This window comes from Scardinius erythrophthalmus (genome assembly GCF_964197995.2).
Source record: "Scardinius erythrophthalmus genome assembly, chromosome: 10".
NCBI lineage: Eukaryota > Metazoa > Chordata > Actinopteri > Cypriniformes > Leuciscidae > Scardinius > Scardinius erythrophthalmus.
This window is the reverse complement of record NC_138230.1, coordinates 44,589,982-44,662,070: the sequence shown is the minus strand read 5'-3', so window position 1 is coordinate 44,662,070 and position 72,089 is coordinate 44,589,982. Positions and strand designations below refer to the sequence as shown.

Sequence of the window (72,089 nt, the reverse complement as noted above, 5' to 3'; positions counted from 1 at the left end):
AACATTTCTCTTTCTCTTTCCTGTGTACTGCTGCATAGGTTCAGTCCTGCGGTTAGACTTTCAGCAGATAGACTTTCAGCCCTTTCCAAAAGTCTCCTTCTGTATTGACGTGCTGCCTGAAACAAGTTTGGCTCAACTTTCCACTCTGAGAAGAAAGGAAAAATATATATATATATATATAATTTAATAAAAACCTGGTAGGCACTATTCACAAGACTTTTGACATTGTCATATTTTGAATTTTTTTTCTAGCGATGCTCTGATATAGAGAAAATAACCTTATTGTTGTACAGATTGCAGGAAACATCAACTAAATCACCTTCATTGTCACTGTCCCTCGCTTCTCTACTTTGATCAGTAATGATTAGTAATGATAGTAATAATGTCATGAAGTTCTTCACTGAGAAAATAGAAAACATCAGAACCACAATTTTAAACGTTCAATCCTCAATTGCGTCTTATAATTCAGCCTCAATTATCACCCCGCAAGAACAATTACAATGCTTTACAACTATAGAACAAAAAGAGTTAAATAAACTTATCACTTCATCTAAAACAACAACATGTTTACTAGATCCTATACCAACTAAACTACTGAAAGAAGTGTTACCTGTAGTGGAGGAGCCTCTCCTCAATATTATTAACTCGTCTTTATCTTTAGGTTATGTTCCAAGAACATTTAAACTGGCAGTTATAAAACCTCTCATTAAGAAACCACAATTAGATCCACATAATCTAGCAAATTATAGACCCATTTCAAATCTACCTTTTATGTCTAAAATACTAGAAAAAGCTGTGTCCGCTCAACTGGGCTCTTTCTTGCAAAAAAAATGACATCTATGAAAAGTTTCAGTCTGGATTCAGGCCGCATCATAGCACTGAAACTGTGCTTGTTAAAGTTACAAATGATTTACTTTTAGCTTCTGACCAAGGCTGTATCTCAATACTAGTTTTACTTGATCTTAGTGCTGCGTTTGATACTATAGATCATACAATACTCTTAGATCGACTACAAAATTATACTGGTGTTCAAGGACAAGCATTAAGCTGGTTAAGATCGTATTTATCTGACCGCTACCATTTTGTTTATTTAAATGGAGAAAAATCTATCATAACTCCAGTAAACTATGGAGTGCCACAGGGATCTGTGTTAGGCCCTCTATTATTCTCAATATATATGCTGCCACTTGGAAATATTAAAAGGAAACATGGAATTAGTTTCCATTGTTATGCTGATGACACTCAAATCTATATTTCATCACGGCCAGATGAAAACGCTAAATTATCCAAATTGACAGAGTGTGTTAAAGATATAAAAGATTGGATGACGCGCAATTTTCCTTTATTAAATCCAGACAAGACAGAGGTACTAATCATCGGTTCAAAAAACCACCCACAAAACCTCTTACAATACAACTTTAACATCGTAGGATGCCCTGTTACTTCATCCTCTACAGTAAAAGACCTGGGTGTTATATTAGACTGCAACCTGTCTTTTGAAAATCATATTTCATATGTTACAAGAACAGCCTTTTTCCACCTTAGAAACATTGCTAAGCTACGTAATATCCTATCTGTTTCTGATGCAGAAAAGTTAGTTCATGCATTCATGACCTCGAGACTAGATTACTGTAATGCTTTATTAGCTGGTTGTCCTGCATCCTTAATAAACAAGCTACAGTTAGTCCAAAATGCCGCCGCTAGAGTTCTAACTAGATCAAGAAAATATGATCATATAACACCAATTTTATCATCACTACATTGGCTACCTATAAAGTTCCGTATTAATTACAAGGTATTGCTACTGACTTATAAAGCCCTAAACGGCTTAGCTCCAGTCTATTTAACCGATCTTCTATCGCCCTATAATCCATTGCGCTCTTTAAGGTCAGTAAATTCGAGGCTTTTGGTCATACCTAGGATATCCAGATCCACCAAAGGAGGGAGAGCATTTTCACATTTAGCACCAAAACTCTGGAATAGCCTTCCTGATACTGTTCGTTGCTCAGACTCGCTCTCCCAGTTTAAAACTAGATTAAAGACGCATCTCTTCAGCCAGGCGTTCATATAATACTTTTAATCTTACAGTTAAATCCGACCTCTAGTTCATAAACGCCAGAGGAGAACTGGCCCCCGACTGAGCCCGGGTTCTCCCAAGGTTTTTTTTTCTCCATTAGGTCACCTGATGGAGTTTTTCGGTTCCTTGCCACTGTTGCCTTTGGCTTGCTCAGTTGGGGATATTTGGGAATATTTAATTTAATTAATCAATCAACGATACTATTGATCAGCATTACCAAACGTGGACGTTCCACTAGAAACAAACATTGATGTATTGTTTTAATTTATTACTGTGAAGCTGCTTTGATACAACCTATGTTGTGAAAAGCGCTATATAAATAAACTTGACTTGACTTGACTTAATATGTGACCAGTAGTATCTGTACTTTCACTCAAGTAAGGAAGTTATGTACTTTGTCCACCTCCGGATACAAGTCGATTCCCCCCCTCGAAGGAAGCGGTGGCTACACACCTGTGCCCGCCCACCGCCATGGGATGGAAAGCTAAAGCGACTCACCCGTCCAAGCCTTGTCGGATCACTTCAGCTCTCCCCGGCCGAGCATACGCCTCCGCTGGCCAAGCTGCTTCGGCACTTCACAGTTCACACCATGGCTGTACTCCAAGTTTTCTAAGGCCAAACTTCTCTGCTCGATGCACGAGTCTGGACCTGAACCGGAAGCTTTCAGAGACCTGTGCAGCGCCACTGACCTGGCTCTGCGAGCTACCAAATCAACCGCTCAGGCCATTGGCAGGAGTATGGCGAACCTGATGTTGATTGAACGTCGTCCTTATGTTTTAGTTCAGGGGTCCCCAACCCCCGGGCCGCGGACCAGTACCAGTCTGTGGGACATTTGGTACCGGGCCGTACAGAAAGAATAAATAACTTACCGTATTTTCCGGACTATAAGTCGCTCCAGAGTATAAGTCGCATCAGTCAAAAAATGCGTCATGAAGAAGAAAAAACATATATAGCCTAAGTCGCACTGGACTTGGTGCATTTATTTAGAAATTTATTTCACACAAAAAAAAACAATGTTACAGACAAGACAGTTCTCCGTTACTAAAAGACTGCTTTAAAACTTTCACAGAGACCTCAAACAGAAAGCACAAAGCCTGTCTTTAAATTTAATTTAGTTTTGTATTAATTGTATCTTAATTTTAATCAATGTTTCATCAACCAATTGCCTGGATTTAATAAATAAGATTATTAAATATATATATTATATATTAATTAATTATATATTATTAATTAAATATATTAGAAAATAGATAATCACGACACGGAGGCGCCGTGAACTGGAGCTTGTCTCATAAATGAACCGAAACTCAGTGATAAGGTAGCCTACTCGCCTCACAGACCTGAGACATATATCTATAGAAAGCTTGAAATGTCTACTTTTAAACAGAACAATTCAAAACGAAAGAAAACTGACTGCTCTCTGCTTATGTAATCCGTATGAAATGTGCATTTCTCTCTGGCGCATTCACTACTACGAAGATCGCGAGTCAGCATCGTCAACTTCAACTTTGTAGCCGACACTGACACAGTCAGTGGACACCAGGACACTTGTTTATTAGTAAACAATTGAAATGTCTCCTGCTATATTTTACATATTCATAATCATTAATTTTGCCAGTTCTTTGTGACAGCTTTTAGGTGCTTTATTGGCAGCGCCACCCTTACATGTTACATGAACGCATCAGCACCGAAAACATGGAGATGCATTTTTTTTTTGGGCTTTCTCAGTTGTCTTTAGGCGTGATGTTATGAGGACGCTGCTAATAAAGTTGCGAGTAGGCCTACACATTGGATTCACGTTTATTATTATATTTAAAAAATACCCCAGTTTTTATGCCGGTCGTATCATTTTATTTTGTTGTATTTATCCGCCACACCTTAAAGGCCGGTCCGTGAAAATATTGTCTGATATTAAACCGGTCTGTGGCGCAAAAAAGGTTGGGGACCGCTGTTTTAGTTGATTAATGTTTCTCACTGAATACTTAATGTGGACATTCTTATTTGTTTTACAAGAGTGTATACGTTACTTACCACACATGCTTTTATTTTGAAATCTGTGAAAGGAAGTGCAGCGGCGCAGTGTGTATGTTAGCGCACTTTCCACATGAAGAGTCATTCTGATTAACACTCCCAGAGAAGAGAGATGAACTTTTTGTTAAAGTGTTTTAGTGTTACAGTTTTTTTCAGTCGCTAACAAGCGTTTGTCCAGCCAGTGTTCACATTTTCAAAACTCTAAACACAATTAGCACAGCATCGGTCTTTTGTGGCCATACCATTCACACATTTCTTGTCGTTTTCACACAATATGCAGTCAGTGAACACATTTCCATAATGCTTACATTTTCTTAACAGGCAAACTATACCTCCCGACAAAATTATGGATTGTTTTTGTAGTATTTACAAATGTTAACACACAACATCCCAAAATAGCAAAAACAATATTCCAAACCTTAGATACAGTATGGACTGCATTTATTTACATGTATTTACCATTTACATGAAACTTTTACCATTTTTGTAAATTTTATGATTTTAGCAAATTGTGATTTTGATTGCTAGCAAAATGTGTTGCTTTTGAACAATGTCATGAAGAAACAAGCTTTTCGAGTCCATGCATCTTCCTGGAGTAATGATGCTGAAAATTCAGCTTTTCATCACAGGAATAAATTACATTTTACACAATTTATTACATGACATACATATTTTTAAACAGAAATCAGTTATTTCAAATTGTACTAATATTTTACAATATGAAAGTTTATAAAAACCTCTGCTTCTGCAATGATATCAGTTCAAAAACAATATATCAGTGAGAGAGTCAAGGAGCTACAACGACAATATGTCCAGGTATAGTGTACTGTATATCCAATTCAATGTCCAGTTCTATAAGCTTTGCACTTTGCAAGTAGGTAACCTACACAGTAAAGTATAGTATACAGTAAAGACATGATTTACATAATCTTTGTTTTGAGAATTATGGAATTGGAGGCCAACCAGGCCCCTCATGAATTCATATACATAGATGAGGCAGGATTCAAATGTAACGACCTGAACAAAATGTAATGTGGAGGTGGAAGGTTAACTGTATGACCATCAGCCACATGATCAGATGTCCCTCCTTGAAGCCATGGATGCTGGCTCCAAGGGTGGATCCGACATACCAAGCAGTTTTATCCCAGGTGCATCGCCTTGGATGATATCAGATGTGATCTTGATGAAAACATGTGGCCTAACCCTGAAGATCGCAGAGATTAGATACAGTAATTTTATGTTTTTTTGCAACCCCCCCCCCCTTTTTTTGCTGTTGTTTTTTTGTTCACAATGCTCTTGTGTGTTTAATGGATATTTTGTTCACTGTAAGCAATACTGTAAAACTTTTTCTGTTCAATCAAACCGTGTTTCTACTGTACCTCCTGTAGTAAACAGTAAAGGAATAAAAACTGATTTGCTTTTTACTGGAATGATTATGAATGTGACTGTACTGTACATGTGGACATACAGTTCCCAACCAAGAAATTTAGTGTAAAACGGTGGATTGCACGTTTTGCATGCAAATACCTGTAAAACTGAAACATAAAAGTCTATGCAGTTTTTGTAATGTCAACAATAGCCAGTATTTTGAAACCTGGTGTACTTTGATTGAGTGCATGTACCTTGTGAAGTGAAAACAAGTGTTATTCTTTGACAGAATTATTTCATTTTGAGTCAGATTTCCAGTGTTTTGGTAAAGTTAGTGTGTGCGCAGAGAAACATGTTTTCTGTTTTGAAATGAAGAGTTAGTATATATTTAACAAAATGTGTTTTTGAGAAGACAATTAACCATTTGGCCAATTGTGTTTTGTAGGTGTGAGTCTGTGTTAAGAGTTTAGAAAAAGTATCTGAAGTATGGGTGCACGCTTGTTAGTGATTGAAAAAAACTGTAAGTGTTTTAGATATCATCATATAGAGACTGTGTCTGTTCCCCGAATAGAGAAATACAAAAAACTCCCAAACCCATTTAAGTGTAATAATTTAATTGATGTTCAACTAATAAAAAACAGATATAATACAGATGAACAAATGATAAAGCTTGGGTTGCTGAATATTCGATCCCTTTCTTCAAAAGCACTTCTTGTTAATGATATGATTACAGATTATAGCCAAGATGTGCTGTGTGTGACAGCAATTGTGTTGTTCCAGCACTTCAGACACAGTTGCTCCGATGCACTCCGAGCAGCCAGAAAAATGGAGCGAAACTGGAAGAAAACAAAACTAAAGGTATATCACATTTCATGGAAGGAGAGCTCGATTGCATACAGAGAGGCTTTACAAGCTGCTAGATCTGCTTATTTTTCAACCCTATTAGAAGAAAACAAACAAAACCATTAGGTATTTATTTGAAAAAGTGGCTAAGCTAACGAAAAATAAATCTTCAACCCCAGAAGTTTCCAAGCAGCACAGCAGTAATGACTTTATGAACTTCTTCACTTACAAGATTGATAAGATCAGGGAGAAAATTATAACTATGCAACTGTCTACTATAGTATTGCATCAGAGAGTGCATTGAAGTCTCCCTGAGGAAAAATTCAATTAATTTATTGCTATAGGAGAGGAACCGACAACTTGTATGTCAGACCCTATACCGATTAAGCTAATGAAAGAGATGCCAGCTGTCATTGATCCTCTTCTTAATATCATTAATTCATCGTTGTCTCTAGGATATGTACCAAAAACCTTTAAGCTGGCTATGATTAAACCGCTTGTTAAAAAAATGCAACTTGATCCTACAGAATTAGTCAATTACAGGCCGATCTCGAATCTACCTTTCTGTCAAAGATAAAAGGCAGTATCCTCACAACTGTGTTCATTTATAGAAATAAATAATATCTGTGAGGATTTCCTGTCCGGATTTAGACCGTACCATAGTACGTTACATTACATTACATTTATTCATTTAGCAGACGCTTTTATCCAAGACACCTCTCTTTTAGTACCGAGACAGCTCTCATTTCAGTCACAAATGATTTGCTGTATCGGGGTTGTATCTCTCTGTTAGTGTTACTCGATCTTAGTGCTTCATTTGCTTATGATGTTATGTAGAGAGTGTGTGTGATTCATTGTTACTGTCACATGCAGAACACAGTGTATTATATTAGCCTGCATACTAAAAACTTGATTTATTATCACAGTATTTATGGTGTAGCCAATTAGATTGCAAATGTGTATTCATTAGTTTATACGTTTGTTATGGACATTTATACACAATTTGCAGTCAGATGTCAAATATTTATTTGTTTGTTTGCTTTTATTCAGCTCTTACAGTGTTTTTGGAAATTAAATCCTTTATAAACATCAGTTCCTGAGAGTAAATTGCTTCTGTTCAGCCGGGAATGCTACAGCAACAGTTTTTACCTTCACACTTCAGTACATCATAGCAAAGCTAGAGTTATACGTGTCTCGTTTGCTCGATATGCACCTTGACTGACATGCAAAAACGGCAGTTTTGCAAGCTTTATCTCTCTTAAGCAACAGGATATATGTAAAAGATATTGCCCTATTCCTATTCATACCTATCTGAGTTACACATCACACTTACTTCATGACTTAGCAGAAACATACTCAACAGGCGTTGTCAAACTTCAACTGAAGTGTTACACCCTCTGCCAATTTTTCCACTTTATATTTCCAACAACTTTCCTCAATATGTTTTTCCCCAATTGACTGTTTTATAAGTCTCAACAATCATTTATTCAATCGTTCTTGTTGTCTAATTATTCGCATAATCTCTCTTGCTTTGGAGATGGTTGATTCCTGATGAGGACCTTCCCATCTTCTGTCTTCTCCTTTTCTTGGCTTCTTTCTTCTTTTCTCTTCTTTGTTTTGTTTCTTTAAAATACAATATCATCCATGTTAATCTCAAGCTTGTTTGTTACATTTATTACATTTGTTACAATGTTTTTGGTTGTTGCTCTTCGCCCAGGGAATTTAAAATGGAAGTACACATTAATGTGTCATCTAGTACGACATACTGTATACAAACTTTATATGTAGAAACAGCCAAAACTAAAATTTAAAGATTAAAGTGGTTTTGTACAGATTAAAAATGAATTATAGATCTATTTATAATAGATAATAATATGTTTCGGCTGCAGACTAATAACAAACACATTAATGCATTACATTGAATTTATATGTAGGATATGTTCATGAATTAAAGGTACAATATGCAAGAATTTTGCATTAAAATATCCCATAATCTCAAGGCCAGTGTTATATATTTTGTTAAGTTGATTACTTACAATATCCCAAATGTTTCCAACTATTTTTAAATCGTGAGAAAATTGCGATTTAAACCAAGGAAACGGGGCGTTAGAGCAGGGGGGAGCTGGGAGTCGCCAGTCAGTGGCGTCATATCCGCGTTACCCTCGGCTTCCGCTCGTCCTGCGTGGAGTCCTGGACAAATGCGGAAGTTGTAGTTGTAGCGTCTATCAAGCAACACACGTTAGCTTGTTTCGTGCAGTCGTTATGGAACACAATTATTCTTTACCGATTGCAGCTGGTTCTGTCGACAAAGCATGCTTAATTTTATATTTTCTAAATGTAGCATTCTGTAATAGTTATGTTTATGTAAGGGAAGTATTATTGCTTTAGATTTGTGTTTAGTTTATTGACATTGTTTATCACGTCTGGTGTTTATGGCCATGTAAATAAATATGGCATGTGTTATACATAAAGATTAATCAGTATTTTAGCAAATGATGTGGGTATGTTCGAATGTACTTTTACAACAATTGTTTAGAACCCTTAAAACTGCGCCGCGTTACACAATAATGAATTCGACATACAACATCTATGATAACCAATTTAGTATTAAACCTTACTTTTCTTGCGGTTAATTCATTTTAATGAAATAAAAGTGTGATGAGGTTTAAGAGTCAGGAAGGAAGAAGACAGGGGTCGGCGTGACTGGGATTTTATTAAAATAAAGCAAAACAAACAAAAGTCGTGCACAACGCGCATTCACCGTGGCAACCGCGACGGCACAAAACAGTTCAAAAATGAGAGCTCGGATCCACCAGTTTTCTTTCTCTGCGTCCAATTTTCTCTTCAGTCTCTCTCTCGTTCCAGCGCCCAGCTTATAAGCGGTCTCTCCACGCGGATCACAGCAATAAGACACAGTTCGTCATTTGCACTTGACCTACTTGCATCCCACGCTCGTCTCTTCTCTCTCCCATTACAGACCGTGCTGAACCACGCCCCCCTCGCCACAAAAAGCATGTCATTATAAAAATAGAACTTAGCCTCATCCATGAACATGATTTTTCGATTCCCGTCTGACTGATATACATCCACGGTGGAGTTTAAGGCGGCGTTCACATATCGCGCCTAAAAACGCATAGAAAACGCTAGGCGTGCCGCGTTCTCCTTTTTCCAAAGCGCTCGGGTGGTTGCGCTCCGGAGGCGTCTGTCGTTGCTAAGCTTGGTTCTTGTCACGTGACCTGCGGTGCGCTTGCGGCATTCTGAAAAGTTGAGGTGTTTTTATCTCGATGCGGCGCGGACGCGCTTGGAAAAAACGAGCGCGTCGCACCGCTACCGCGTCGCTTCCAGTATGAGCGCGCATACCGCGCGCCTACATTTGAAATAACGAACTTGTGCGCGCAAAAGACGCGATATGTGAACAGGCCCTAAAACGACAGTTCCCATCATTCCACGCTCCTTCACATCGTCATCAAGCTACGCCGTTGTTGTTGTTTGGAATGTAGCGCCCTCTCGTGGCAAAAAATTCTTGCATATTGTACCTTTAAAGGGATAGTTTACCCAAAAATGAAAATTAGCCCATGATTTACTCAGCCTCAAATCATCCTAGGTGTATATGACATTCTTCTTTCAGACGAATATATTAAAAAATAGTTATTTTAATAGTTATATAAAAAAATGTCCTGGCTCTTCCGAGCTTTATAATGGTAGTGAATGGCTGTATATTTTTTGAAGTCCATCAAAGTGCATCTGTCCATCATAAAAGTGCATCTATCCATCATAAAAGTGCATCTATCCATCAAAAAAGTACATCTATCCATCATAAAAGTGCATCTACCCATCATAAAAGTGCATCTATCCATCATAAAAGTGCATCTATCCATCCATCATAAAAGTGCATATATCCATTATAAGAGTGCATCTATTCAAGATAAAAGTGTATCTATCCATGATAAAAGTGCCTCTATCCATCATAAAAGTGCATCTATCCATGATAAAGGTACATCTATCCATCATAAAAGTGCATCTATCCATCATAAAAGTGCATCTATCCATGATAAAGGTACATCTATCCATCATAAAAGTGCCTCTATCCATCATAAAAGTGCCTCTATCCATCATAAAAGTGCATCTATTCATCATAAAAGTGCCTCTATCCATCATAAAAGTGCATCTATCCATGATAAAGGTACATCTATCCATCATAAAAGTGCCTCTATCCATCATAAAAGTGCATCTATCCATGATAAAGGTACATCTATCCATCATAAAAGTGCCTCTATCCATCATAAAAGTGCATCTATCCATCATAAAAGTGCATCTATTCATGATAAAAGTGCATCTATCCATCATAAAAGTGCATCTATCCATCATAGAAGTCAAGTCAAGTCAAGTCAAGTTTATTTATATAGCGCTTTTCACAACACAGGTTGTATCAAAGCAGCTTCACAGTAATAAATTAGAACAATACATCAATGTTTGTTTCTAGTGGAACGTCTACGTTCGGTAATGCTGATCAATAGTATCGTTGATTGATTAATTCAATTAAATATCCCCAAATATCCCCAACTGAGCAAGCCAAAGGCAACAGTGGCAAGGAACCGAAAAACTCCATCAGGTGACCTAATGGAGAAAAAAAAAAACCTTGGGAGAACCCGGGCTCAGTCGGGGGCCAGTTCTCCTCTGGCGTTTATGAACTAGAGGTCGGATTTAACTGTAGGATTAAAAGTATTATATGAATGCCTGGCTGAAGAGATGCGTCTTTAATCTAGTTTTAAACTGGGAGAGCGAGTCTGAGCAACGAACAGTATCCGGAAGACTATTCCAGAGTTTTGGTGCTAAATGTGAAAATGCTCTCCCTCCTTTGGTGGATCTGGATATCCTAGGTATGACCAAAAGCCTCGAATTTACTGACCTTAAAGAGCGCGATGGATTATAGGGCGATAGAAGATCGGTTAAATAGACTGGAGCTAAGCCGTTTAGGGCTTTATAAGTCAGTAGCAATACCTTGTAATTAATACGGGACTTTATAGGTAACCAATGTAGGGATGATAAAATCGGTGTTATATGATCATATTTTCTTGATCTAGTTAGAACTCTAGCGGCGGCATTTTGGACTAACTGTAGCTTGTTTATTAAGGATGCAGGACAACCGGCTAATAACGCATTACAGTAATCTAGTCTCGAGGTCATGAATGCATGAACTAACTTTTCTGCGTCAGAAACTGATAGCATATTACGTAGCTTAGCAATGTTTCTAAGGTGGAAAAAGGCTGTTCTTGTAACATATGAAATATGATTTTCAAAAGACAGGTTGCAGTCTAATATAACACCCAGGTCTTTTACTGTAGAGGATGAAGTAACAGGACATCCTACTATGTTAAAGTTGTATTGTGAGAGGTTTTGTGGGTGGTTTTTTGAACCGATAAGTAGTACCTCTGTCTTGTCTGGATTTAATAAAAGAAAATTATGCGTCATCCAATCTTTTATATCTTTAACACACTCTGTCAATTTGGATAATTTAGCGTTTTCATCTGGCCGTGATGAAATATAGATTTGAGTGTCATCAGCATAACAATGGAAACTAATTCCATGTTTCCTTATAATATTTCCAAGTGGTAGCATATATATTGAGAATAATAGAGGGCCTAACACAGATCCCTGCGGCACTCCATAGTTTACTGGAGTTATGATAGATTTTTCTCCATTTAAATAAACAAAATGGTAGCGGTCAGATAAATACGATCTAAACCAGCTTAATGCTTGTCCTTGAACACCAGTATAATTTTGTAGTCGATCTAAGAGTATTGTATGATCTATAGTATCGAACGCAGCACTAAGATCAAGTAAAACTAATATTGAGATACAGCCTTGGTCAGAAGCTAAAAGTAAATCATTTGTGATTTTAACGAGCGCAGTTTCAGTGCTATGATGCGGCCTGAATCCAGACTGAAACTTTTCATAGGTGTCATTTTCTTGTAAGAAAGAGCCCAGTTGAGCGGACACAACTTTTTCTAGTATTTTAGACATAAAAGGTAGATTTGAAATGGGTCTATAATTTACTAGATTATTCGGATCTAATTGTGGTTTCTTAATGAGAGGTTTTATAACTGCCAGTTTAAATGTTCTTGGAACATGACCTAAAGATAAAGACGAGTTAATAATATTGAGGAGAGGCTCTTCCACTACAGGTAACACTTCTTTCAATAGTTTAGTTGGTATGGGATCTAATAAACATGTTGTTGTTTTAGAGGAAATGATAAATTTATTTAACTCTTTTTGTTCTATAGTTGAAAAGCACTGTAATTGTTCTTGCGGCGTGATAATTGAGGCTGAATTATAAGGCGCGATTGAGGATTGAACGTTTACAATTGTGGTTCTGATGTTTTCTATTTTCTCAGTGAAGAACTTCATGAAATCATTACTACTAAACTGTAATGGAATACTTTGTTCAGGAGACATCTGTTTATTTGTTAGTCTCGCCACAGTGTTAAATAAGAACTTAGGATTGTTATGGTTGTTTTCTATTAGTTTGCGTAGATGCTCAGCCCTGGCCGCTTTTAGGGCCTTTTTATAACGTGACATACTGTCTTTCCATGCGATTCTAAAGACCTCTAAGTTGGTTTGTTTCCATTTACGCTCTAAATTACGGGTTTCTCTCTTTAGAACACGCGTAGTACTGTTGTACCATGGTGCTTTACTTTTCTCTCTGACCTTTTTTAATCTAATGGGCGCAACAATATCCAATGATCCAGAGAGAATGGTGCTCATAGTGCTAGTTAATTCCTCAAGTTCATCTGTTTGTTTGGGTTCACTGAGCAGCTGAGACAGATCCGATAAGCTGTTTGAAAAATTATCTATGGTGGATGGAAGGATTGTTCTGCCTAATCGATAACGCGGCGCAGCATGATATATTACAGGAGTACGTAATATGCAAGTTACCATGTAATGGTCAGTGACATCGTCACTTTGTGGAATGATATCTATATCGGTTGGATCGGTTCCATGTGATATAATTAAATCGAGTGTATGATTAAATCGATGAGTCGGTCCGGTAATGTTTTGCTTGACCCCAAAGGAGTTTAATAAATCTGTAAACGCAGCCCCTAACGCATCATTTTGATTATCTACATGGATATTAAAGTCTCCAACAATTAATGCTTTATCGAAGTTAACTAATAGGTCTGAGAGAAAATCTGCAAACTCTTTTAGGAAATCAGCGTAAGGCCCAGGCGGTCTATATACGGTAGCCAAGGCTAGAGATAATAGGGATGTTTTTCGAACATCTAAGAGCGTAACATTTAGTACAAGTACTTCAAATGAAATAAACTTATAACCCGTTTTCTGAGTAACATTGAGAAAATCTCTATAGATTGTTGCAACACCGCCGCCACGACCATTCAGACGGGGCTCGTGCTTATAGGAGTATCCTGATGGAGTAGACTCATTTAAACCGAAATAATCATTTGGTTTAAGCCAGGTTTCAGTAAGGCAAAGTACATCGAAGCTATTATCTGTGACTATTTCATTTACAATAACTGCCTTAGGTGTGAGTGATCTAATGTTTAGAAGACCTAGCTTTAAAAATTGTTTTTGATTACCAATAGCAACATTTTCTGGTTTAATAACAATTAGATTTTTTCTAGATCCTGCAGTAGATTTATGATTTGATCTCACTAAACGAGGAATAGACACAGTTTCTATGCAATGTTCTACACTATTTATATCAGTTAAATTGGTGCAGCAGAGACTATGATTTGGACTTTTGTTTACTAGTCAAAAGGTATTTAACATTTTGGAGATGTTATCTGACAGAAGATCCGATCCGAATCTGCTTGGGTGTAAGCCATCAGCACGGTAAAGCCTAGGACGCTCCCAAAACAGATTCCAATTATTTACAAAGAGAAGTTTCTGCTCATTGCACCATGACATTAACCATTCATTAAGCGCAAATAATCTACTAAACTTTTCATGACCTAGTCGATACGTGGGAAGCGGTCCTGACACAATAATCGTTATATCAGGCGATGTGCTGCGTACCGTATCGATCAGATTCCTGAAGTCTTTCTTCAAAACCTCCGTTTGGCGCAGTCTGATGTCGGCCCCTCCCGCGTGCAGGACAACGGTTCCGACGCGCTCGTTCAGAATCTCGGGAACGTGAGCAGCGATTTCAGAAACACGAGCACCAGGAAAGCAGTGACTATGCACCTTACTTTTATTTAACGTAGCGTGTACGTGTCGAACGATGGAATCGCCGATGATCACAGCATCGCGTTCTGTTTCGCGGAGAGGGGAGAAGCGGTTTTGTGTGGATATCTCGAAAACCGGGAGGGTCGGAGAGAGTTTTCTTGGTCTAGACCTGACTCGCGACTTCCGCTGCGGAAAAATCCAGGCTTCGTGATGGCATGTTGGAGCCGGAGTGAACGAGACCATGGCTGATCGCGACCTCGACGTTCGGGACCGATGTTGAGGAACGCACGGAGTAGACGAGGTCGGAGTCAGCGGGTTAGTAACATTAATCTCTGATTTGTGTGCCTCGGCACGTGATGTTTCGAGAGCCAAACGCCGGTCTATCAGCTCGGCTTTTCTTACTAAAAGGTCGTGGATCTGTTTCTCAACAGCTTCCAGCTCAGACTGCACCGCGTGCAGCTCAAATGTGTCCTCACCTGCACCAAAAGGTAGACTACTTACATTTGATATATTCGCCATTTTAACAGATGGACAGTAAGTTAAGTTAGCAACGACGCTACCAGTGGTGCTATCAATATTAATACTAATTTATGGCTTAAGTCTTGGATATAATCCGTCTTTTCAGTGGTACGGGTGTAGAGTAGACGCACGATAGGCGAAAAAATGTTTGTTTGTAACTTAAATGAGTGCGGAGAAGACGCGTTCAGCCGTGATCCACGGACGTAACCTATAAGAGTATCCAGCGTTGGATCACTAGGCTTGAGACGCGTCTACTCAACAATCCGCGTTATAACTATGAGGTGAGGAAAAGTAGAAAATGTTCGTTGTAAGTGAGTTTAAAGAGAAATCAAGAATTATAAATCAATCGATGGAGCTCCAAAGACAACAACGCGCTCAGACGCGACGCATGCGCATTCGAAATAGAAGTGCATCTATTCATCATAAAAGTGCATCTATCCATGATAAAAGTGCATCTATCCATCATAAAATTGCATCTATCCATCATAAAAGTACATCTATCCACCATAAAATTGCATCTATCATCATAAAAGTACAACTATCCATCATAAAAGTGCATCTGTCCATCAAAAAAGTGCATCTATCATCATAAAAGTACAACTATCCATCATAAAAGTGCATCTATCCATCAAAAAAGTGCATCTATCATCATAAAAGTGCATCAATCCATCATAAAAGTGCATCTATCTATCATAAGAGTGTATCAATTCAAGATAAAAGTCTATCTATCATCATAAAAGTACATCTATCCATCATAAAAGTGCATCTATCATCATAAGAGTGTATCTATTCAAGATAAATGTGTATCTATCATCATAAAAGTACATGTTTGATCCAGGGGTTTGTGTATTTATTTACTTATCTTTTTTTTATCTCTCTGCTTTCTAAATCAATAAATTACTACAGCATTGCATGTTGTATTGTATGTTTCTGGATCAAAAAAGGCTCATTTGGATATTAACAATGAGGAGGAGGTATAGTGTTACATAGCCACCCATCTAGGGTTGAGGAGCTGATCACAAAGTAAAGAAGAATTACGTTTTACAAAAAAGAGAAAGAAAAAGGAAACCATGGAGAGAACGAAGATTTCAAACCTTCTGTCACAGAATCAACAACAACCACCAAATCAACCAATATTAACTTTCTGTTATAAAGAGAAAAAAGGCACAAAATCAACAATAACCAAACCAGAAATATCAATATGAAAAAGAATAATAATGAAAATAGGGGCAATAGCTTCAGGGGAGAGCCTGGCCAAATATACCAAACAAAACAAAAAAACTAACTACCCCAGAAATCTCTCTAAATTACCTGGAGAAAGATAATCCAGAATAATAATTTACATAACTCTTCCCTCTCTCCCTGTTTAACCATAAACAGGAGAAAATCAGGATTACAAACAAAAATTGCCCGATATGGGCATGGAGACCAACATCTGGCACCATGTAAAGTCTCAGTTACGGATGTAACCCTCGTTCCCTGAAGGAGGGAACAGAGACTTTGTCGACGTGTCGACTGATTGGGATCATGCTTAGGGAGCCTGTCATAAAACGATAAAACGAGCCAATGCTCACATTGGCGTGTGAGCTTTGCATCCACGCTCCGCCCCGCAGCGTGGGTATAAATACAGAAGTGGATGCACGCACCACTTGTCTTTGCTGAGGAGCCAAGCGGAGCCCGGAGTCAGCGGTGGTCCAGCAATAGTGGCGACTGGACTACGTCTCCGTTCCCTCCTTCAGGGAACGAGGGTTGCATACGTAACCGAGACGTTCCCTTTCAGTTGCTCACGTTCGACGTAGCCGACGTGTCAACTGACTGGGATCCCTATTAAAACACCACTAGTGCTGCCACCTTCCAGTGCCTAGACAAAAGCCTTCTGATCCCCCACATTATTGGGGCAGAGATGGGACAGGGCTTAGGCCAGGGAAGTCACTGCTGTTCCACAAGACCCACTCAGTCAGACTTGGATAACACTGGGAAAGCGTGCCCTTTCGTTGGAAAGGAAAACGCTGTGGATGCCTCATCCTGCCCGTAGGGAGGCAACATGTGGAAGATACACATATAGGATTCCTATAGGATTCCGCGAGCCCGACAGCCTGTTTCAGCACAGCTGACATCTCTGGACCTGGCTCGGGCAACGTTACACTCCCCGAAGGGGATAACGCAGCTGAGTCGTCATCTCCAGAGCTCAGCTCACCCTCCGATGCTGCAATCGGCATCTTGTCCTCTGGAGGGGCCCCGAATGAAACGGCTGGTCGATCCATTACAGTGGGACCAGCGCACTCAACGGGGGAGTCCACCGGCTGTGGAGTTATAGAGGAGTGATGGGCCCACAGGGATTGGTTACCGGATTGGGAAGCCATCACTATGACCCTCCGATCCCCCATCCCACACGGCACCCTAGGGTGGGGCGTGGTAATGGGGACTCGAACTCAACACCGAGATGGTCATATTCCCGCAATGGGAACATGAACCATCCACAAAAGCTACTTCAGTGTGCTGTAAGCCCAAACACGTGATGCCACTATTGTGACTGTCAGAGGGGGACAGGGAACGACCGCACTCAGAAACGCACGGGTGTGTTAACTCTAACCCTAACCCACATGGGGGAATGATCGCGGCAACACATCCCTGTCAGGGATGTCCTGTCCTGTGTGCAGCCTGTACCAGAGAAGCACTCACTTTCTTCGCCCTCAACCGGCCTTCAGACAAACAAACACAAAAAGGAATGCTGTTAAAACAGCAACTGAGAGCTCAGAAGGCTCACGACCACCGCTGCACTCGCGCTGTAGAACCACCAGCACCGGGAGAGACTTCCGGAAGAAGCACAGACATACTCGCTTGTTGAATACACCGTCATAAAGAACGATTGGCCACGAAACGAAAGACAAGTGGTGCGTGCATCCACTTCTGTATTTATACCCACGCTGCGGGGCGGAGCCTGGATGCAAAGCTTGCATCGCAAATGTGTGCATTGGCTCGTTTTATCAATAATCGAAGATGACAGGCTCCCTAAGCGTGATCCCAATCAGTCGATACATCGACTACGTCGAACGTGAGCGACTGAAAGGGTACTAGGAATTTCTTACAAAATAAAACAGACCAATAAATAAATGCAAATAAAGGTTATTAGTGGACATCAACAAAAAGTTTACTTATTTTATTTAAATGTATATACAACGTTTTATAAACACAAGGCTACATCGAAACAATGGCATGAAGTGATTAATAACTTCTTATGAAACATTGTTTAAAGTCATCTATCAGTGTTTTGAGACAAATTAATAAAATAACAACAAAAGACAAGATATATAAAAAAAAATATAAATAAATAAATAAATATATATATATATATATATATATATATATATATATATATATATATATATATATATATATTTTTTTTTTTTTTTTTTTTTTTAAGTAGGCCTACCAGCAATATAGTATAAAATGTCTAACTAGTCAGTCTGGCATCTAACAGCTGAGGTAAACATTACGAAAAAAAAAATGTACAATGAAACACATTTTTTATTGCCTTAATTTTTGATGAAGATAATATCCTTGTGACACATTTTTCTGCATGTTATACAAACCAACAAACTACATAATAGCGCAAAAAGACTGGGACTCAGAGTGCATAATCCTTCAGGTGGTGCGCGCCAGAGAGAGGTATCCCCGAGGACAAATTTGATTCAATCATTGCTATAGGAGAGGAAGATTTTACTAAACTCAGTAAATCATCTAAATCGACCCTATACCGACTAAACTATTGAAAGAGATGCTTCCAGAGGTCACAGATCCTCTTCTTAATATCATTAATTCTAAACAGCTTCAAAGTTATTATATTAGCCTGCATACTAAACACTTGATTTATTGTCACACTATTTATGGTGTAGCCAATTAGATTGCAAATGTGTATTCATTAGTTTATTGTTATGGACATTATGTGACATTTATACACAATTTGCTGTCAGATGTCTAATGTTTAATTGTTTGTTTGCTTTTATTCAGCTCTTACGGTGATTTTGGAAATGAGATCCTTTATAAACATCAGTTCCTGAGAGTAAATTGCTTCTGTTCAGCCGGGAATGCTACAGCAACAGGTTTTACCTTCACACTTCAGTACATCATAGCAAAGCTAGAGTTATACGTGTCTCGTTTGCTCGATATGCACCTTGACTGACATGCAAAAACGGCAGTTTTGCAAGCTTTATCTCTCTTAAGCAACATGATATATGTAAAAGATATTGCCCTATTCCTATTCATACCTATCTGAGTTACACATCACACTTACTTCATGACTTAGCAGAAACACACTCAACAGGCGTTGTCAAACTTCAACTGAAGTGTTACACCCTCTGCCAATTTGTCCATCAAGCCATATAGGTGTAAGTGACATTCTTCTTTCAGACAAACACAATAGGAGTTATATTAAAATATGTCGTAGATGGAAGTGCATCTATCCATGATTAAAGTGCATCTATCCATGATAAAAGTGCATCTATCCATGATAAAAGTGCATCTATCCATGACAAAAGTGCATCTATCCGTCATAAAAGTCCATCTATCCATCATAGACGGATAGATGCAATCGAAGAATTTTCTAAACTCGTTAAATCATCTAAATCGACCCTTGTTAGACCCTATTATTATATGATAACCTTTATTTTACCAGGAAAGAAGCACATTGAGATTAAGAATCTCTTTTACAAGAGCGTCCTGGCCAAGACTGACAGACACAGCACGTTTGAGTTTAACAAACATCCAACAATACATACACATATACACACACGAGCAAATCCAATCAAATTTCAATATCACTACATAGCTAGCTAAAACATCTACAGCCTGATGTTTCCTTCTCCAAATCATTTAAAAATACTTTAAAAGTGTCCAACGAAACCAGTTTCTTCAGTTTCAATGTACTTTGTAAACAATTCCAGGCAGAGGGAGCAGCAAATTTAAATGCCTTTTTCCCAAACTCTGTACGTGCCACTGAAACAGACAGTGAAAATAATTCCTGTGACCGGAGGCTATAGCTACAAGCATACTTTTTACAAATGTATGTACAAAGATATGAAGGAAGTAAACCGAGAATAGATTTATAAATAAGAACATGCCAGTGTTTTTGTCTTCGGATGGACAACGCAGACCAGCCAACCCGAGTATACAATACACAATGATGAGTGAGGGTTTTAAGATTTGTTATGAACCTCAGTGCACCATGATAAACAGTGTCTAAAGCATGTAAACACTGTGAAGTTGCATGCATATATATAACATCACTGTAGTCCAGTACAGACAGAAAAGTCGCTGCAACAAGCCTCTTTTTTGCCTCAAAGGAAAGACAGGATTTGATTCTAAAGTAAAAACCCAATTTTACTTTCAATCTTTTCACCAGTTGCTGGACATGAGGGCCAAAGGAGAGAGCGTCATCAATTAAAATCCCCAGATACCTATACTGAGACACAAACTCAATTTCTGAACCTTGGGACGTAGTAATAGGCAGAAGATTATTATGAGGGATTGATTTGGATTTAGAAAACAACATGAATTTTGTTTTATCAACATTTAAAACTAATTTTAATTCAAATAAGTTACGCTGAACAATATCAAATGCAAGCTGTAACTGAGAGAGAGCCTGATTGGGTGTGGATGCTGAACTATATATGATTGTATCATCTGCGTAATATTGAAACTTTACATTATGAACATTATGATCTATATTATTTATATATAGAGTAAATAGGAGTGGTCCTAGGACTGACCCCTGTGGCACACCTTTAGTGACATTGAGTGAACCAGAGATAAAACCTTCTGCCTGTACACACTGAGTTCTGTTTGAAAGATAGTTATTAAACCAACCGATCGTATGTTTAGATAATCCAATACTGACAAATCGTTGTATCAGTAAAGTATGATCAACAGTATCAAATGCTTTTGATAGATCGATGAATAAGGCTGCACAGTGTTTCTTTTTGTCAACAGATTCAATAAAATCATTTAGTACCTTTAATGCTGCCGTAGTTGTGCTATGTTGTTTTCTAAAACCAGATTGAAAATCAGACAGGGTATTATTAACAAACAGAAATTCTTTTAATTGATTGTTGACCAATGTTTCAAGGACTTTGGCCAAAACTGACAGCTTGGAAATGGGCTGGTAATTATTTGGGTGTGTAGGATCTCCGCCTTTAAACAGAGGAAGAACAAAAGCTGATTTCCATATAAGTGGAATTTCATTTAAGTCAAGTGAAAGGTTAAAAATATGAGTCAGAGGTGGGGCAATAAAATCAGCTGCTAGCTTTAAAAAGTAATGTTCTAAATTATCCGGACCTGCCGATTTCGAAACATCTAAAGATTTAAGGGCTTTGCACACCTCAGAGATTGCAATTGGTGAAAAGTTGAATGATTGACTAGACACTAAACTCTCTGACTGAACAGTCGAAGGGTTCACATGAGCACCATTAACTGAATCAAACAAAAAACCTGAAGCAATGAAGTGTTCAGAGCCATAATTAATACATGATGGAAGTTCTATACCTTTATTATTTTCAGTTAATGATTTATAACTGACTAAGCTATTGAAAGAGATGCTTCCAGAGGTCCTAGATCCTCTTCTTAATATCATTAATTCATCTTTGTCTCTAAGATTTGTACCAAAAACTTTTAAGCTGGCTATGATTAAACCACTTGTTAAAAAAACGCAACTTGACCTACAGAATTAGTCAATTACAGGCCGATCTCGAATCTACCTTTTCTGTCAAAGATACTAGAAAAGGCAGTATCCTCACAACTGTGTTCCTTTTTAGAAAGAAATGATATCTGCGAGGATTTCCAGTCAGGATTTAGACCGTACCATAGTACTGAGACAGCTCTCATTAGAGTCACAAATGATTTGCTCTTATCATCCGATCGTGGTTGTGTCTCTCTATTAGTGTTACTCGATCTTAGTGCTGCATTTGATACTATTGACCACAACATTCTTTTAAATAGACTTGAACATTATGTTGGCATTAGTGGAATTGCACTAGCATGGTTTAAATCACACTTATCTGACCGTTATCAGTTTGTAGCAGTAAATGAAGAGATGTCTCATCGATCACAAGTTCAGTATGGCGTACCACAAGGCTCAGTACTAGGACCGCTGCTGTTCACTCTGTACATGCTACCCTCACACACACACTCACACTCACACACACACACACACACACACACACACACACACACACACACACACACACACACACACACACACACACACACACACACACACACACACACACACACACACACACACACACACACACACACACACACACTGTACATGCTACCATTAGGAGATATCATTAGGAAACATTGCATTAGCTTTCACTGTTATGCCGATGATACTCAGCTCTATATTTCTTCACAGCCTGAAGAAATTTACCAATTCACAAAATTAACGGAATGCATAGCTGATATAAAAAACTGGATGACTAGCAATTTCCTACTACTTAATTCTGAAAAAAAAAACAGAGATTCTAATTATTGGACAAAAAACTCCCACACGTAATAATCTAGAATACTGTCTAACACTTGATGGCTGCTCTGTTAAGTCTTCGTCGTCGGTTAGGAACCTGGGTGTGCTCTTTGATACCAATCTTTCATTTGAAAGTCACGTGTCTAGTATCTGTAAAACCGCATTTTTCCATCTTAAAAATATATCAGAATTTGACAGAAGCACAAACATTTTTCATTGAGCAGCTCAGCACCATCCGTATGAAGGTGAACATACATTTGGACACCTAAAAACCAGATGGCGTGTTTCAGACGAATATATTAAAAAATAGTTATTTTAGTTATATTAAAAAATGTCCTGGCTCTTCCGAGCTTTATAATTGTAGTGAATGGCTGTATATTTTTGTGCATCTGTGCATTTTGTGCATTTATTTAGTGCATCTGTCCATCATAAAAGTGCATCTATCCATGATAAAAGTGCATCTATCCATCATAAAAGTGCATCTATCCATCATAAAAGTGCATATATTCATCATAAGTGCATATATTCATCATAAAAGGGCATCTATTCATCATAAGTGCATATATTCATCATAAAAGTGCATCTATCCATCATAGAAGTGCATCTATCATCATAAAAGTGCATCTATCATCATAAAAGTGCATCTGTCCATGAATAGATGCATATGATTGATCCATTATGGCCTCCTAATCATCCCCATAAACTAATTGGCTTCATTCACTGTCTCCTCTCCACCAAGCTGGTGTGTGTGTGTGTGTGTGTGTGTGTGTGTGTGTGTGTGTGTGTGTGTGTGTGTGTGTGTGTGTGTGTGTGTGTGTGTGTGTGTGTGTGTGTGAGTGTGTGTGTGTGTGTGTGTGTGTGTGTGTGTGTGTGTTCTGGTGTCCAGGTGGATGCTTCCCTCTTCCATATGTGAAGCGCATATGTGAGTACCCAGAAAAGGGCAATATAAATTTAACAAATGATTATTATTATTTCTTATTGTATAGCTTCTGATACCTTTTACTTATACTTTTATAATGGCTATTATTGATCATTAAAACGGACATTTAACAAAGCGAGACAAGATTGTGTTTTATGTGTTAATATTATATTTAGTATGTATTATATTAGAGGCAGAGTGGTCAAGACCGAACTAGCTTGATATTGAGAAATGGACATTTCGAAACATTTCGACACAGTTATGATGTAATGAAGCCTAGATTACTGAAATCACGTGACTTTGGCAGTTTTATAAACGCTCTGAACCACTGATTCAAAACCGCAGATTTGTTTGGAAGCTTCAAGAATCAGTGTTTCGAAATCGCTCATCACCAACTACAGGTAACAAAGGTTTTTGGCTCCATCGCATGTTTTGATCTGTGCATCTGAGACGTAGACACAGACCAGTGAAAAGGGTCTCGTTTTGAAGCACAAAACCTGAAGAAAGAGCAGGAGTAGCGTTTGAGGCTAGAAGTGATCAGAGCTGGAGTAGCGTTTGAGGCTAGTAGTGATCAGAGCTGGAGTAGCGTTTGAGGCTATTAGTGATCAGAGCAGGAGTGTGACGTAGGAGTCACTTTCATCTTCGTGATTCTTTTGATAATTCTGTTACTGTAATGTGTTAGATCAGTGAAATAACACTGTGATACTCTTAAGAAAGCTTTAATTTGATATTTGTCTCTTTTTGGTGTGTTTGTGTGATATAAATGTGAAATTGAATATTATTCATATGATTGGTCATAATATTCCTCATATGAATAATATATTGGATAAATAATAAATATAGTAATTGTTTATAAAAATATTATTAATTCCATTTATGAAGCCTATTATATAAACATTTATTTTGTTTAAAAGCAGATCAATTGCTGAATTGTGAAGGTCTTCTGAGACTGAAGTTGATACATTGATGAAATTCAGGTGAGTTGAATGTTTATGCACTTTCTATAGAGCATGATATGCAATGGAGGTTTTACTAATTTACTAAACTTTTGTTTCGACAATTCAAGTCAGTGTGTAAAGATATAATATATAGTAGTCTAGAAGTGTCTTGTTGCACTCAGAGAAATACAATAATGACAAAAGAACATTCAACAAGAACCAGTTATACTGACAATTTATCGTTAATTAAGATTTAAATAAAATTACACTGTTTATATAACAGTATCTATTAATACTGTTTATTGTCAATTATTCTAAATAGCATTAAATAACACTGAACATTTAATACTTTGCAACACTCTTAAATTGATCTTATGATTGTCTGATTTCCTTACAATAAACAAAACAAAACTAATCTAAGGAATCTGAAAGTAGGAAGTTAATTATTTGCAATTACTTAAGCACAACAACATATCAATACAAATCTAAAAGAAAGAAACATACAGCAAACAGACAGACAGCATTAGTACATTTGTTCAGGGTTTGTGAATGTAAAACGAAGCTAAACAGCAAAATAATGATTAGGGGAGTACAATTGTCTAGTACAATAATGTGGTTTTGTTTCACGTACTTTTTTATTGATTTCCCCCGAAAGAATGGAAGTGAAATGTGACAACATGCCCCATAGGTGGGGTTCATTATAACATGACCATATGACAGATTCAAATGTTATCTGATCTAATCAAAAAATTATCCATGACAAACGCAAATATTTTCTCAATAAAATACAATTATTAACCTTTTCATATAAAATAATGGCATAAAATAAAATAATATAATAAATAAATTATTTTATTATTATAAAATAAATATAATAATAAAATAAAATATTTTTTTAAATAATTAAAAATAAAATATTTTTTGAGTTTGACAACAAACACAGCTATAGCCTACAGCATAGTTCAAAACAAAATAATAATTAATCATTAATGAACATTGACTCTCAGTCTTTATTCTCCTTTTTTCTCATGGTTTCTCAATATAATTCATAAAAGTATAGAATAGACAACACATTCTCACCCCAAAGCGTCACTTTCAAACAAGCTTCAATATCTGACGCTCAAAGCACCCTTTAGCGTCCATATGTGACGCTTCGTTTATGGGTAGGTTTAGGTCTGTGGTAGGGTTATGCGTCTCATATGGACGCCAAAGGGTGCTTTGAGCGTCAGATATTGAAGCATTTTTTAAAGCGTCAGTATATGACGACTTGGGAATATCATACTTCTATTTACTGCACAGTGTGACAACATGCCCGGCCTGAGCAACTGGGGTTTAAACATGATGAGTGTTTCTGCTGGTTAAATCAGCATTAATGAACTATCTCAACTGTTAATTAACAGATATACGATTAAAATAATATCAGATTTGTCTCATTTTAAATAAACACAAAAAACAGAGATGAAAAATGAACATAGGCTAAGTAAGTACGTGTATGTACTTTTGCAATTGCATTTTTTTCTCTATATAGTGTTGATACGGCAACTAATAAATACACTAAGAGAGACCGAGTGTGTCAGATATTCTGTTCAGCTTGTCCACTGATAGGGTTATTGCTTTATTGGCTTGATATGTGGAATATAGCCTATTGCCAAAGCATTTAAATTATATTTAAATACAGAATAGAATTACACCTCCATAGAAAACAAACAAATAAACATTCAAACAAACAAACAGAAGAGGAACAGTTGATAATACAAAAAACAGCTGATGATATCAGTTTCCTTATATTAATTATAATTAATTACAGTTATTTAAAATAAAGAATATGTGAAGTATTGCAAACAAATATTAGTATGGTGTGTAAGGTATAGGCTATTCATATTTTGCATGTCATCCTCTCCGAGCATATACCATGTTATCATTACAATACCAATATATATGTTTCTTTGTTTAAATGAGGATGAGAAATTAAAATAATTCCTTCATATGCTGATATGAGATGTGTTGTTGTGTCTTATATCAGGATGGACATGCGTGTGGTTTTGTTTCTAACACTTTTTACTGGGATGTGTGTCGCTGATTCCACAGGTATGTTTAGAATAATACATGTAAAAATACCTGGATTAAAAAATCTGTAATTATTGTGTATCATAATCAGATTAATTTATTAAAATTATAGGATGAAAAATGGTTATTGAAAATGTATTATTTATTTATTTATAAAGACTCTATGGTATAATTGTTTTTTTTTTGTACTTGGTAATGTGTTTATAACTGTTATTATTGTATTAACAGTGATGGACGCAGCATCTTGCTCTGTGACTCATTCAAGTGAGTGTTCTTCATTAATTTGAATGTTGTCAGTAACACGTATATAATATTCTTACTGAATATTTGGTAAGGGATAATGCACATCATCAAGACAGTTATCGCAAAATAACCCATGGCTACTAGCCACAAATACATTATTTTGGACACAAAATATTGCTTTCAGTTTAAATATTATATTAGCTCACTTGTAAAAAATGCTAATCTTCTTTGATGAAAAATATTCCTAGCAAGGCAAACATTTAAGGGATAATGAACAGTCATTTACACAATTGTTACACTTATTTGTCTCAAAAGTATTTATTGAGTCCATATGTCATGCAAACAAGAAACTCTGCTTCTAACCACTCAACTTTGCGATGCTGTTAGCGGATGTTCATTGGAAACATGGTTTCAGGAAACACCGAACATTACGGTGTAAAAAACAATCATTCGGGCAACGAGACGAACACTACAGTACTCTTAATACTAAAAATACTTCAAAGCAATCTGAATATTGGAACACAATTGTCGTGGATATTTTCCCTAAACCTAACTACCTGGGTCTCGTCTACTGGCGACGTCCCCACTCGGGTAGATTATTCCCTAAACTAACTATCTGTACCTGGGTCTCGTCTCCTGGCGACGTCCTCACTTGGATATCTTACATAATCTAACTCTTCGGCTCTATTTATTGGTTCCCGTCTCCGACGTCCCCACTCTATAGATCACCGGACTACCTGGCTCTATTTATTGGTTCCCGTCCCCGACGTCCCCACTCTATAGATCACCAGCTTTTCTGACTCGATTTCCTAACTAGTTTTCTTAAACTAGCTTCCTACCTAAACTAGCTTCCTGCGCAGGAATAAATTGACAAACAGACCTGCAAATGTCCTTTAAATGCTTTAATCACGGCCAGGAGATCTTCCCGAGCAGTTCTCAGGGAATCTCTCCCAAGAAGCAAAGGCCGGAGGATCTCAGACAAATTCCATTGAGAATCCCACCGAAAAACACATATACAACAGTTTTTATAGAATGGAGGTATGGCATAAATGTCAGGCTGCATTACATAATTTCCCCACTATTTGATTGGTTCTTCATATGCAAACCCCTCTGTTACTAGGTAAAGAAAACTCTGATCTTGTGATTACTTATCACAAGGTTTTAATGATGACTTAATTTGTTCTAACAGACTGTCTAGTTTCACTTCCCCTAACTATGTTATTTTTACCCATAGACACTACTCAAAGTCACAAGTTTTTCCCCAAAGAGTTTTGACACATTAAAAGCATATGAATGTTATTCCTGCAAGAAAAACAAATGTTAGTTGATTAATTAAAGTTGATTAATTAAAATTCATTCACACAATTAATAACTATAACAGAGACGCAACTGGCACCAGTTGTGTTTGTATGAAACGAGAGAGAGTGGGTCCACAGCTTAATAAAAGAAACATTAAGGAAAGGCCGGCTCCAGAAACCCGGATGAGCCGTGTGTTATCCAGCATTACTGTTGATGATGTCATTATCTGGGAATATCAGACCTGGGAATGTGGCGACTGACCAATCAGATTCAAGTATTCCAGAGAGCCGTGTAATAATCATTTGGATTAAATATTTTAGCATCATTTATTGGGAAAAACACATTAAAGTAAAAAAGAAAAGTTTTTTATTATTTTGTGTTAAACAGGGAATCTTGCTCTTGGAGCCACAGCTGTCCAGTCTACCACATATGGTGGAGCAGAAGCATACAAATACGTAGCTCAAAATGCTGTCGATGGCAACAGGAATTCAGTTTGGGGTGTTGGGTTATGCACTTATACTAATGGGGACAGAGACACCTGGTGGAGAGTTGACCTGGGGAAAGTCTACAAGGTAACCAGGGTTATCATCACTAATAGTATAGAGAGGATAAATGGAGCTCAGATCCGTATCGGCAACAGCCTGGAAAATAATGGCAACAATAATGAGCTGTAAGTATTGTCTCTCTCTTAATACCCTTAGACATTTACTAAATTAAATAACATTACTTTGAAAAAATTATTTTAATATAAAAACTTGCCTTTGACAGGAGTATATTTAATATGCTTCTTGCCGTTTTGATTCGCCCCTCTCTATTTCTCTCTGTGTCTTCACAGGGCTGCGACTGTTGAGTCCATCCCACTTGGAGGCACAAAAACATTTGAGTTTAAGCCTATAAAGGGGCGATATGTCAACATTGTGCACAATAGATTTCTCACACTGTGTGAGGTCGAGGTGTTTGCAGGTAAGGGACAGAGAGAAGACTCTGTGATAGAATTTGTTTATGTTCTTATTAATGTGTGTATAACTGTTATTATTTTATTAACAGACACATCAACGTACAACTGTGTTCCAAGTGAGTGTTCTTCATTACTTTGAATGTTGTCAGTAACACATAATATAATATAATATTGTTACTGAACATATTCTATATAATATTCTTACTGAAAATGTGATAACCAATAAGGGATAATGTGAACCAACTCAGTTGTTATTGCAAAGTAAACTCTGAAAGGGTGATCAGGACCCCGTCTTATTAAATTGCTACTAACCACAAATAATTTTTTTTGGACACAAAGTATTTGAAAAAGAGTTGAAATATTATATTAGCTCACTTGTAATAAATGTAAAGCTTCTGTGAAGAAAGAATATCCCTAGCAAGACAAACCTACAAGTTTAAACAAGACAAATATTTAAGGGATAATGTACAGTCATGTACAACAAATTAATAATTACATGAACATATTGATTTGAGATGAAACTGTTTTAAATTCTTGGCCGTTTATTATCTTAGAATCCATTATGGTGTACAAAAACAATCAAGACGAACACTACAGTACTCTTAATACTATTATACTATTATACTTCAATACAATCTTAATATTTGAACACAACCAATAACTATAACAGAGACTCAACTGGCACCAGTAGTGTTTGTGTGAAACGAGAGAGAGCGGGTCCACAGTGTGATACAAGAAACATTAAAGAAAGGCCGGCTCAATCGAGTATTCCAGAGAGCCGTGTAATAATCATTTGGATTACATATTTTAGAATTATTATACCCATTATATTGGGATTATACTTTAGCACATTAAAGTGAAAACAAGAAAAGCTATTGTTTATTATATTATGTTAAACAGGGAATCTTGCTCTTGGAGCCACAGCTGTCCAGTCTTCCACATACGATCAAGAAGAAGCTCAAAATGCTGTCGATGGCAACAGGAATTCAATTATGAGTGGTGGGTCATGCACTCACACTAATGCGGACAGAGACCCCTGGTGGAGAGTTGACTTGGGGGAAGATTACGAGGTAACCAGGGTTATCATCACTAATCGTGGAGATTGTTGTGCATGGAGGATAAATGAAGCTCAGATCCGTATCGGCAACTGCCTGGAAAATAATGGCAACAATAATGAGCTGTAAGTATTGTCTCTCTCTTAATACCCTTAGACATTTATTAAATTAAATAACATTACTTTGAAAAATAATTTTAATATAAAAACTTTCCTTTGACAGAAGTATATTTAATATGCTTCTTGCCGTTTTGATTCGCCCGTCTCTATTTCTCTGTGTGTCTTCACAGGGCTGCGACTGTTGAGTCCATCCCAGCTGGAGTCACAACAACGTTTGAGTTTAAGCCTATTAATGGGCGATATGTCAACATTTTTATACCTGGGCGCAATGAATATCTCACACTGTGTGAGGTCGAGGTGTTTGCAGGTGAGCAATAAAAGGAGAGAGATGGTGTGTAGACATTTGTACTATTTACACTATGTGTATTTTGCCTTAATAATGTTTTTCTGATTTCATTGCCAGATTAAGTGGAATGAGATGATGTTACGCCACTGTCCACTGATCCTACAAGCAAAATACCAAACTTCTGTTTTCTGAGCAATACTAATATTGCACTTTTTTCATTGTTTTCATTTTGACTATGCACCTTTTATCCTTAAGATAAATGATAAGTTTCAGTGCACATTCAGTAATGGTTTAAATGGTTTTAAATGCACCTGATTCTTAACCCCAGTTCGATCCAGGGGTTTGTGTATTTACCCATCTCTCCTTATCTTTCTGCTTTCTACATCAATAAATTACTACAGCATTGCATGTTGTATTGCATGTTTCAGGGTAAAAAAAAAAGAGGCTTATTTGGATATTTACAATGAGGAGGAGGTATAGTGTTGCATAGCTACCCATCTAGGGTTGAGGAGCTGGTAACAAAGTAAAGAATTACATTTTACAAAAAAGAGAAAGAAAACCATGGAGAGAACGAGGATTTCCAACCTTCTGTCCCAGAATCAACAACACAACCACCAATTCAACCAATATTAGCTTCCAATTTTCTGTTATAAAGAGAAAAAAGGCATAACATCAACAATAACCAAACCAGAAATATCAATATTAAAAAGAACAATAATGAAAATAGGGGCAATAGCTTCAGGGGAGAGCCTGGCCAAAACAACAAACAATACAAAAAACTAACTACCCCAGAAATCTCTCTAAATTACCTGGAGAAAGATAATCCAGAAAAATAATTTACACAACTCTTCCCTCTCTCCCTGTTTAACCATAAACTGGAGAAAATCAGGATTACACACAAAAATCGCCCGGTATGGGCATGGAGACCAACATCTGGCACCATGTCACTATGAATTTCTTACAAAATAAAACAGACCAATAAATAAATGCAAATAAAGGTTTTTAGTGGACATCAGCAAACACAATATAAATATTGCTTTTGCTTATTTTATATAAATTTAGATACAACGTTTTACAAACACAAGGCTACATCGAAACAATGGCATGAAGCGATTAATAACTTCTTATGAAGCATTGTTTAAAGTCATCAATCAGTGTTTTGAGACAAACTAATAAAATAACAAAAAGACTGTCACGGTCACGTTCTTCAGCCTTCATCTGTGTGTGCACTTCATTCCCCAGAATCCTCCATGGCGCACACCTGCACTCACTCACCCAATCACCAATCATCATCACCTGCACTCCCTCATTAACCACCCTTTATATTCAGCACTCTCCCTTCACTCCTGGTCTGGTCTCGTCGATGTTCACCTTAACATGACCCACAGACTTCCCAACACTTACCTGGATTCCTACCTGTCATTTCATCCTCTCCAATCCATCCTGCCTGCCATCCTGTTCTGCCTTCAGCCTGACATCATCTGCAAAGAGAAAGAAAGACAAGGACATTACCAACCAGCTAAGCATCCACTGTTATTCTGTGTTTCTGTTACTCACCATCTGTCTGCATCTCCACACTCCCTGAAAATAAACTATTAACCTTACCATCTTGTCTGCATCCTCTGTAAAACCGTGACAAAGACAAGATATTAATAAATAAAAATTTCAAGTAGGCCTAACAGCAATATAATATAAAATGTGTTTCTAGCCAGCCTGGCTTCTAACAGCTGAGGTAAACATTCCGAAAAAAAAAAAAAGTAAAATGAAACCACATTAATTTTTTATTGTCTTAATTTTTGATGACTTCAGCACTTTTTTTCTGCGAGTTATACAAACCTGACTGGGACCTCGAGTGCGAAATCCTTCAAGCGGTGCGCGCCGGTATACGGTCATGAGATGTACAGTACCGGCGAGAGGACCGCAGCTTTTTGTCCCGCAACATTTTTAGGGATCCACATGCCAGTGCATTGCCATCCCTACAGTGCACTCACTGTCTAGTTAAAGAACATTTTGATTACGTAGTTCTCCTGTCTGGCCTCCGTCTGCATGACATTACTGGTTCCTAGATTTTTCCTCTGGATAATTTCAGTCAGGAGATGTTTGAAAAGATCATTGCACTGATTAATACAGTAAGTTCTTGTGGTTTTCATCGGGCATATAAATGTATGTACTATAATGATTCATAAGAATAGGGGCTCTATAGGTGAGTTCCCCGCCTGGCGAACCCTGGATGGAGTTCCTCCAAGCATCCTTCGGGAGTTAGACGCGATGGGAGCATCTGACGCTAGTCCTAGTCCTCGTGTGCCCAGCCGGTCAAACGTTATCTCTGCGCAAACTTCAAAAACGCGAACCTGTGAGAACACTGACTGCGTGCACATGTGTATTACATGTTTAGTCTATAGGTATGCACGTTTGAATATATATGTCCACAGGCGTGTAGTCTTTCTTTACAAAATGACCTCAACAAATTACTTAATTTACTTAAACTTAAAAATGTATAATATAATTTTTTATCACATCCGCGTATCCATGTGAATGGAATTATTTGACAATGTTTTGTCTGTACAGAGGTAAAGGGGAGGAGGCCTTCACAGGGGAGAGACTAGCTGACACTTCAGGACTGCGATGTCGTCGTGTCCAGACGCAGGTCCTTCATCAGATCTGGAGTGTGTGTGTGTGTGTGTGTGTGTGTGTGTGTGTGTGTGTGTGTGTGTGTGTGTGTGTGAGTGAGTGTGTCCAGGCGCAGGTCCTTCATCAGATCTTGAGTGTGTGTGTGTGTGTGTGTGTGTGTGTGTGTTTGTGTGTGTGTGTGTGAGTGAGTGTGTCCAGGCGCAGGTCCTTCATCAGATCTTGAGTGTGTGTGTGTGTGTGTGTGTGTGTGTGTGTGTATGTGTGTGTGTGTGTGAGTGAGTGTGTCCAGGCGCAGGTCCTTCATCAGATCTTGAGTGTGTGTGTGTGTGTGTGTGTGTGTGTGTGTGTGTGTGTGTGTGTGTGTGTGTGTGTGTGTGTGTGTGTGTGTGTGTGTGTGTGTGTGTGTGTGTGAGAGTGTGTCCAGGCGCAGGTCCTTCATCAGATCTGGATATGGCCTGGATCCGGAAGACTGCGGTAAACCTGGGGATAAACAGAGAGAATAATATTAGTGTAGACGAGTACATCAGGATTTATGGGAAGTGTTCCGCTTTAGTATCTTAAACGGAAGCTTTATTTTCACATTTAGCTCCAAAACTCTGGAATAGTCTTCCTGATACTGTTTGTTGCTCAGACTCGCTCTCCCAGTTTAAAACTAGATTAAAGACGCATCTCTTCAGCCAGGCATTCATATAATATTTTTAATCTTAGTTAAATCCGGTCTCTAGTTCATAAACGCCAGAGGAGAACTGGCCCCCGACTGAGCCTGGGTTCTCCCAAGGTTTTTTTTTTTTCTCCATTAGGTCACCTGATGGAGTTTTTCGGTTCCTTGCCACTGTTGCCTTTGGCTTGCTCAGTTGGGGATACTTAATTTAATTAATCAATCAACAATACTATTGATCAGCATTACTAAACGTGGACGTTTTACACTAGAAACAAACACTGATGTACTATTTTATTTAATACTGTGAAGCTGCTTTGATACAATCTGTATTGTGAAAAGCGCTATATAAATAAAGTTGACTTGACTTGACTTGAAGCTTGTGAAAGGCCCGACTCAACACATGCAGATCCAAGAACAGTCGTAACCCACTGCCTTTGAGTACGAAGGACCTGCGCCTGGACACACTCACTCACACACACACACACATACACACAAACACACACACACACACACACACACACACTCAAGATGAAGTGAGGGCTGTAAAACGTACACGTGGAGGAGCCGTAAAGGGGGACATTGAAGTAAAGAGAGAGAGATGCCCTAATGGCCATTTCTATAACATCTGCCAATAGTGAGCCTACGTGTGACGTACAACACAGAAGCGCTGCGCTGTTACACTACGTGAAAAAACTCGAGGCCCAGAGAGAACTCTTTTTTGCGCACAAAAAGTATTCTCGTCACTTTATAAACTTAAGATGTCTTTAATGCATTTTCTGGGCCAGCAAGTTATAATGCCTTAGAAGCCTATGGAGAAGTGATCCAGCTCTCAGATTTAATCAAAAATATTTTAATTTGTGTTCCGAAGATGAACGAAGGTCTTACGGGGTTGGAACAACATGAGGGTGAGTAATTACTGACAGAATTTTCATTTTTGGGTGAACTAACCCTTTAAAGGGTTAACCCTCTACAATCGAGACGTGAAAGTACACGTCCTTCAGTTCTATTGGTGCCAACCAATCTTGGGGACCAATCTTGGGGACGAACTCAAGTCAACCCCCTTTCGGTTCATAAAAACCCCTTCATTGAGGCCTTGATGGGAACGTGTGTGCAGAATCACATTAGTGAAGCCTGAGGGACACATACTGTAAGTCACACTTACTGGCATTGTCATGATTGCATGATCTTCATTAAAAATTATAATATAGTTTAGCTGCGTTGGCAAAAAAAAAACAAAAAACCTTGGGTCTTAAGTGGCTTGGAAATACCCCTAAAACAGCTTCAGCACCAGGTAAACTCTGCGAATGGCTCGACAGACAGCACTTTTCACCAAGTTCTCTCTAATAGTGTAAAGGAAAGAGCCACTTGCAAAAAAACTGCAGAGCTATGCACAGTTTGTGCCGTTCCAACGAGTCGAACATTTAATGTGTTGTTCCAACAAATTAATTATGTATTAATAATTAATATACGAGAAAAAAACATTATCTATCAAAAACTATCGCGCTGCACTAAAGGACTTCCCGCATCAGCTCCGCTTATAAAGCCGCAATCTAATCTTGAAGACATGAAATAAGCTGCTCGCGAGAGGTTTAAGCTTAGGGGAAAGTGGGGTGAGTTGTGCCAGTTTTTACTCAAAGTGACTTTAAAGTGAGGCCATGGCAGTAATGCCTTCAACTTAAGGATGTACATATATTTCAGGATGTGGTGTATCCCTGAGAACAATAACTTTGGATCTGAAATAAATTGTTTCAGAAATATAGCTTTTGGGAAAAAAGTGGTCTCATGGCACAACTTGCCCCTGGTGCGGGGGAAGTTGTGCCTTTGGGGGAATACATTGGGGTAAATTGTGCCAGTGATTTCTAAAGTAAAACAGAACATTTTAATGTTATGAACCGTAATGCTATATGAAAGCAAGATAAATTCAATACAAAATTACTCATTTAAGGTTTATTTAGATATTGTCACCCTGGAATACCATAGCATGCGTTTTTCCTACTATGGTCAATTGCATAGGGATTTTGTATTGAACATAACTCTGGATCACAGTGTCATAGAGACAAGGGGGCGGGCTCATTCTACTCAGACGACCAATCAGTCTCTCAGGATCATTGTGAAGCTATCAAGCTACGCCCTAGCAACCATTTAGAGCACCATAGCAACATAATATATGATATTTGTGAATCATTTCAGGCAAAAAGGCTTTGGCAATAGATGCCTGTTGACATAGCGCTGTCTGTCAATTATGTAACATATAAGAATAAAGTGACTGGGCTAATTTCTAAACATCCTATTGTGTCATAGGCCACTTAAAAACAGAATAAAACTTCTCTTTAATAACATAGTGCAAACTCAAAACTGAAATCAGTGTTAGCTAAATTAAACAAATAGCAGGCAGGCCTGAGTCAAACAATGATGAGGCATGCCCATCTCCTCACTTCTCAAGATTATCCCCTGTGAGTATGTAGGTCTCTAGGTGGTCTGGATCTGGCACAACTTAACCCAGGCCCTTTGGCACAAATCACCCCAGACCCACAAGTTTGAAAAACTAGCATGATCCAGCAGTTAAGAGCTAACATCATGCTAACTGTATAGACTCATTGTGTAGCCTACTAAAGCACTAAAACATGTGTGAAATGTTTTCAAACTTGTCTATAATTGTTCAGACACTACAATCAAAAAACCTTAATCATAGAAATTTGACTTTGAAAGGGAAAAAACAGTTTTTTTCACTAAAATGTGCTTAACTCTCATGCCATGTGTCTCTCTTCTTTGGAGGATGAGTAAAAGTGATTGCTTTTCAAAATGATGTGGTCATATGACCAATTTCTTCTATGGTTTTCCAGAAACAAGGGGTGGAACTACTTCCCCCCTGGCACAAATCACCCCACTCTCCCCTATGCACATGTTGCTATGACAGCAAGTCCAGGATGAGTCGAAGAACCAAACAATCCAAGATCATGCCAAATCACCAACAATCAAATCCAGCTAACTGAGCTAGCGATGTACCCCAGAACAGGGAACCAGATAAAAAACAAACATAACCCAGACAGTAATGGTCCAGTTGATGTTTATTTTACAGATATCAGATAAGACTTATTTGATTGGGAGGGCCTTAATTCAACAATAAATAGAGCATAATTTCTGAGTACAATTTTATTCAACTAGACCATCTTCAGACTGCTGGTTCGTATTAATATTTATATCTATGTTTAATAGCACATTTTTTGTTTGAAATGTTTTGACAGGGCATAATATAACTCATATGGTAATATATTGGATAAAAAAAATATAGCAATTGTTTATAAACAAATATTAATATTGTTTTTTGTTGTTAATATAAAAATGTATAATTTTTTACAAAAGAAGCAGATACCAGCTGAATCGTGAAGGTCTTCTGTGAGGTTGAGACATTGACGAATTCCAGGTGAGTTGAAGGTTTATGCACTCTCTACACTGGGGTCAAAATGGTAAAATTCATACGTTTACTTCTTATTTTTCCCCAATGAAAGTCAATGGCAGCCATATGAACCATAAGTAGGAAAATTATACAATTTGGCACACTTGTAGTGATGGTAAAGAACAGTAATTGGACGAACTTTGGAGTGTCCAGGACAAACTCTATTGTGCCACCAAACAGTTTTCTTTTTACATTGAAGTGAACTTCTGAACCATTTGATCTAGAAAAATCAAACTTAGTACAACTGATTCCTCTCGTGATGCTGATCTAATTAAACATTAAACACCTTATATCAAGACTCCACCGGTAACACTTTATAATAATGGTCCTTCATTAATAACTATGCATGAAGTCATGCAGGACTAACGAGTAGTACATTAACACAGTTACTACTATTAACTAATGTAGAAACAAGCTTAATCAGTAAGTAAAATTTAGGAGATAGTTTCCTTATTAGGTAATCAATAGTTATTAACAAGGCTAATCTCATTAATTAAATATTAACTAGCTGATCATTCTAATCATTTTTACTCTGAATATAGTCATAAAATGCCTCACTAATTACTCAAGCGTTACCTAGTCCCTATGCAGGAACTGCTAGTGATCTGGGCAATTATTTTAAAGTGAAAAACAGTCCAGATCACTATAGTCCTATAAGAGTGACTAGGTACTTGAGTAATTAGTGATGCATTTTATGACCACGTTGAGAGTAAAAAAGGACAATTTCTAACATATCAGACACGTTAATGTTGTGATTAGTAATTAATTAGTAATTCTTTATAATTTGTCATAATTGCCTATTAGTTCTTACTATCATTCAGTAATTATTGATTAACTAATAAGGAACTATCTTAGTCCTAAATTCGATATTCCTTACTGATTAGTTAAGCTTGTTTCTGCATTAGTTAGTAGTAGCTGAAGTGTTCATGTAGAACTACTCATTAGTCCTGCATTACTTCCTGCATTTAAAACAAGGCAAACTGATAAATATTTATGATGTCTACATGAGCTACATCTGCTTACGCAAACTTTGATAAAATTTTGAATTATGAAATCATAATGCAGCCAAAAGATAAATTATGAGAAACATAAATGGAATTGAAAAATAAGTATGTGATGAGTAATGTTAAATAAAGAAAAGTTAATTAAAAATATGAAATAATCAAAGTACAAGTAACACCACAAATAAATACAATAGAATAAAGATATAAATTAAACAAACAAGTTCTTCAGGTCTTACAGTAATCAGGTACAAAATACTAAAATAGTACATTAAATATAGATTAATCCTTATTAAAGCTAAAGAAGATTTTTATGATTTTAGTTAACTATAATAATATTGTTGTAAACTTTTACCAAATTGTCTTAGTATCATGGGTGTAGAGCAAACTCCGCTAATGCATTTAAAATCCAAAGAACTGAGTCAGGTTAGTCACATTACACTCGCTTTAAGTCATGGGGTTCTTCTATTCTATTCTATTTTATAATTACAATAGCTATATCATTTCTTTGTTTAAATGAGGATGAGAAATTGAAAATGATTCCTTCATATGCTAATATGAGATGTGTTATGTCTTATATCAGGATGGCCATGCGTGTGGTTTTGTTTCTAACACTTTTTACTGGGATGCGTGTCGCTGATTCCCAAGGTACGTTTAGAATAATACAAGTAAAAATACCTGGATTTAAAAATCTGTAATAATTGTGTATCATTACATATCAATCACATTAATTTATTTAAATTATAGGTTGAAATATGGTAATCGAAAATCTGTGATTTATTTATTTATGAAGACTCTGTGATATCATTTATTTTTGTATTTATTAATGTGTGTTTAACTGTTATTATTTTATTAACAGTAATGGACACACCATCGTGCATCGTGTTACTGAACATTTGGTAACCAATAAGTGATAATGTACATCATCAAGACAGTTGTTATTGCAAAATAACCCATGGCTAGCCACATATAAATTATTTTGGACATAAAATAGGCTTTTCGAGTCTCAGTACAGGTTTTTGTGCCGAATTTCAACTCCCCGCCAAATCATTACCCCCCTCGTTGGAGTCAGTACCTGATTGCCTAATCCTAACCCCACCCCTAATCCTAACCCCTCCCCTAATCCTAACCCCTCCCCTAATCCTAACCCCACCCCTAATCCTAACCCCTCCCCTAATCCTAACCCCTCCCCTAATCCTAACCCCTCCCCTAATCATAACCCCTCCCCTAATCCTAACCCCACCCCTAATCCTAACCCCTCCCCCTATCAACTAATCCTAAACCTACTGTAATACATTTTTCTGCCACCACCTTCAATTATTTAAGCCAGTATGGTCTAGCACCAGAAGACAACTCACCACCACAACTTTCTATCAAAATATGTAGATTTTGTTGATACAGATTTTATTTTACTGGTAACAGCCCTATAGTAGTGCTTTATCATTCTAACTGAATTGATTGATCAAAATTAAGACCTTGACATAGATGATGATACATATATTTAATAAGGTTTAATGACCCTGGAAATACATTTATAGCGGAAATATCACCTCTTTATGGGAAAGTTTGTTTCAATTGGTGTCAACATTGTTTTTGGAAGAAACATTAAAAAAACAGTTATCTTCTGTGTACGCATCTACAATGCATGAGATGTGTGTCTCAGCTGCGCTTACATGATGCACCTTTTGTTTGATTTAATCCCAAATAATTCCAATAGATGATTTAGCCTAATTCTGCGTTCAAGTCCTCCTGGGAAGCTCGTAATTACGAGGTGGGAAGTTGTGTTTACGACAGAAAATCCGTTCAAGTCACTTTCGGCGGAATTACACTAAAATACAGAAAGGTTCTTAAACTCTACTTCTAGAAAATGAAGAACAAAGAAATGTGCATCAGGTGTGCTTTGCTTTTTTATGGTTTAAATTTATGAAGCAAAAGCAAACTTTGTTACATATTGCATTGTTATATTATAATGCCATCATATTCTGTGCAGACAGTCAGCTTACTGCACTGTAAACAGAAAAGCCTGACAATTTCACTGCTAAATACCTTTTAGTATTGTGGTATTCCGCCATGTTTCTCACTGACACGCCCACAACTCCCGAGCTTCCCACTGGTATTTACGACATTGTGGTGGCGTTCATGTGCATTCAACTCGTAAATACGGTCTTTACGACATGACTTGAACGCACCATTAGCCATGTTAATCAGTCTCTAAGAGCAGCATCTTTGGAAAATAATTAAAATAAATAAAATTTTATTTTTTTAAATAAAAAAAATTGTGACGCTTTGAGCTCTGTTGAGTGAAATCGTAACCGCCTCTGATTGGCCATTGTACTCACATGCTCAGCGGATTTGTCTGTATTTTGCTACAATGATAAACACACGGAAGTGTTTGAAAGTTTTTTTTGTTGTTGTTGTTTTAAGCGGGAGTGTTTGAAAGCACAAGCAAGCGTCTATCTGAGGACCGATCTGCTGATAGACGCCTGCTTTCAAACGCTCCCATGTGTATCTGTGTAAAGTGCTCAGTGAAGAGCGTCACTGATCTATATTTATAGCATGTTTTTGAAGCGCTGCTCATTTTAGCCAATCACAGGCATATTTGATAAGTGCATCAGTACAATGGCCAATCAGAGGTGTTTACGGTTCCACTCAAAGCGTCACATTTTAAGAGATTCAGTACTGTATGGTACTGAAGTCTGTACGTTTTGACAACTCTAGCTTATACCTTTATTTTGCCCATTTTATTGGGATCATACTTTCAGGAGATTAAAGTAAAAAAAAGAAAAAGTTATTGTTTATTATTTTATGAAAAACAGGGAATCTTGCTCTTGGAGCCACAGCTGTCCAGTCTACCACATACTATGAAGCAGGAGCTCAAAATGCTGTCGATGGCAACAAGGATTCATTTTGGGGTGGTGGGTCATGCAGTCACACTAATGCGGACAAAGACCCCTGGTGGAGAGTTGACTTGCTGGAAGACTTCAAGGTAACCAGGGTTAGCATCACTAATCGTTGAGATTGTTGTCCAGAGAGGATAAATGGAGCTCAGATCCGTATCGGCAACAGCCTGGAAAATAATGGAAACAATAATGAGCTGTAAGTATTGTCTCTCTCTTAATTACACAAATTGTTAGAAAATTATTAAATAAGATAAAATTACTTTTAATAAATACTTTTCACATATAAAAACTTGCCTTTGACAGAAGTATATTTAGCATGAATCATGCCATTTTAATTCGCACGTCTCTATTTCTGTTATTCTGTCTTTGCAGGGCTGCAACTGTTGAGTCCATCCCAGCTGGAGTCACACAAACGTTTAAGTTTAAGCCTTTTAATGGCCGATATGTCAACATTTATATACCTGGACGCAAGGAATCTCTCACTCTGTGTGAAGTCGAGGTGTTTGCAGGTAAGGGACAGTGAGAGAAGACTCTGTGATATAATTTGTTTATGTTCTTATTAATGTGTGTATAACTGTTATTATTTAATTAACAGAAATTTACACATCAACGCACACCTGTTTTCCAAGTAAGGGTTCTTCATTACTTTCAATGTTGTCAGTAACACATAATATAACAGTATTCTTACTGAACATTTGATAACCAATAAGGGATAATGTGAATCAACACAGTTGTTATCGCACAGTAAACCCTGAAAGGGTGATTAGGACCCTGTCTTATTACATGGCTACTAGGGTTGTGCCGATGGACGATGGCTGACCGACATCACGATAGGGAGTCACCATCGTGATGCCACGCCCCCCACCCTGTCAGACCAGCCCAGTCTAACGGCAGTTCGTGAAATGGTTACGTAATTTATTCTATTGATTCGTGTACACCAGTGGTTGGGAACCTATGGCAAGGTCTCTCACCCTTTACCAACAAACGATCAATAAAATAATTAAGACACATCAACAGAGATCGGCTCTCTGCAGAAAAATCAGCCAATTACAATTCCCTTGTTGTACAGCCTACCGAAGTTGATGAAAAGTTTGATAATAATAATATTCAAATTGTACCAGCAAAAGTGCGTGTTCGGTGCTGTTCACGACTGTCACGAGTCACCACAGCAATCAACTAACCGCTTACGTTTCTGTGGTAACCTGAAAACCATTTTAGAACAGCAGCAAAAATGTAAAAGTAGGCTATATAAACTTTAATAAATAATTTTACTGAAACCGGTGCTTTGCTGTGCAAAGAGACATTTCAAAACATTTCACCCGCTGGCCGCTGGTAGGCTACTTTCACTTTTCCCGCAGAGACCCTTTATGTCCTATTGTTACGTTGAGGTAGGAACAAGGCAGAGAGAGAATCCACATGCAACACTTACTTTAATAAAACAAACAGGTAATCCAGGGCAAACAACAGAACAACAGAACAACAGAACAACAGAACAACAGAACAACAGAACAACAGAACAACAGAACTCAGGAAAGGACCAGGAAACAACCACATGAAACAACGGCCAGCAAACAACTGAAGCACAGAGGTTTAAATACAAAGGCAAACAAGCGAAACAAGATAACAAGGGGGCGTGGTAAATAAGAAACACCTGGGAAGACTAATCAACATAACGGGAACTGCTAAACATCAGAGGTGGGAGTAAGTCACTAAATGCAAGTCTCAAGTCAAGTCCAAGTCTTAACATTGCAAGTCAAAGTCAAGTCAAGTCATACTCTTTGTCAAGTCGCAACTTAGTCATCAAGTCATACCAAGTCACACACAGGCTTGTTTTACACATTTTTTAACTCTGGGACTTTTATTACTTATTTAGACACAGAGGGCTGATGGGTTACAAAAATAAATAAATTAACTTGTGTGTAATAAATAAAATATCGTTAAGAAGCACTTTAAATGCTCTAAAATAAAAATAAATTAAATGAACACAAGTAAACAAGAATTAATAAAACTTTTCCCATCTTGTGCTAGCCCTACTAGTTATTTTGCTGTGATGTCCCCTTTGAAAGTGTAAACTAAACAAAAACATTCAAAATTTCAATTTAATCCAATTAGGCCAACGTGAACACGCTTAAAAAGAACTAAGAACATATATCTGGGCATTTCATATTATTGTAAGTTTTTCAGACAGTAGAATGTGCTGATGTTCCCTTCTCAGGAGGAGTCAGAACTACAGCTGTTAAACTGGATCATTTCTATCTATGAATACCCTGATGTATCTGTGTAAACATGGAGTGAACATTGTCACATGCCCCCATCTCAACATATAGTAATAATGCCTATAAGTGTCCAGGGATGCAAACACATGTATGGTCAAAAAAGAGATAAAATATTCCTAGCAAGACAAACATTTGGTATAATGTACAGTCATGTACAACAAATTAATAATTACATGGATATATTGACTTGGTGAAACAGTTTTAAATTCTTGCCTGTTTATTATCTTAAAATCCGTTACAGTGTACAAAAAGAATCATTCGGGCAACCAGACGAACACTACAGTATACTAAAAATAATTCAATACAATATTGGTATTTGAATACAATCAATAACTATAACTATATGAACAATATGAAATGAGAGCAGGTTCGCCATTTGATAAAAGAAACATTAAATAAGGCCGGCTCAAGAAACCCGGATGAACTGTGTGTTTTCCAGTGTTGCTGTTGATGACGGTCATTATCTGGGAATATCAGTACGGTGGCCCAGTAGTGCACAACACAACGAAATGTAAAAAGGAAACATAAGTTCACAACACAACGAAATAAAGCCACAACACAACGGAAAATCCACAACACACCGAAATAAAGCCACAACACAACGGAAACAAGCCACAACACAACGAAAAATCCACAACACAACGAAATAAAGCCACAACACAACGGAAATAAGCCACAACACAACGGAAAATCTACAACACAACGAAATAAAGCCACAACACAACGGAAATGCTCCCGACCACTTGAGGGCTCTCGGAGCCCAGTAAAGTTAGTTTTCCAAGTCATTGTTCTATAGAGTCAGCAGTCTTAATATATAAATACCACGATAAGTTTTAACAGTGTATATCAACATTACTTCAAAATAACCTACATGAATTATAGCTGCGTATTTGATTTATACTCGAGAATGCTTGGACGCGCTACCACAGCGCATGATCGTCAGGGAACGTCTGGCAATTCCACCAAGTGGTTAAAACGTATAATTTATTATAATATAATTTGATAAATAAAAATAAAAACCATTTGGTGAAATTGGAAGGAATTGGCACAATTCCACATATAATAAGTCAGTCTGGTCACTAGGAACATGATAAAAGAAAAAAAAAACTTTTACAGAAATTTCCTAAAAAAAAAAAAATGTTAATTACTGTAAATACATGAAGGGTATTGGAAAAAAGTCATTATTAAGTCATTATAAAAGTCTTATTAAGTCAGTCTACTATCAAATACAATCAAGCTTTGGATTTTGAACATGTCTGTTTTTGAATGTTAAAAGTAATTTTAATTAAAACAAATTATACGTTTTAACAACTTGGAGGAATTGGCAGACGTTCCCTCAGGGATAATGCGCCGTGGTAGCGCGTCAAAGCATTCTAGAGTATAAATATGCAGCTATAATGCACGTAGGTGATTTTGAATTAATAAATGTCGATAAACAATGGTTAGCTACATACTGTTAAAACTAATCGTGGTGTTGATATATTTTTATAGACTGCTGACTCTCTAATGAACAATGGCTTGGAAAACTAACTTTACTGGGCTCCGAGAGCCCTCTAGTGGTCGGGAGCATTTCCGTTGTGTTGTGGCTTTATTTCGTTGTGTTGTAGATTTTCCGTTGTGTTGTGGCTTTATTTCGTTGTGTTGTGGATTTTCCGTTGTGTTGTGGCTTGTTTCCGTTGTGTTGTGGCTTAATTTCGTTGTGTTGTGAACTTATGTTTGCTTTTTACATTTCGTTGTGTTGTGCACTACTGGGCCACCGTATATCAGACCTCTGAATGTCACGACTGACCAATCAGAGAGCCGTGTAATAATCATTTGGATTACATATAGCATTATTTTGCCCATTATATTGGATTTATACCTTAGCACATAAAAGTAAAAAAAGAAAAATTATTGTTTATTATTTTATGTTATACAGGGAATCTTGCTCTTGGAGCCACAGCTGTCCAATCTTCCACATACGGTGGAGCAGGAGCTCAAAATGCTGTCGATGGCATCAGGGATTCAAATTTCATTTATGGGTCATGTATGGAGGCAGATTAGTCTCAAATATAAATCACGCAAAAAACATGATTCACAAATGCGTAGACAATTTCACATGCATGAAACCTAATTCACGTACACACAAAAAAAATCCAGGTGCGTGAAAAAAAAAATATATTCACAAAAAGCAATTCACATGCGCAAAATAAAATTACATACTCATAAAATACATTTCACAAATGCAAAACATAATTCGTAGATATACAACTGTGCACAAAAACCTTTGAATGTTTAAAATGTACGAGTGTATCCTTGCATTTGAATGTGCAAATCGTCATTCACGGACGAATCGCCTTAGATACGTGTGTGTGTGTTTTTGAGACTTTCCTGGCAGCATAACACTCGTAACACAGAGCAGTCGTACTCTTTAGCCAATCAGATTTAAGCTTATCAATCGACCAATCAGTATCACGTGAGGGCGGGCCTACCTGCATGTTACGTCATCAGCTTTCGACCAGTTCATGGCTGAGCAGAGGTAATCTGTAATCAATCAGAGGTAATCAATCATTCAGTCAGTGACGAATTAATAAAAACATTGAGTTTAACAAAACGATACACAATTGTAGTTTAAGTTCGCGCTGAAACTATATTTACCTTTTTTGAAATAATCCATTAAACCTGCTGAGAAACGAGGAGCGTGAACTAGAATGAGCAGTTCCACGCGCATGCCCGGAAAACTCATGAATATTCATGTAGGCTCCGCCCACTGCCTCTACAGATGCACAACTCACTTTTGCCCCACATTTCACGGTGCACTTGGTGCAAAAGGGAGAGCGCGTGAAACTTGTCACTTGAAAGCGAAAAACAGTGTTTGAGATTCGTCGCAGCAGATTCAAGCAGCTGTAGTTATGTACTTGTGTTTGTGCTAGAAAAATATACAGGACATTTGTGAGAAAATATTCTACAAGTGTGCAACTCTCATTGGATGAATTCACATACTGATTTGCAGATGAGCAAAATTTCTCCGTGACTTCACATTTTTTGATGCAGGTGTTTAAATGCGTTTTGCACCATATTCACTGCAGCAACTGCAGCAAAAATGTGAGCGTATGAGTTTCTTAATTTGTGATTTGTAGAATAGGATTTGTGCACCTGTAATGAAGAATTTGAGAAGGTGTAACTGTTGTGTTGTGTTTGTGAAAGATAAAAAAAAGTCTACAAGTTTGCAACTCTTAAAACATTTCTCTCTGTGACTTCAAATTTACTGATACACATGTGTGGCTATTCTCTACAACTACAAATTTCACTGTCACGGGCGTTCAGTAGTTTTGCACCAAAAATACCTCCATAGCCTTCTTTGTCAGAACAGTTTTTATTAATAAAAACGGATTGAGTCATTTGTATTATTTTATAGCACATATTGCATTAAATTACAAATTTATTCAATTGTCAATTTAATATGTATAACTGATCCATTCGATAGACTGAACAATTGCCACCCTAATAAAACTGATTGTGCAATGAGTAACTGTGATGTTTTTAATGTAATTTACTCTAGCTGTAATTAGGCAGAGTGGTGTTTTGTGACATATTTCATATAGAGATAACCGGACTTCAGTCCTCGGCAGTTCGTTCTCCTGAGTCAAACTTGACAAGTCCGAACTACCAAGGTCGCAATACTCAACTTTGCATAGGCCTATTTGATATTATGAAATGGACATTTCGAAACAGTTATGATGTAATGGAGCCTATAGTTTACTGAAATCACATGACTTTGGCAGTTTTATAAAAGCTCTGAACCACTGATTTGAAACAAAAGATCTGTAGGTTTCAAAGCTTCAAGAAGCAGTGTTTCGAAATCGCTCATCACTAACTACGGGCAGGTAATACAAGTTTTTGGCTGATTCGCATCGCATGTTTGATCTGCGCATCTGAGACATATTACAGTGTGGTTTGGCCATGCATGCTCACAGACAAGAGATTATCGTCTCATTTTGATGAAGAAAACCTAAAGAAAGAGGTGCGTTTGAGGCTAGAAGTGATCAGAGCAGGAGTGTGACGCAGGAATCACTTCCATCTTCGTGATTCTTTTGATAATTGCTATTGTAAAGTGTTAGATCGGTGAAATAAACAGTGATATTCTTTGATGTATGTCTCTTTTTGGCGAGTTTGTATGATATAAATATGAAATTGAGTATTATTCGTATGATTGGTCATAATAGGCTATTCCTCATATGAATAATATATTGGATAAATAATAAGTATAGCAATTGCTTATAAAAATAGTATTAATTCCATTTATGTAGCCTATTATATAAAAATGTATTTTGTTTAAAAGCAGATCAATTGCTGAATTGTGAAGGTCTTCTGTGACTGAGATACATTGATGAAATTCAGGTGAGTTGAATGTTTATGCACTTTCAATAGAGCATGATATGCAATGGAGGTTTTAATAATAAAACTAAACTTTTGTTTCAACAGTTCAAGTCAGTGTGTACAGATATAATATATACTAGTCTAGAAGTGTCTTGTTGCACTCAGAGAAATACAATAATGACAAAAGAACATTCAACAAGAACCAGTTATACTGACAATTTATCGTTAATTAAGATTTAAAAAAAAAATACAAATATGGCTAGAAAATACTGTTTATTGTCAATTATTCTAAATAGCATTAAATAATACTGAACATTTAATACTTTGCAACACTCTTAAATTGATCTTATGATTGTCTGATTTCCTTACAATACCTCGGTTTCTCAAAACAAAACTAATCTAAGGAATCTGAAAGTAGGAAGTTAATTATTTGCAATTACTTAAACACAACAACATATCAATACAAATCTAAAAGAAAGAAACATACAGCAAACAGACAGACAGCATTAGTACATTTGTTCAGGGTTTGTGAATGTAAAACGAAGCTAAACAGCAAAATAATAATTATAAAATGGATAATTCACTGTAATAATTCACTGTAAAACACGGCTTCGCAGGGCTTATTGCTTTATTAGGGGAGAGCGGGGCACAACCAAACGCCTTTTGACTTTCTCAGTTTGTGTAAACCTACTTAGGGTTTCAGAGTATTTATTTTTCCCTGCATTAATTTTACACACGTCTAGTACAATAATGTGGTTTTGTTTCACAGTGTATACTTTTTTCTTGATATACCCCGAAAGAATGGAAGTGAAATGTGACAACATGCCCCATAGGTGGAGCACATTGTAACATGACCATATGACAATGCTATCTGATCTAATCAAACTCAAACATTTTCTCAATAAAATACAGTTATCAATTTTTGTTATATAAAATAATGGCATTTTTTAAATAATTCAAAATAAAATTATTTTTGAGTTTGACAACAAGCACAGCTAGTTCAATACAAAATAATAATTAATCATTTATGAACATTGACTCTCAGTCTTTATTCCCCTTTTTCTCATGGTTTCTCAATAGAATTCATAAAAGAATAGAATATCATAGTTCTAATAGGGGCTCATTGTAACCGGTGTGACAACATGCCCCACCTGAGAAAATGGGGTCTAAACCGGACGATCTCAACTGTTGATTAACAGATATAAGATTAAAACAATATCAGATTTGTCTAATTAAAAAAAAAAAAAAAAAAAAAACAGATAAAAAATTAACATAGGCTAAGTAAGAAATTTACTTTTGCAATGGTTAAATAAATGTTCAGTGATATCTTCCTGTTACGAATTGCTCCGAGACACGAAGGTTGAGATCCAAATGCAGCTTTAATTAAGGGGCAATCCAGACACGTAATCCAATATACAGGCAATAGGCCAAAACACACAAACACACAAACATGCAGTGCAACAACATACAAAACTTCACCGTGAGTGAATGAGTGAACATGATATAAATAGGCTGAGACTAACAGGGTGATGAGACACAGGTGAATGCAGTCAGTGGTGATGAGTCCGGGCAGTGAGTTCTGGGAAATGTAGTTTGTGAGGGAGTGATAATAGTCTGGTGTGGAGTGCCCTCTGGTGGCTCTCAAGGGCACTCCAGCTGGTGACCATTACACTTCCAAAGATTTCTGAATTTTGACGCAATTATTTCTCTATATAGTCAAGTCAAGTCAAGTCAAGTTTATTTATATAGCGCTTTTCACAACATAGGTTGTATCAAAGCAGCTTCACAGTAATAAATTAAAACAATACATCAATGTTTGTTTCTAGTGGAACGTCCACGTTTGGTAATGCTGATCAATAGTATCGTTGATTGATTAATTAAATTAAATATTCCCAAATATCCCCAACTGAGCAAGCCAAAGGCAACAGTGGCAAGGAACCGAAAAACTCCATCAGGTGACCTAATGGAGAAAAAAAAAACCTTGGGAGAACCCGGGCTCAGTCGGGGGCCAGTTCTCCTCTGGCGTTTATGAACTAGAGGTCGGATTTAACTGTAAGATTAAAAGTATTATATGAATGCCTGGCTGAAGAGATGCGTCTTTAATCTAGTTTTAAACTGGGAGAGCGAGTCTGAGCAACGAACAGTATCAGGAAGGCTATTCCAGAGTTTTGGAGCTAAATGTGAAAATGATCTCCCTCCTTTGGTGGATCTGGATATCCTAGGTATGACCAAAAGCCTCGAATTTACTGACCTTAAAGAGCGCGATGGATTATAGGGTGATAGAAGATCGGTTAAATAGACTGGAGCTAAGCCGTTTAGGGCTTTATAAGTCAGTAGCAATACCTTGTAATTAATACGGGACTTTATAGGTAACCAATGTAGTGATGATAAAATTGGTGTTATATGATCATATGTTCTTGATCTAGTTAGAACTCTAGCGGCGGCATTTTGGACTAACTGTAGCTTGTTTATTGAGGATGCAGGACAACCAGCTAATAAAGCATTACAGTAATCTAGTCTCGAGGTCATGAATGCATGAACTAACTTTTCTGCATCAGAAACAGATAGGATATTACGTAGCTTAGCAATGTTTCTAAGGTGGAAAAAGGCTGTTCTTGTAACATATGAAATATGATTTTCAAAAGACAGGTTGCAGTCTAATATAACACCCAGGTCTTTTACTGTAGAGGATGAAGTAACAGGGCATCCTACGATGTTAAAGTTGTATTGTAAGAGGTTTTGTGGGTGGTTTTTTGAACCGATGATTAGTACCTCTGTCTTGTCTGGATTTAATAAAAGAAAATTGCGCGTCATCCAATCTTTTATATCTTTAACACACTCTGTCAATTTGGATAATTTAGCGTTTTCATCTGGCTGTGATGAAATATAGATTTGAGTGTCATCAGCATAACAATGGAAACTAATTCCATGTTTCCTTATAATATTTCCAGGTGGCAGCATATATATTGAGAATAATAGAGGGCCTAACACAGATCCCTGCGGCACTCCATGGTTTACTGGAGTTATGATCGATTTTTCTCCATTTAAATAAACAAAATGGTAGTGGTCAGATAAATACGATCTAAACCAGCTTAATGCTTGTCCTTGAACACCAGTATAATTTAAGTAAAAAGTAAAAAGTAAATCATTTGTAATTTTAACAAGCGCAGTTTCAGTGCTATGATGCGGCCTGAATCCAGACTGAAACTTTTCATAGATGTCATTTTCTTGCAAGAAAGAGCCCAGTTGAGCGGACACAGCTTTTTCTAGTATTTTAGACATAAAAGGTAGATTTGAAATGGGTCTATAATTTGATAGATTATGTGGATCTAATTGTGGTTTCTTAATGAGAGGTTTTATAACTGCCAGTTTAAATGTTCTTGGAACATAACCTAAAGATAAAGACGAGTTAATAATGTTGAGGAGAGGCTCTTCCACTATAGGTAACACTTCTTTCAAAAGTTTAGTTGGTATAGGATCTAGTAAACATGTTGTTGTTTTAGATGAAGTGATAAGTTTATTAAACTCTTTTTGTTCTATAGTTGTAAAGCACTGTAATTGTTCTTGCGGGGTGATAATTGAGGCTGAATTATAAGACGCAATTGAGGATTGAACGTTTACAATTGTGGTTCTGATGTTTTCTCAGTGAAGAACTTCATGAAATCATTACTACTAAACTGTAACGGAATATTTTGTTCAGGAGACATCTGTTTATTTGTTAGTCTAGCCACGGTGTTAAATAAGAACCTAGGATTGTTTTGGTTGTTTTCTATTAGTTTGCGGAGATGCTCAGCCCTGGCCTCTTTTAGGGCCTTTTTATAACGTGACATACTGTCTTTCCATGCGATTCTAAAGACCTCTAAGTTAGTTTTTTTCCATTTACGCTCTAAATTACGGGTTTCTCTCTTTAGAACATGCGTAGTATTATTATACCATGGTGCTTTACTTTTCTCTCTGACCTTTTTTAATCTAATGGGTGCAACAATATCCAATGTTCCAGAGAGAATGGTGCTCATAGTGCTAGTTAATTCCTCAAGTTCATCTGTTTGTTTGGGTTCACTGAGCAGCTGAGACAGATCAGACAAGCTATTTGAAAAATTATCTATGGTGGATGGAAGGATTGTTCTGCCTAATCGATAACGCGGCGCAGCATGACATATTACAGGAGTACGTAATATGCAAGTTACCATGTAATGGTCAGTGACATCGTCACTTTGTGGAATGATATCTATATCGGTTGGATCGGTTCCATGTGATATAATTAAATCGAGTGTATGATTAAAACGATGAGTTGGTCCGGTAACGTTTTGCTTGACCCCAAAGGAGTTTAATAAATCTGTAAACGCAGCCCCTAGCGCATCATTTGAATTATCTACGTGGATATTAAAGTCTCCAACAATTAATGCTTTATCGAAATTAACTAATAGGTCTGAGAGAAAATCTGCAAACTCTTTTAGGAAATCAGCGTAAGGCCCAGGCGGTCTATATACGGTAGCCAAGGCTAGAGATAATAGGGATGTTTTTCTAACATCTAAGAGCGTAACATTTAGTACAAGTACTTCAAATGAAATAAAATTATAGCCCGTTTTCTGAGTAACATTGAGAATATCTCTATAGATTGTTGCAACACCACCGCCACTACCAATCAGACGGGGCTCGTGCTTATAGGAGTATCCTGATGGAGTAGACTCATTTAGACCGAAATAATCATTTGGTTTAAGCCAGGTTTCAGTAAGGCAAAGTACATCGAAGCTATTATCTGTGACGATTTCATTTACAATAACTGCCTTAGGTGTGAGTGATCTAATGTTTAGAAGACCTAGCTTTAGAAATTGTTTTTGATTACTAATAGCAACATTTTCTGGTTTAATAACAATTAGATTTTTTCTAGATCCTGCAGTAGATTTATTATTTAATCTCACTAAACGAGGAATAGACACAGTTTCTATGCAATGTTCTACACTATTTATATCAGTTAAATTGGTGCAGCAGAGACTATGATTTGGACTTTTGGTTACTAGTCAAAAGGTATTTAACATTTTGGAGATGTTATCTGACAGAAGATCCGATCCGAATCTGCTTGGGTGTAAGCCATCAGCACGGTAAAGCCTAGGACGCTCCCAAAACAGATTCCAATTATTTACAAAGAGTAGTTTCTGCTCATTGCACCATGACATTAACCATTCGTTTAGCGCGAATAATCTACTAAACTTTTCATGACCTAGACGGTACGTGGGAAGCGGTCCTGACACAATAATCGTTATATCAGGCGATGTGCTGCGTACCGTATCGATCAGATTCCTGAAGTCTTTCTTCAGAACCTCCGTCTGGCGCAGCCTGATGTTGTTCACTCCCGCGTGCAGGACCACAGTTCCGATGCGCTCGTTATCGTTCAGAATCTCGGGAACGCGAGCAGCGATTTCAGAAACACGAGCACCAGGAAAGCAGTGACTATGCACCTTACTTTTATTTAACGTAGCGTGTACGTGTCGAACGATGGAATCGCCAATGATCACAGCATCGCGTTCTGTTTCGCGAAGAGGGGAGAAGCGGTTTTGTGTGGATATCTCGAAAACCGGGAGGGTCGGAGAGAGTTTTCTTGGTCTAGACCTGACTCGCGTCTTCCGCTGCGGAAATAGCCAGGCTTCGTGGTGGCGTGTTGGAGCCGGAGTGAACGAGACCATGGCTGATCGCGACCTCGACGCTCGCCGATGTTGAGAAACGCACGGAGTAGACGAGGTCGGAGTCAGCGGGTTAGTAACGTTCATCTCTGATTTGTGTGCATCGGCGCGTGATGTTTCAATAGCCAAACGCCGGTCTATCAGCTCTGCCTGTCTCACTAAAAGGTCGTGGATCTGTTTCTCAACAGCTTCCAGCTCAGACTGCACCGCGTGCAGCTCAAATGTGTCCTCACCTGCACCAAAAGGTAGACTACTTACATCTGATATATTCGCCATTTTAACAGATGGACAGTAAGTTAAGTTAGCAACGACGCTACCAGTGATGCTATCAATATTAATACTAATTTATGGCTTAAGTCTTGGATATAATCCGTCTTTTTAGTGGTACGGGTGTAGAGTAGACGCACGATAGGCGAAAAAATGTTTGTTTGTAAATGAGTGCGGAGAAGACGCGTTCAGCAGTGATCCACGGACGTAACCTATAAGAGTATCCAGCGTTGGATCATTAGGCTTGAGACGCGTCTGCTCAACAATCCGCGTTATAACTATGAGGTGAGGAAAAGTAGAAAATGTTCGTTGTAAGTGAGTTTAAAGAGAAATCAAGAATTATAAATCAATCGAGCTCCAAAGACAACAACGCGTTCAGACGCGACGCATGCGCATTCGAATACCAAAAAAAAAAAAAAGTGTTTATAGTGTTGATATAGCAACTAATAAATACACTTAGTTTCGTCATGCTGGCATTTGTGGAAGGATTTAAAACAAGTGTGTTACAACGAGCCCCACGTTAGTTTGTGCCCCGATCGCCCCTATATATGATGTCCATTGAGCTTTATCTACTCACCCGACCTTCATCATATTCCGAATTAGGAAATCAACACGTTCTCACTCCGAATTGGTCACTTTTGACGCTTGGTCCGGCGATGTTTGGAGATGCTTTAGCAATAGGCTTGATTGAGATGCGTCTCCCTCATCTGAGCCGAGAGTTATGATCAACCGATTGAACAAAAGTGAAGCGAACGCAGAGAGAGAGAGAGAGAGAGAGAGAGAGAGAGAGAGAGAGAGAGAGAGAGAGAGAGAGAGAGAGAGAGAGAGAGAGGTGTCAAATATTCTGTTCAGCTTGTCCACTGATAGGTTTGTTGCTTTATTGGCCTGATATGTGTAATATAGCCTATTGCCAAAGCATTTTAATTACATTTAAATACATAATAGAATTAAACCACCTCAAAACAAACAAACAGAAGAGAAACTGTTGATAATACAAAAAAACAGCCGATAATATCACTTTCCTTATATTAATTATAATTAATTACAATTATTTACAATAAAGAATATGTGAAATATTGCAAACAAATATTAGTATGGTGTGTAAGGTATAGGCTATATTTTGCAGTTTGGCTACCATGCCATCCTCTCCAAGCATATACCATTTTATCATTACAATACCAATATATATGTTTATATATGTTTCTTTGTTTAAATGAGGATGAGAAATTGAAAATGATTCCTTCATATGCTGATATGAGATGTGTTATGTCTTATATCAGGATGGACATGTGTGTGGTTTTGTTTCTAACACTTTTTACTGGGATGTGCGTCGCTCGTCAGAAAGGTGTAAGGACCACCCATTGACCCAATGACGGAATCCAATGGCCTGGCGAAGGTTTAAAGCGTGTATGTCTTTTCAGCGATCCAGTGAAGTTCACTTAATTTATTGGAATTTAGTTTTAGTATTATTTCAGCTCTACGCTCAATCTGACTCCAATTTCAAATGATAATCAAATTTAGATCGTATTTCTGATTAGAAAATAATCATAAATATTGATTATGAATTAATTTAGATATTTGATTATTCTGATTATCCCATACTTTCAATATTCGTTCATTACGGACCTAGTGTCGCTTTGAGACGTCACGTCGCGACTGCGCGCTCACGATCACAAAGTAGCCAGTCCTGAAATAGTCAGAGGGTGTAGTACAAATATTTTACCCTATGCGGTCGCACACTACAGACCCATAGGTGTAATTTATATAATATTTGTAGCATACAACATGCTAAGTCAGGGAATAGTCAGAAATCAGAAGGTCTCCTAAGATGTGCCCCATGGTCCATTCAAAGTGCCTTCAGTTTGATCTATTCTGGACAAAGATTTGCGGAAACACCAGACTACACATTAATCTACTGGAAATAATGATTTCAGAAGAATGCAGAATAAATCAAGGTTAACATTTATTTGTCAGGTAAAAATTTATCATGCCAATTACAGAAGTAAATTATTAAAAGCCAATTCAAAAATACATGACATCATTTACTCAAAGATGACTCTAAAAGTAAGTAATGTTTTCCTGACAGAGACACACAGTAATGTGTCAGGATTTTCCAACAGGAAAATACTGAAACATTACTGTGGGGGAATGATCCTGGTAAAAGATTCCCAAAGTGTGTTCTATTCCCTCGCCTTAAATACCAGACCAGAACAGAAGGGGGTTAAACAAATGTTGTTTAGAGTTGGTTGGGCCAATCCATGTACCCCAGGGGGGTAGCACCTGGTTTCTTGAGATATCGTAAAGAGATATCAGCCAGAGAGGAGATACAGGATTCTCCTAAGTTCTCAATATTTTTCATTAAACCAATGACTGCAATGAAATTAAGACCATTTTACCAATCGCACTGAGACACTTAAAATGATACCAAACATGAAAAGGAAAAAACAACACATTCACAAGATACACCATATGCGATATATAGACATTCTTAATTTAACTTTCAGTGACTTGAGGAGGGAGAAAAGGAGGGAGAGGGGGGATGAGTTGAAGTCAAACAAAGGGACAAGGAGATAAGTTTGGGCAGGACAAGGTTCTGTGCTCTGTCTTTGCTATCTGCTGTCCAGGGGGCATTTTATGGCATTATTGCAGGGTGAGTTTTGTTTTAGCAGGAAAATCAGTTCTTACAGACGGCCCCTGGCCCCTTGGGACAGATTTAGATCAGGCCAAAGGGGACATTTTTTGGACATTTTCCTGTTTCCACATTTTCAGTGTTATTCTCTGAGTGTTCATAGGGCTGACCACTGTAGTTTGCAGCGTTCGTCGATTGGTGCAGGAATCCAGTCGTCACCTGAAATAACAGCATTAAGACAGGTTGAATATTAAAATGAAAGCATGGCAGAATGCGGGGATTCTGCAGCAGCTGGACAGGGTGTCACATGACCCTCTTGGCCAGGTTTGCTTCCACCTGCACTTGGCTGCGTTGGTGTTCAGTCTGTAGAATGATCACGTTGTATCAAGTCTGTTTGCTTTGGTCAGCATGATCAGAAAGTGTCAGTGGAAAGTGTCATTATAACGCTTTGCGGAAACATCTTTGTCCTCCCTAGGATGTTTTAACTGACCATTTGAGAAGTCCTCGGTCACCTTCAAGCAGAAGGTTTCATTTGCCGGGTAGATCTCAGAACTCCATTGTTGAAGGAATCATTTCACTGATGACGCTCCACTGCGTGTAAGACACCTAAACAACTTCTGAATGACCATGCAATAATTGAACACTGATGTATTTGTGGTTATTGTAAGATGAGGAAAAGTTATTGGATAAACACAAGAACACAAGATAACAAAACATGATGTACTCAAAAATATGAAACCCAAAAGTCAAAGGTGCGAGTGGTAAATATGGTCTCTTTTTCAAAATCATATATTTAATGAACATGTGTAATTTGATCACCAAATTCTTCACTACTGCAGTGATCTGGTAGTGGGATTTAGACTTGGTCTGGATGAATCAAGGACGGGTAGCAGAAAGTCACCATAACTAGTATATTTACTAGTTGTATGCATAATTAGAGTAATTAGAGTATATCACATAATTAAACATGGAAATACACAATTTCATAATTATAAAATTGTCTACATTAGTTGTTATAAGTGCAAATCATCAATGAAACTTAATGTTTTAATAGATTCAATTAGATAATGAAATGTATAGAAACAGAGATTTAAATTCTCTGGTTTAACTTTTGTAATTATCCTCTGTGCATTTGATGTACAGACTAGGTCACACTCAATAGTGCAGGTCTGAATTGTATAGTTGACAAATAGAAATGCCTGCATTTTAGATTTAGCTGTTTAGATCATTTTTTATCGTCATTAGTCATTTGTTGGAAACTAGGGGGCCCTCCTGGTTTGCAACAACGCTAACGACTGGACATAATAAATATTTTGTCCAAAGACCAGTTGCATTGATTAATAGGTCTCAATAAGATTTTTTTTTTTATGTGGATTTAAATCAATTGATGTGTGACCACAGCCATGCATGTCCTATGCACAGCACAGTATTTACATACAGGAAGTTTTGAAGACTGTAATGCTGAAAAGAAATTATTAAAATAATTTTCCTTGTCCTATATGTATGAAGGTGAATGATGTATTGCATGATGTGAATAATTTTGGCCTGGATAGTCTTATGATCTATGCCAGGTAGAGATGTTCTAAGATTGCCATAGTGATGGTGTGTATTGTGTATGTTTGTGTACAGGAGATGGGTGGTGTTTTATCCTACCATAATTTGTGTTGCATAATTTAGTTCCGATGCTACACCGGGGAGGCCACATACAGGAGCTACTTCTGTAGTGTTGTGAGGTGTGAGCGGCCCCTTGAAGTTTCTCCACCCCCATCTCCTACATGTAAAGTTGTGTGTCCTGCTTAAGGCAGGCGAGACCAGACCCTTATGGAATCTGGTTCTAAAGAAAGTAATTTGTCAGCCTGTAAGGAAATAGACCTAGAGAGGAAAACACAGTTTAATCTTGAGCCTTTATACAAATTGCATTTAAGATAGATGGTCGATCTCAATATTTATTTGATGGCCTTAGCCAGACAGTTGTTACTGATGGCTTTGATCTGTTAAGATTTTATGCCATTAGAAGAAACTTTGTTTTTGTTTACAAAGACATATCATTCTCATGATCATGTGTTTGCAAAGAAAAGGTCAATTAAACAGTGATAATGGTCAAATCTTACTGCTATTGCATCTAAACTCACACAGTCTGCTGTGTTGTGAGCATTAGGACCCTCAGGTCTGCTAGGGAAATCTCTTTACATGATGCTGTTTATTTACACTAGCCAGATCTGTGTTTAGAGCAATTAGATCACCAGGTGTGGTGCTATGCTTGTTTGTTTTAGCCTTTGGAATTTATGGTGCCATTCAACTCTTGACCATTTGGATCTCTGTGGTCCATAAAGACTGTAGATTTTCTGCCTGATGTTTACATTTCACACAACTGTTCTTAAATGTTCAGTAAAATACCTTCCCAGATCAGATTCCATGTGAGCTGAAGCTCCCAGAGAGGGGTTTGTTAACACTTGCACCACTTCGTTTGTGGTTTTGTTGCAAGAGAAAGTTTAAATTTGTACCTCCCCTTGTTACTGGGTTAAAGATCTGTTAGATCAAAATTAAATCATCCTGTGGCTTTGGATGGATATTTAAGACATGGTAATCAGGTTGATCATTTTAGTTGGTATATACTGAGCATTGTAATTTCTCTCATTAAAGATTTTTGCACAAATAGACGGTAAAGAAGTTCTTTCTGATTCATTCTTCCTTTCAGTTTCCTTTCTTACCAATACTTTCTCTAACCATTTATTATCTCATTCCTCCCAACACTAGTAGTGTTCCTCCTTCTTGTTCCCTACATACACGTACCATCTTTCTACATTCTGATTCTTTTAATTCTCATTAAACATTCTTTCCTCTTCTAACCCAATGCTGAATCATCACGAGATTAAAGCCATTCTTGGCCATTACAATATAATATATATTACAATCTGGTCATAATATAAATTATATTTTATAAAATTGTATAAATCAAACCAATTTTATTTACTGGTCTCGGGGGTTTCTACTGAGTAATTTGTCCAAACTGACTTGTTATCTTCTCACTGATCTTTTAGAAGGTGATTGGCCCTGCAGCTCCAGCTGTGCTGGCATTAGCATTGTGTACACAGCAACAACCCAAACTGGAAACCAGTTACAGCTGCTTCGATGCTGTGAACATTCAATGGACTGCAGGCATTGAGAAACATGGGTCAAATCATTGCTCAATTTAAAGATTTTTGTGACTACAATTTAGAATTGGACACAATTATCTTATTTTAGGCTGAGATGTTATCAGTTGCATTCTTTTAAGAATCTTATTTAAATATGAAAGAAAGGTTGGACAAACAGGTCTCATGGAGGGCGCCAAGATTGTTTTATGGTTTGTTGCTTTTATCAGTCTCTTTTGAGACCTCGAAAGCATACAATAATGCAGTGATTGCAAAGTCTGGTATAAAACCAAATTAAAAGCTATGTTTTATAAGACTGAGCCGTAAATGGTGTTGTTTAAACCATATATGGGACATCAGTCATGAACTTTTTGACACTATTAAAAGATTTTCAAAGAACCATGATTACTTTGATGTAATTCATATAGGTCTTTGTCTAAATTATCTCATAAGATAAGGACAAGCTGTGCATGTCCTCTGAAACTATCAGGCCTGGTTACAAGCCTCTTAGTAACACAATAATTGTCATTATATGCAGGGCCGGATCTAGACATTTGGAGGCCCTAGGCAAAATTCATGTTGGAGGCCCCCCCACCCCCAATAAAACACACTTGAAACAAATATGATTCCTAACCTTTTTATTTATAAAACATTTAATTTTAAATTTAGTATATTTTTACTTACACAGTACATAAGTTTGGACAAATTACTATTTGTAATGTTTTTGAAAGAAGTCTCTTATGCTCATCAAGCCTGGATTTATTTGTTCAAAAATACAGAAAAATAATATAGTGAAATATTATTACAATTTAAAATAATGGTTTTCTATTTTACTAGGCTATACTTTAAAATATATTTCTGTGATGCAAAGCTAAATTTAGAGTCACGTGATCCTTCAGAAAACTTTATAATATTCTGATTTATTATCAAATGTTAGAAATGGTGCTTAATATTTATTTTATAACATGTGATACTTTTTTTCATGATTCTTTGATTATTAAAAAGTTGTTTTAAAAAAGTCTTCAATATCACTTTTATAAATTTAACACATCCTTGCTGAATATTCCTGTTTTTTTCTGTATTTTTGATCAAATAAATGCAGGCTTGTAGCATAATAATAAACTTCTTTCAAAAACATTAAAAATAGTAATGGGTCCAGACTTGTTACTGGTAGCCTATCAAACTTTATCTAAGCTAATCTCTTTTTTGTTTAATGAAGATGTTATTGTTCTTGTTGTTATTTTGCTGTTTTATTCAGTTTATTCACAGTTCCAGAATACCACTTCAGTAGATGAACATGAACGTGCTTTTATAATTTTTCTGCGTTATGGGCAGGATTTTTCCCTCCCATTTAATCAATATTGACTGCAGATATTGTCATATTATTAATATCAGTAATATGTTATTATGTATTGCATTGCTACCTTAAATATGCTATACACAAATCAAGTGGAAGAGAAAGACACGATCGCTACTGAGCAGGAAAAAAAATCTAAACTGATATTCGTATAGGCTATGATGTCAGGGTATTATCTAATCATCAGCATCAGCATATAGAAGATAGACCCATAGATATGAGATCCTTTATTTGAAACATTTAAAAATGTTGCAGTGTGTTGGTTTTTTAACTTTGAATACAAACGTCTTGTCTTTTACTTTTGTAGCTTTTTTACTAGTTAGCTTTGGACGCGATGTTATTCATTGATTGTACGCGCAAATTCAAAGCGTCGCGTCTGGGCACGTTAATGACGCTCGCGCGCTCTTTTAAATTCACAAAGCGGTGAATGATTTTTCCAGAAATTACGCTGATCTACAGTATCCCACAAGTTTATATTTAAAATACATTGCAATCACACCAAAATCGATGACCTGCATTACGAGCTGTGCTTCTTTGCGTGCCTATTTCTGCTTTTGCTTCGCACTCGCAGCACCTGATGGATGCGTTCGTTGACCGCCTCTGATCGCCTCTGACGTCCCCTCGGACTAAACTGGCTGGCGCCTCTATACAGTCATGGGCTGGCGTTAATGTGACGTAATGTAACAGTCTATGGTTAAGATAAACATTGTCACTATTTTTAGTTGATTAATAGGCTACATTTTGAAATAAATTGTAGATAGGACATTTAATTTTTTTTATTTTTTTTGTCCCTCTGTCTGGGCCCCATCCCGCCAATCGGGCCCTAGGCACGTGCCTAGTTTGCCTTTGCGTTAATCCGGCTCTGATTATATGCATACGTTTTAAAATTTAGCGTATTTTTCCAAATTTCAGTCTCTAGGACTTCTGCATAGCAGCTGTTCTCTAGGACTGAGATAATTTTCTCAGATAATTTCTTTTGAAATATTCTACTTTAAATTACACTGTTTTGTCCAACTTTACACTTCACACACAAAGGATTCAAGTGAGACAGTTTTACTTGTTATCTTTTAGCTCATCAATTCACAAGGTTTTTCACAAGTTAGCGTGTCCATTTTCTTATTTCCATTATTGCAATGTTGTTGCAGCAAAGCAAATAATTAAATGTAACAACATTATTTACCTCAGAATTTAAGTTTTTAGTTTTCAACCCTCTGTTGAGTACCAGAATAAAATGTGGATGATGTTATCCCAATTTAGGTTTCATCACTTGTTGCATAGACAAACAAGGAGGTATTTAAAGTTAAAGCAAGGGATATCTTTTCTCATCTACACTGCCGCTATCATGTCCCTGATATGTGGTTTTATCTAATTCTCAAGCCCCACCGGATTTTGCGTTCTCCGGTCTAACTGGGTATGCCGACCCATTCTACAAATGTGTCTATATGAGGTGCGTCTGAATTTTCTCTCAAAACTTCTAAAAGGCAAAAGAGAATTGACTTACCAAACGGCTGAAGAAAGAGAAGGACATCTTACTTCTCTTATTTGCTGCAAGTCCCAATATTTCACTGAAAAGACACTCGCAACCTGGAGAATCACGTCGGGGTCACCACTTTGTAAGGACCACCCATTGACCCAATGACGGAATCCAACGGCCTGGCGAAGGTTTAAAGCGTGTATGTCTTTTCAGCGATCCAGTGAAGTTCACTTAATTTATTGGAATTTAGTTTTAGTATTATTTCAGCCCTACGCTCAATCTGACTCCAATTTCAAATGATAATCAAATTTAGATCGTATTTCTGATTAGAAAATAATCATAAATATTGATTATGAATTAATTTAGATATTTGATTATTCTGATTATCCCATACTTTCAATATTCGTTCATTACGGACCTAGTGTCGCTTTGAGACGTCACGTCGCGACTGCGCGCTCACGATCACAAACTAGCCAGTCCTGAAATAGTCAGAGGGTGTAGTACAAATATTTTACCCTATGCGGTCGCACACTACAGACCCATAGGTGTAATTTATATAATATTTGTAGCATACAACATGCTAAGTCAGGGAATAGTCAGAAATCAGAAGGTCTCCTAAGATGTGCCCCATGGTCCATTCAAAGTGCCTTCAGTTTGATCTATTCTGGACAAAGATTTGCGGAAACACCAGACTACACATTAATCTACTGGAAATAATGATTTCAGAAGAATGCAGAATAAATCAAGGTTAACATTTATTTGTCAGGTAAAAATTTATCATGCCAATTACAGAAGTAAATTATTAAAAGCCAATTCAAAAATACATGACATCATTTACTCAAAGATGACTCTAAAAGTAAGTAATGTTTTCCTGACAGAGACACACAGTAATGTGTCAGGATTTTCCAACAGGAAAATACTGAAACATTACTGTGGGGGAATGATCCTGGTAAAAGATTCCCAAAGTGTGTTCTATTCCCTCGCCTTAAATACCAGACCAGAACAGAAGGGGGTTAAACAAATGTTGTTTAGAGTTGGTTGGGCCAATCCATGTACCCCAGGGGGGTAGCACCTGGTTTCTTGAGATATCGTAAAGAGATATCAGCCAGAGAGGAGATACAGGATTCTCCTAAGTTCTCAATATTTTTCATTAAACCAATGACTGCAATGAAATTAAGACCATTTTACCAATCGCACTGAGACACTTAAAATGATACCAAACATGAAAAGGAAAAAACAACACATTCACAAGATACACCATATGCGATATATAGACATGCTTAATTTAACTTTCAGTGACTTGAGGAGGGAGAAGAGGAGGGAGAGGGGGGATGAGTTGAAGTCAAACAAAGGGACAAGGAGATAAGTTTGGGCAGGACAAGGTTCTGTGCTCTGTCTTTGCTATCTGCTGTCCAGGGGGCATTTTATGGCATTATTGCAGGGTGAGTTTTGTTTTAGCAGGAAAATCAGTTCTTACAAAGGTATGTTTAAAATAATACACGTAAAAATGCCTGGATTTGAAAATCTGTAACCATTGTGTGTCATTGTATTAATCAGATTAATTTATTACAATTATAGGCTGAAATATGGTTATTGAAAATCTGTGATTTATTTATGTATGAAGACTCTGTGATAGAATTTGTTTTTGTACTTGGTAATGAGTTTATAACTGTTATTATTTTGTAATAATGTATTTGTAATAATGTAATTGTAATAATCATTTGGATGACATATTTTGGGATTATACTTTAACACATTAAAGTAAAAAAAAAAAAGTTATTGTTTATTATTTTATGTTATACAGTGAATCTTGCTAGGGAAAATGGAGCCAGAGTTGTCCAGTCTTCCACATTCAATTACAACAGTAGATTAGTACCAGACGCTCAAAAGGCTGTCGATGGCGACTTCAATTCAATTATGGATGTTGGGTCATGCAGTCATACTAATGGGGAGACGAACCCCTGGTGGAGAGTTGACCTGGTGAAATCCTACAGTGGAGATCCTATCACTAATCGTGGAGATTGTTGCGGAGAGAGGATAAGTGGAGCTCAGATCCGTATCGGCAACTGCTTGGATAATAATGGCAACAATAATGAGCTGTAAGTATTGTCTCGCTCTTAATACTTACTCTAATGGTTAGAAAATGAGTAAATAAGATTACCTTGAATAAATCCTTTTAATACAAACTTGCCTTTGACAGAAGTATATTTTCATGCCGTTTTGATTCACCCCTCTCTATTTCTCTGTGTGTCTTCACAGGGCTGCAACTGTTGAGTCCATCCGATATGGAGAGACAAAAACATTTGAGTTTAAGCCCATTAATGGGAAATATGTCAACATTATTATACCTGGGGATGGTAAAATTCTCACTCTGTGTGAAGTCGAGGTGTTTGCAGGTGAGTGATTAAAGGAGAGAGATGGTGTGTAGACATTTGTACTATTTATACTATGTGTATTTTGCCTTAATAATGTTTTTCTGATTTCATTGCCAGATTAAGTGGAATGAGAGGATGTTACGCCACAGTCCACTGATCCTACAAGCAAAATACCAAACTTCTGTTTTCTGAGCAACTTTAATATTGCACTTTTTTCATTGTTTTCATTTTACCTGTATGCACCTTTTATCCTTAAGATAAATGATAAGTTTCAGTGCACATTCAGTAAAGGTTTGAAATGGTTATAAATGCACCTGATTCTTAACCCGTTTGATCTCGGGGTTTGTGTATTTGCGCATCTTTCCTTATCGCTCTGCTTTCTACATCAATAAATTACTACAGCATTGCATGTTGTATTGTATGTTTCTGGGTCAAAAAAAGAGGCTTATTTGGATATTTACAATGAGGAGGAGGTATAGTGTTGCATAGCTACCATCTAGGGTTGAGGAGCTGGTAACAAAGTAAAGAATTACATTTTACATAAAAGAGAAAGAAAACCATGGAGAGAACGAGGATTTCCAACCTTCTGTCCCAGAATCGACAACACAACCACCAATTCAACCGATATTAACTTTTCATTTTCTGTTATAAAGAGAGAAAAAAGGCATAACATCAATAATAACTAAACCAGAAATATCAATATGAAAAATAATAATAATGAAAATAGGGGCAATAGCTTCAGGGGAGAGTCTGGCCAAAACAACAAACAATACAAAAAACTAACTACCCCAGAAATCTCTCTAAATTACCTGGAGAAAGATAATCCAGGATAATAATTTACATAACTCTTCCCTCTCTCCCTGTTTAACCATAAACTGGAGAAAATCAGGATTACAAACAAAAATTGCCCGGTCTGAACATGGAGACCAACATCTGGCACCATGTAACTATGAATTTCTTACAAAAAAAAAACAACAACAAAAAAAAAACAGAACAATAAATAAATGCAAATAAAGGTTATTATGGACATCAGAAAAAACAATATAAATATTGCTATGGCTTATTTTATATAAATTTATATACATTTTATAAACACAAAGCTACATCGAAACAATGGCATGAAGCGATTAATAACTTCTTATGAAGCATAGTTTAAAGTCATCAATCAGTGTTTTGAGACAAACTAATAAAATAACAACAAAAGACAAGATCTTAATAAAAATAATAAAAGAAACATTTTAAGTAGGCCTACCAGCAATATAATATAAAATGTCTTTCTAGTCAGTCTGGCTTCTAACAGCTGAGGTAAACGTTGCGAAAAAAAATTTTTTTTTTAATTTTTTTTGTCTTAATTTTTGATAAAAATATTATCCTTGTGTCACTCATACATTTTTCTGTGAGTTATACAAACCAACAACCTACATAATAGCACAAAAAGACTGGGACTTTGAGTGTGTAATCCTTCAGGCGGTGCGTGCCGGTATACAGTAATGAGATGTACAGTACCGGGAAGAGGACAGCAGCTTTTTGTCCTATACCCGTGTAGTGACCAACTTTCCGTGGAGGAAATACAGTAGACGCGTGTTCCATAAACTTGATTTATTTCTCTTTCAAACAGGTAAAGGAAATCAGAGACCATTAAATCTCTCGCACGGTCTCAAAACTGTGTCCCTTTTCCCCGTTGGCCACACCCTCACCTGACTACCATCTAACTAATACACTCTGACATCATAGGTACAGCCCACCTCATTACATTTTAAAGGAAAACAGAAACTAACATGAATACATATAAATTCATTAACAACATATCAACAAAATTAATCACAGGCTCCTACATCCCGGCCCCTAATTGTCCATTAAAGGGCAATTATTACCCATTCATATTGGAGCAAAAAATGTTCAGTTCATCCAAAGGGGGGGGAAAGAAAATCAGAAGTCTTCAGAATCAAAATATAAAGAATAATAATCAATAACTAGATAAACTAGTTCAGGTAAAAGACAAATCAAATGTTGTCCTTCAAGAGGCATAGCTTATTGATGGGTCTTTCTATAATGCTGTTTTTTGTTTTGATTTGAACTCGACGAACATGCCCCTTCTTGTCTGGAAAGACATCCATAATGCGTCCCATAAGCCATGAATTTCTCGGTGCCATATCATCAATGATGAGTACTATATCCCCCGTTTTAAGATTTTTCCTAACTTCATTCCACTTCTGTCTTTCTTGCAAAAGTGGAAGGTATTCTCTAGTCCATCGCTTCCAAAAAAGGTTAGCAATATATTGTATCTGTCTCCACCTCCTTCTGGAATAGGTATCATTTCTTTCAAAGGTACCAGGGGGTAAAGAAACTTGACCTTTCAATTGCAAAAGATGGTTGGGAGTTAATGCCTCAGGATCTTTGGCATCTTCAGAAACTGTTGTTATCGGTCGGTCGTTGAGAATGGCCTCAATTTCACATAGTACTGTTTGCAAGCCTTCATCTTCTAGAGTTTGTTGTCTTGTGATCGAATATAGAGCCTTCTTAATGAGACGAATGAGTCTTTCCCACGCACCGCCATGATGAGAGCCATACGGAGGATTAAATGTCCACTTGATTCCTTCGTCTAGCATCACATTCTGCATCTTGCTTGTATTAAGATGAGCAAGCGCTCTTTTTAGCTCTCGTTCTGCTCCTACGAAACTTGTTCCGTTGTCAGAGACTATTTCTTTGACTTGTCCTCTTCTACAGATAAAACGTCGTAGAGCTGAGATGCAAGAATCCGTATCCAGTGAATAAACAACTTCAAGATGTACGGCTCTAGATATAAGACAGGTAAAAAGAGCCCCATATCTTTTTGCTAGACTCCGTCCTCTTTTCACTTCTATGGGTCCAAAATAGTCTAGGCCAACATGAGTGAAAGGAGGCAAATCAGGCGTAATGCGACATACTGGGAGATCTCCCATCTTCTGTTGCATTGCAGAAGAATTCCATCGTCGGCACAGAAGACATTCACGAATGATCCGCCTTGCTGCTGAATTGGCCTTAATGATCCAGTGTTTCCTTCTGAGCATAGATAAAATTTGGTTCCTTCCACAATGACCTACCTTGGAGTGAATGTGATTCAAGAGTAGTGTTGACAGATAACAATCACTAGGGAGAATGGCAGGATGTATTATCTCATCAGGCATTGCCAGCTTGCTTAGTCTTCCTCCGACTCTTAAGACACCATCCTTGAAGATTGGATCCAACTTGTAGATTCTACTGCTCTTCTTAACATTACTTCCTCTTTTTAGTGATGCAATTTCTTCACAGAAAGAATTCTGTTGAGCATGAATCACAAGTGCTTTCTCTGCATATTCAAGATCTTCTAGGGAGAGGGTTTGGGGACCAAGCTGTTTTTTGAAATTTGTCATTAGATAATCCGTCTGCTGCTTGTAGTTAGGATCTTGTGAAGAGATTGATGAGATGATCTCTTTTCTTTTTGTATTCAAAAGTCTAAGAATAGACTTGAACTTCAAAATCCATGCTGCCATCTTTTTCAGGCGATCCCAGGATGAGAATCTCTTAATGAAATAGGTGAGTGGTGAGTTATCTTCATTCTGTGTAACAGCTGCAGTAAATGTGATAGCTGTTTTCTTGAGCTCTGGATCGTTATCTTCTAGAGTAGAAGGTTCATGGGGAAAATCTGGCCAGTTTGTTTCAGGCTTTCTAAGAAAATCCGGGCCCTTAAACCATCGCTCTCTGTCGAGAAAAGAATGAACTGCCAGTCCTCGTGATGCATCATCTGCGGGATTCAAAGTTGTCTGCACATATTTCCATTGGGATTTTTGTGAGAGGTCTCAGATAATGCTTACCCGATTTGCTACATAGGTCTGAAACCTTCTGTTGTCATTACAAATATACTTGAGCACAGAAGTACTGTCCGTCCAAAAAACTGAATTTTGTACTGGTAACTCAAGTTCCTGTTTCAGCATTCTGTCAATACGAGCTGCTAAAACAGCAGCTGCAAGTTCCAACCTTGGAATGGTGATGGTCTTGAGAGGGGCAACTCTTGCCTTGCCTATTATCAGAGCTGTATAAGTTTGGCCTGTCATGTTGGTGAGCCTAAGATAGCTAGCGGTGCCGTAACCAACTTCACTGGCATCACAAAAATGATGCAGCTGGACACTCGTAGGTTTCTCGAAATTGATAGGTTTAAGACACCTACCAATGTTGAAGTTTGATAACTTCTCAAGCTCATCCAGCCAATTCTTCCATTGATGTGCAAGACTTTCAGGGATTTCTTCATCCCACCCAAAATTCATTCGGCACAGTTCTTGAACAATTTTTTTAGCAGGAAGAGTCAAAGGTGCTAGAAACCCGAATGGGTCGTAAATCGAATTAACAATCGACAGAATGCTTCTTCTGCTAATCAACTGTTGCTTGGGGCTGATTCTAAAGAAGAAAGTATCAGTTTCCACATCCCATTGAATGCCAAGTGCTCGATCCATGGGCAGTTTATCCTTTTCAAGGTCTAAAGCCTTAATATCTTTTGCTCTGTCATCCTCTGAAATGGAAGAAAGAACAAGACGACTATTGCTGACCCATTTTGTAAGTTTGAACCCGCCACTGGCACATGTAGCTTGAAGTTCATGCACTAAGTCCACAGCCTGTTCCTCATTTTGCACAGATTTGAGGCAGTCATCAACGTAAAAGTTGTTCCGAATGGTGCTAAGAACTTCTGCCTCAACCTTTCCTTCATTATCTTCAGCTGTCCTTCTGAGGGCAAAATTTGCACAACTCGGCGACGAAACTGCCCCAAAAAGATGTACAGTCATCCGATATTCAGATAACAAACCACTTATGTTTCCATCGGGCCACCATAGGAATCTCAGGAAATCCGTATCCTCCTTTGGGACCTTGACCTGATGGAACATTCCCTCGATGTCTGCCATGACTGCTACAGCTTCCTGTCGAAATCTGAGAAGTACACCCAAAAGGGTATTGGTAAGATCTGGGCCTTGCAAAAGTTCTGAATTCAAAGAGGTGCTTCGAAAGGTGGAAGTACAATCAAAGACTACTCGTATCTTCCCTTTTCTCTTATGATACACCCCATGATGTGGGATATACCACATTCTTCCATCTTTTCTGTGAAGCTGCTCAACAGGTACCTTTTCAGCATATCCCTTTTCTAGGATATCTTCCATGAATCCTTTGTAGTCTTTAAGAAATGACTCATCCCTTCTGAATTTTTTAAGGAGGTTAAGCGCTCTCTGCTCGGCTACTTCTCTATTATTTGGCATGTTGATATTTTCTCTCCTAAATGGGAGTCGTAATTCATAATGACCATCCCGCTCTTTAACAGAATCATTTGCAATGGTCAAAAACTGCTTATCCTCATAGGAGAGTTCCTTCTTTTCGTTGTAGCCTTGTTCTGCAAAATCTTGATTGTATTGATTAATCAACATCTTCTCCAGTCTGGCCACAGAAATCCTGTTGGAGGTGACAAACGATTGACCACCATTCATATCTGCAGATGAGTTGCTGCTCAAAGGACCATTAATAAGCCATCCTAGGCATGTTTGGACTGCGTAAGGTCCATCTCCTTGGCTGTTAATAACCTTTAGAGGCTCCATTGCCTTAGGAACATTCACTCCTATTAAGAGGTCCACATCAGCCTTAATGGACTTCAAATGAACATCGTCCAGGTAAGGCCACCTCCTAATGTCCTCTTCCTTTGGAATGTTTTCTTGACTTACAGGAATCGAGCTTTGAGTGAATACCTCAGGTAACTCTATGAAGCAATTGCTATCATGACTGCTCACCTCCAGACCAGTCAGTCTGTAGGTTTTTATTGGTTTCTCATGACCCATCGTTTTCAGTAGGATGTCGGTCTTCCTTCCACTTACACAAAGTTTTTCCATTAGCTTCTCCGTACAGAATGTTGCAGAGCTTCCGGGATCCAAAAAGGCATAAGTATGAATCACATGATTACCTCTGATTGCCTTGATTTTAACTGGTACTATTGCCAGCTTGCAGTCTGAGGTGCCGTCTGAGGTGCCGGCCCCTGTTTGATCCATTGATACCATAGCAATGGTAACGGAATTGCCCTTAACTTCCATAAGACCAGTGTTACCTTTGAGAGAATCATTTTGTGTTTTGAGGGAATCAATTTGTGTTGAAGATTCAGAACACATCTTAGATGTATTCTCTTCAAAGTGTAAAATTGTAGGATGTTTCCTTTTACAGATATGACAAGTGAGACGTTTTTTGCATGTTTTGCTCATGTGCCCTTTAGTAAGACATGCAAGACAGAATCCATTGGATTTAAGGAATTCAACCTTTTCCTTATGAGGCTTTCTAGCCATCAGATGACAAACTTCCAGTGCATGGATCCCTAAACAAAAAAGGCAAGGCCTTTCAAATGCTACTTGAATATTGCTAGCGTTGTTAGCGTAGCGATTTCCACTGTCTTGTTTATTCTTGTTAGCCGTAGCGTTACCTTGCAGTTGAGCATTAACTGCTGAAATTGCAGTAACAAAACTCCTTTTACTGCTGGATTTGAATGGCTGCATTTGCTCTGGTCTGACCCGTTTAACTTTCATATTTGATGCAGTATTATGAATATCTCCGAAAACAGGATCTTGCAGAATTCTGGCTTGCTTCTCAATAAACATCACTAGGTTCTGAAACCTAGGCCTTTGTTTAGTTTGTTCCCATATGTCATATGCTGACGATCTCCAATTCTCCCTCAACTTATAAGGAAGCTTTGAAGCAATCATCTTCAAGTTGGAAGGCAAGTCCAATTCTGAAATATTGGAAAGATCCTGTGCTGCATTGCAGCAGCCTCGCAAAAACAGAGCATAATTTTGCAATTCTTTCCCATCATCTGGTGGAATGCTATTCCAATTAAGTGCTTTCTCTGTATAGGCACTAATAATTTTGAATTCATCTTCAAAATAGCATTCAAGAAGCCCCATTGCCTCCTTATATCCTCTGTCAGCAGTCATATGGAGACAGCTTTGAACCAAGTCTTTTGGTTTTCCTGTTGTATATTGCTCTAAAAAGCACAGTCGATCTTGATTACTGCTGGTCTTATCCTCAATATTATATTTGAAGGCTCGCATGAATAATTTATATTTTAAAGGATCACCATCAAACACTGGTATCTCCTTTTTAGGGAGACCTGCTTGTCTTTGCTGATTCACCAGAAGGTCTGCCAGATCGCATTGCCTTTTCATGATGTTTGTAATATCAACATTGTCTGCAGAATGATGGCTAGCAGAGCGTTGAGTAGCTGCATGTTGACTGCTGGAGACAATAGGAACAGTACTTTGATGAATATTTCCTGAAAACTGAACAGCCGATGGTTGCTGAATCAGATGTGCATTGTCTTGGTCTTCCAAAGGTTTATATACAAACTTTTGTAAAGGCGTTTTGGGTACAGCTCCCAAGTCTTTGAAATGGAGTGGTGATAATGTTGTTTCTGCTCCATTGAGGTCGG

General features: G+C 37.5%; 2 protein-coding genes across 3 annotated transcripts; both read left to right on the top strand.

The window, feature by feature from the left end:
* The first annotated feature begins 23,782 nt into the window (after nucleotides 1-23,782).
* LOC308697663 (uncharacterized protein) lies at nucleotides 23,783-30,832 on the top strand. Of its 2 annotated transcripts, none has more exons than XM_081377063.1 (10): nucleotides 23,783-23,861; nucleotides 24,375-24,437; nucleotides 26,422-26,486; nucleotides 26,694-26,729; nucleotides 28,395-28,677; nucleotides 28,843-28,970; nucleotides 29,055-29,081; nucleotides 29,866-30,145; nucleotides 30,310-30,446; nucleotides 30,543-30,832. In XM_081377063.1, exons 2-10 carry the CDS (start codon nucleotides 24,427-24,429, stop codon nucleotides 30,545-30,547), a joined length of 972 nt encoding a protein of 323 aa, XP_081233189.1. In that variant the 5' UTR covers nucleotides 23,783-23,861; nucleotides 24,375-24,426; the 3' UTR covers nucleotides 30,548-30,832. The 2 variants fall into 2 exon arrangements, with proteins under 2 accessions (XP_081233189.1, XP_081233190.1); XM_081377064.1 differs by having other exon boundaries at nucleotides 23,802-23,861; nucleotides 24,378-24,437.
* A 16,313-nt stretch (nucleotides 30,833-47,145) lies between these two features.
* On the top strand, nucleotides 47,146-65,060 carry LOC308697664 (fucolectin-like). Its single transcript, XM_081377065.1, has 6 exons — nucleotides 47,146-47,217; nucleotides 47,673-47,731; nucleotides 54,939-55,003; nucleotides 64,057-64,351; nucleotides 64,512-64,648; nucleotides 64,745-65,060. Exons 2-6 carry the CDS (start codon nucleotides 47,721-47,723, stop codon nucleotides 64,747-64,749), a joined length of 513 nt encoding a protein of 170 aa, XP_081233191.1. The 5' UTR covers nucleotides 47,146-47,217; nucleotides 47,673-47,720; the 3' UTR covers nucleotides 64,750-65,060.
* Nucleotides 65,061-72,089: the final 7,029 nt, after the last annotated feature.

Excerpts from the sequence above, each read along its gene's own strand:
- LOC308697663 (XM_081377063.1), top strand. Across the intron at positions 26,487-26,693 it reads GTGTGTCGCTGATTCCACAG|TGATGGACGCAGCATCTTGC; the intron begins GTATGTTTAGAA and ends TTGTATTAACAG. Across the intron at positions 29,082-29,865 it reads AACGTACAACTGTGTTCCAA|GGAATCTTGCTCTTGGAGCC; the intron begins GTGAGTGTTCTT and ends TATGTTAAACAG.
- LOC308697664 (XM_081377065.1), top strand. Across the intron at positions 55,004-64,056 it reads GTGCGTCGCTCGTCAGAAAG|TGAATCTTGCTAGGGAAAAT; the intron begins GTGTAAGGACCA and ends TATGTTATACAG. Across the intron at positions 64,352-64,511 it reads AATGGCAACAATAATGAGCT|GGCTGCAACTGTTGAGTCCA; the intron begins GTAAGTATTGTC and ends GTGTCTTCACAG.